The 72089-nt window shown below is 35.6% G+C and overlaps 1 protein-coding gene across 1 annotated transcript; it reads left to right on the top strand.

Annotated features, from left to right (window-relative positions):
- Positions 1 to 17165: 17165 nt before the first annotated feature.
- LOC145680551 (uncharacterized) lies at positions 17166 to 67689 on the top strand. Its single transcript, XM_081751183.1, has 12 exons — positions 17166 to 17338; positions 24432 to 24629; positions 27438 to 27563; positions 29283 to 29394; positions 30952 to 31140; positions 32718 to 32897; positions 42563 to 42735; positions 45517 to 45627; positions 46979 to 47040; positions 51376 to 51435; positions 58014 to 58253; positions 65248 to 67689. The coding sequence occupies exons 1-12, from the start codon at positions 17304 to 17306 to the stop codon at positions 66072 to 66074; spliced, it is 2313 nt and encodes a 770-aa protein (XP_081607309.1). The 5' UTR covers positions 17166 to 17303; the 3' UTR covers positions 66075 to 67689.
- Positions 67690 to 72089: the final 4400 nt, after the last annotated feature.

Raw genomic sequence — 72089 nt, 5'->3', positions numbered from 1 at the left:
GAAAAGAATTTCATTTATTTGCCTGTTTCATTAGCTTACAAAGCATGAGAAATTCTCATGTAAGCATTACAGTTGTCAGAAAAAAAAAAAAAAAAGAAAACATACAATATTGTCAAGTACTAGAAGTATACATCATGCAATCTTTCTAAAAATACAAAACCACATAATTAGGTAACTGTTTGTACCACACCAGGCATGTACTCACGGGTAAGTATCTGTTTCCAACTCTTCAGTTAATGAGTCATTTAAATATTCTTTAATTGTGTAATAGCACTTTTCAGTGAGTAGATCATATAAAGTCTTACCAAGAATGGAAACATTGGTCATATTTTTCAAGTACAGAGGAAGTTTATTATACAATCTGACACAATTCATGTACACGGTTTTGCTTATATTAGCATATTTCTGATGCATCACAAATATGTCACTACTTTGTCTTGTATTATGGCTATGAACCTTTTTATTAAAGATAAAAAGATGCTTGTTTTTCACAGTAAAAAGAATAGATTTATAGATGTATAAGCTGGGGAGTGTTAAAATTTTTGCTTCTATGAAAACCTTTTTACATGACGATTATGTGGGTAACCCAAAAATTATTCTAATCGCTTTCTTTTGCAATCGGAGAGTGCTTAAACTATTTTCAGCAGATCCCCAGTGTATTATGCCGAAGTTAATTAATGAATTAAACTTGGCGTAGTAAAAGCTAAGAAGTGCTTCTCTCGATACAGTACCTTGAAGTTTGTATAAGGCAAAACACACGCTACTTAGTTTCTTGTTTAAAGTGGAGATATGAGCAGACCATGAAAGATCATCACTTATGATTACACCTAAAAGCTTTGTTATGCAAGAATATTGGAGTAAGTTAGAAGATATTTTTATTCTAGGTGATATACGCGGTTTTCCTGGAAAATGAAAATGTAAGAGAATCGATTTATCATGATTTATAATTAACCTATTCGCTGTTAGCCATTTTACTAATTTGTCCGTAAAAATGTCAGATTTCCTCTCAACTTCTTCTATTGATTTTCCTGATATTATCATACTGATGTCATCAGCATATAGAATACATTTCGCTGGATGCATAAATTCTAACAAGTCATTTATATATATCAGAAAGAGAATAGGACCCAAAATGGAACCTTGAGGAACACCTCTGACTACAGTTGATAAAGACGAACAAGTTGTTTGAAACCCATCTGCAGCTAATTTTGATATTTGTACCGCTTGTTGCCTACTGGATAAATAAGAGAGAAACCAGTTGTGAGCTACTCCTCTAATACCATAAGCATACAACTTGCTTAAAAGAATAGCATGATCAATTGTATCAAAAGCTTTGGATAAGTCGATGAATAGGCCAACAACATATTTACTGTTTTTTAATTCAAGAGCTATATTGGACATGTAATCAAACAAGGCTGTTTCAATACTTTTCTTATTTTGGAAGCCATGTTGTGATGGTGATAGTAAGTTACATGACTTCAAAAAATTGCAGAGTCGTGACTTCATCACATATTCAAAAATTTTTGAAAACGTGGAAAGAATGGAGACTGGGCGATAATTTCTTACATCATGCATACTCCCCTTTTTATGGAGAGGAATTACTTTTGCCACTTTTAACACTGATGGAAAACATCCTTTCTCAAGAGATAGGTTAACTAAATAACAGAAATGATTTACAATGAAAGGAAAACAAAATTTAATAACAGTCACTGGAACTTCATCAAAACCTGAAGATCCCGAATTAGACATCTTACTCAATATTTTCCATAACTCCTCTACTGTTGCTGGAATTAAAAAGATCGTATGTGAATGCATTGGAAATTTCATCGAGTCTTCATAACTCGCTTGTATGGGGTCAGGTAATGGTACACTATCTAGAAAATAATCATTGAAGACATCTGCAATCCGCTTAGGTTCTTTAATAATTTCGTCCTTAACTTTAACATACTCAAAGTCGCTCTTTTTGTTGTTTGTTCTCGTCATAATGCTTTTATGGATAATAGATTTAGCTGAGGACATTATTATTAATTAATATTCTTATGTATAAGTTCATATGTAGAAAGGTGAGAAAACTTGCGATTGTTTGAGAACATCAAAATGCCACTAGACTAGACTTCACATTGTTTCCTTTTGTTGGCATCTTGCACGTATACTTTTATCTCAAGTCCAAATACCTGCTTACATTCTATGACATAAAATGAAGAAAGTGCAATTAGTATTCTTAGTTTTTCTATTTTGTAGGATACTTTTTATGGATGAATTGTCAATAAGTGACAAGATAATCCTTTATCTTGAAGCACGAATGTTTACACACTTTAAAAAGCTCACTGGGAGGACTTAAAACAAGTTTTAAATTATCGTGAAATGAGAGTATTCTTCACAAATGTGAACCAGTAGCCATGTGATAAATGTGAAACAGATTGTGTCAAGTGACATGTTGAGAATGGACAATGCACACACTTAACACTACATCCTTTGCTTCGTTTTCTCCAAGACCCTTTCATTTCAAGAAATAGAGTTAGTCGTGTGTCCGTATATATAAGACTGGCCACCCTGAAAAAAGTCTTCACAGCCTGAAGTGGGTGGAGAAACTCAGTTGGAAGGGTCGCGAAGACCGAATTCCGTAGACTTGCAACCTCCTGAGATGCGGGTTATAGGTGCGTTCCAAGAATTCTACTCAAAATTAAAGGTTATAACTTCATCAGTCAAATAAGAGATGATGGACATGGAGGAATTGCAATTTGTATTCAGAATAATATAAAATTCAAAACTTTCATCTTAAAATTTAAAAAAACATCATGCTCATATACAATCTATTGGAGTACAAATCTCAAATATAAAACTGGTCAATATTTACGACTCGTATATTCCCTTAAAAATGCACTTAGATCAAAATTTCTGGCATTATCTGTTTTCTATTAATCAAGATATTGATTACATAGGAGGCGATTTTAACCTCAACGCTAAAATCTGGGGCTCAAATAGAACGGACTGGGCTGGAAAATGTTTTCTCAAAGCTCTTTCCGATCACCTTACGTTTATCTTAATGATGCCTCCCTCAGCAGTGATCACTATCCTATTCTCTTTAAATTGCATTTTTTTGAATACTGAGTATAGTTCAACCAAAAATGATGGTCTTTATTTTAACTCTAATTTACAACACGTACCATCAACATTAAATTGGACAGCGTACCAAAACATCATACAAGAGAACATTTCACAGCTAAGTAATGCTACTAAAATTTTCAAATTAATTAAAAAGACATCATTTTATCTTTTATCTGCAAAGGACAACCAAAATCAAGAATAATATCACTTCTCAAGCTGTCAACCGTGCACATAATAAACCCATATGGTGGAACCAACAATGCCAGAAAAGTGTTAATAACAAGCTTTTCGCAGTATTTTAATATTAAGAACTCTTGCTTCTTTTCTTAACTATCAACGCCAAAAAGCGCATTCTAAATTACTAAATAACAGAGCCAAACGTCAGAGCTGGCAAGATTTTTGTAACTCAATTTCGGATCGTACTTCTTCTTTCAAAATTTGGATTTAAAAAAAAATAAAAACTATTATGCAACAAAGGATAATGCATAATTCTACTTCTATGAGTTAAATTGGATTCATACTTTCCATCAACAATTAACGCCATCCATGTTCGGTCAATAATGACCGTTTATTAATGGTCACCTATCTATTTAGCAATCCAAATCAAGAATTAGACAGGGACTTTGCAATTACCGAATTGGAAATTGTTCTTAAAAATATACATCGCAACACAACTCCTGGAATCGATGGGCTTACATATAATCACCATAAAAATTTACCTTCTTCAGGATTAGAAGTATTACTTAACTACTTTGACCATATTTGGAATACCGGGAACATCCCGTTACATGGAAAAAAATTTTAATACTACCTATTCCAAAGGCTAGAAACTCACAAACCATAACAAATAATTTCAGATCAATTGCTCTACTACCTTGTAGCTACAAAATATTTGAGAATCTACTTCTTAATAGATTGAATTGGTTCCTGGAATATAATCAAGTATTTTCTTCCAACATAACAGGATTTAGGAAAAACTTCTCAGTGTTGCTAATTTTGGATATCTACAAAGCCTTTTTAAAAAGAAGTGCTCTCTTGGTAACGTCGTTACACATCAAAGGTCCCTATGACAATGTCGTATTGGACATTCTATTTAAAAAAATACATGGATATAGTATACGTAAGACCGTCTGAGTTCCAGAAGAAGTTGGACGCTCATACTTTTAGGGATTATTCATTGAGTATCTACGAACTTAGAAAGGGGGTAACAAACCCACTGTAATAGTATACATGAGAACCCCCTGTCTTCCGTGCACGAGGATACTTCATATTATATATTTATACGTTACCAAATTAAATCACTGCGCTGTCTTCATTATATGTGCTTAACATTCTATTTTTACTTTCTAGAATAAATTTTGTTGATTTCGATTCGAAAAATGTTAAATATTTTTAAATTTATATCGTGATGCAGACCAAAATCCTTGTTGCATATAATGTAATGCGCTATAGCATATAAAGTACAAGGGCAAATAGGTACGTTCTTTTTTATTTTCGTATCAGTGGATAAGTAAATGAAAGTGGGTTTGTTACCCCCTTTCTAAGTTCGTAGATACTCAATGAGTAATCCCTCCCAAACCCACTTTCATTTACTTATCCACTGATACGAAAATAAAAAAGAATGTACCTATTTGCCCTTGTACTTTATATGCTATAGCGCATTACATTATATGCAACAAGGATTTTGGTCTGCATCATGATATAAATTTAAAAATATTTAACATTTTTCGAATCGAAATCAACAAAATTTATTCTAGAAAGTAAAAATAGAATGTTAAGCACATATAATGAAGACAACGCAGTGATTTAATTTGGTAACGTATAAATATATAATATGAAGTATCCTCGCGCACGGAAGACAGGGTGTTCTCATGTATACTATTACCAAATACATAATCTGAAGATCTATGGGAAGATCTATCAGAATTATTTATAACACGTTGATTAACAGAAAAGTTTACATAAAAATAAAAAAATCATACTCATCTCCTCGGGTAACTTCTTTAGGCCTTCTTCAAGGAAGCAAATTCAATCCGATATTATTTAATATATAATGTTGCCGACTTACTTATGGAGACTTGGAATAAACGTTCAATAATCGGTTTTGCTGATAATGTTTTAATTACTACTTTTGCCAATGATACAGAACAAAGTATGAACATTATGGAAAATAATCTACATAAAATTAACACTTGGATGTCTAATAATGGATTTGATTTAAATTGGTCAAAAACAAAATTCATTATTTTTACCAGAAAAAGAAACATACAAACGCGTCATTTACATTTTCAAAATCTCTAGATTACCTCTGATAATGTTCTCAAATATTTAGGAATGTTTTTAGACGGGAAACTTAATTGGAACTATCACATGCAGCAATTAATTTAAGATTCGAATAAATATTTTAACTTATTCAAATGTCTCTCTCCTAAAAAAAAGAAGAAGAAGAAGAAGGGTATCAATCGTTATACTTTAGTGAATAACCTTCAACAGAGCTACTCAGCAAAATTAATATATGGAAGTATATTTTATAATAAAAATGCACCAACTTTAATAAATTGGAACTATCACTTTATAATTTAGCCAAACTGATTTTCGCTCAACCATCATTTTGTCTAGGGATGCGCTCGAGTCGAGACATGTCTCGAATCTCGACTCGACTCGACTCGAATTCGAGTCGAGATTCGAGTCGAGACACACTTTGTAAAATTCGAGACGAGTCGAGACAAACGTGTTTCTCGACTCGAATTTTCGAGTCGAGACAGGAGTCGAGTCGAGACGGCTCTTAAAAATCTCGACTCGACTCAAATGTCTCGAAAATCTTTCTATAATTTTTAATATTATTTTGAAGAAAGTATTCACTCAGAAACAGCCTTGAAACCAATTCCAGCTTTTATTCCTTCAGAAAGGTACAGAACGCATAAAATTAATAGTTAATCTTTAAAGATCAAGATTTAATTTTCAGCTCAATTCAGTTAATTAGAACTAATAGTTAATGTCGTTGTATTTGGTTGTACTGCAAATATAATAATAATAATAATAATAATAATAATAATAATAATAATAATAATAATAATAATAATAATAATAATTGATTATCTAGTTTGTATAAAACTATTATCCGTAGTCTAAATCTAGTTTGTATAAAACTATTGCGATAAAGTGAACTTCATAAATTCTCTGAATGAGCAGTTGGTAGTCTATAGTAATTTAGCATAGTTATAATTACTGTGTTTTCGTTCCCATGAACGCAATAGGGTTACGTAACTTCTGAATTATTCGCTTGCCCAACTATTCTGAGGCTTTAATATGTTGCAGCATATCACGAGCTACGGATAATATATAATGTAACATTTGTTGTAAATCACATATTATGATACGAGACTATTTTACATAGTATATCTTATCTAATATAAATAAAATAAAGAGTTTGTTTGTGTGTTTGTCTGTCTGTCTGTGTGCGACCTGGGAACCAGACGAGTGGACCGAGAGTTCCCAAAATTTGGTCACGGGTACCTTAGTCCAGGCCCCAGATCAGGACGAAACGTTTTTTTAAATTTCGAACCAGGGGGGTCTCGGGGGGGGGACGTTTACTGGGACCGACCTGGGGACCAGACAAGTTGACCGAGAGTTACCAAATTTTGGTCACGGATACCTTGGTCCAGGTCCCAGTCTAAGGCGAAGCGTTTTTGTCAAAATTGGAACCAGGGGGTCTCAGGGGGGCGTTTACTGGGACCGACCTGGGGACCAGACAAGTTGACCGAGAGTTACCAAATTTTGGTCACGGATACCTTGGTCCAGGTCCCAGTCTAAGGCGAAGCGTTTTTGTCAAAATTGGAGCCAGGGGGTCTCAGGGGGGCGTTTAGCGAGACATGTAGTAAAAGTAATCCAAATTGATCGACATTAGTGTCAAATCCATAGTTTTCACGGTCGCTGAGATCAATGGTGACACTTCCATCAGCGATGACTTGCAAATTCAGCTACTACTGTATGCGGGCCGGGTGTCAGCGGGTGAGGAATACCGAGACATGTATAAATAGCCCATATCGATTGATACTAGTGTCAAATCCATAGTTTTCGCGGTCACTGAAATGAATGGTGATACTTCCACAGGTGTTGACTTCCAAATACAGCCCCCATGCGAAAAATGGGTATATTAAGCTAGTATTACAATAAATGGACTGCTTGGATGCCAAGAACTAGTACAGATAAGTACCATTCACTTCTATGAATAGGTATTTTTTAAAAGGATTTTTGTAAACACTAAGTTATAAAACAATGAACTACATACAGTAGTTATGGTTTTGGTTCCCAACATAAAAGAAATATGGATTGTTTGTGAGATATTGAACTTCAACTTTCACTCCTGGAAAATTTCAATTTTGGAGTTAGGCCACTTGGCATCAAAGCAGTTCACTGTAAGATAAATACATTCCGCACATTAGTAACATAGTTGTTCAGGGGCCTTCGATTTCCATCCTCTCAAATGAAAGCTGAACGATTGCTTGATACATGCTGACTATATAGGAGAAATAGTGTATTAAGTTTTCGAGCTTTGGTGCGTATCCGTATTTACACTCTGATATAACTTTAAGTTCACACTCAAATCGAGCTAATTGTTTAATGCATTTCGAAAGCTTTTGTTTTTATGCAGCTCATTAAGGAAAATCTATTTCATAATCGTAACATTTATGTACTAAGAAACTATGAACGTAAAGTGGACTCGACCTAGCCCCGTGGCCGCTGTGACTCAGTGGCACAGCTCTCACCCTTGGTGTGTGAGGACTCTGATTCTGTGTGTGTGTGAACTCCGCGGCTAGTGTACGCGTCTTTGCCGTGGAAGACTCGGGTTCAATTCCCGGCGCGAGCTCATGTAGTTCGGATTCCACGTTAATCAGTAGGTCTACATTTCATATATCCTCGCTGCTGAAAGAGACGGTAAAGTCAAAATCAACTCAACAATATATACGTGTGTGTGCTTATGTGAATTTCCTCGTGGCTGTATGGTTAACACATACGCCTTGATCGCGGGAGACTCTGGTTCGATTTACGGTGGAAGCTCATGAAGTTGTTACTGGTATCCCACTTTAAACTGTAGATCCATGCCTCATATAACCATAGATATAATATATATGCCTTTGATACACTTATTTTCCGACTTGGAAGCCATCGAAAATTTCCGGACACAGAGTCCCGTAGACCGAAAATGAGAAACATGGGTACAGAGTAAAACAGCCATAGAAATTTAAGCTTTTTAGGCTAACTTAATCCTTACATATAATGCAACTAGCTTGGCCAAGTTATAATGGAGGAAATGCTATCATTGCAACACACTGAGAATAGAAAATGTTCGTCAGGTATTACTATCCCCCCTCTCCTGCAGAATGAAAACTCTGACTAAAACTCTATATATATATATATATATATATATATATATATATATATATAACTATTTTGTGTAATGTAACAAACAGTGGCGGATAGTATTCATGTTTCCTTGCAGAGGTTCTTACGAGGGTTCGCTTCCATCTTCCTCTCCCCAAGAACTAAAATAAATTAAAAAATTGCTATTACTTGTTAATCTTGTACAAAGGACGCAATTAAAGTCCCAGTGTAATACCCCGTCACATTTAGATTTTCCCCTGGAAGAAAACCAGTTATTATTGTTTCTTGATTTCTCAGTCTCACCTACATAAACATACGAATAGAATTACAGGACAGGACATGTTTAGATTGCTTGCACGTGACATCTAACTATATTTCTCATCAAATGTGTCACAGATGAAAATTTCCGTTTGTACTGCCTCTATTTTCTGGTACATATGTTTCATTTATGTTATGTTGCTAAAATTCGTTAGGAAACAAGTACAGACTACGCCTGTGTGCCTGACAAAACGTAAATGTACTGGATAATTATTTCTTCACTTTCTTCCAGAAAAAAAAAGTAACCCATCTCATGTCGGCTAACAAAAGGAGGTAGCGGACCAAAGATAGCCGTTGTTTACCTAAGGTCGTTACACAGCAGGGGTTTCATTCAGTCAGAGGGAAAAGAAAAAATAATTTAAGGTTTCTACATTTGTTTTGAACTGCAATATACTTCTCCCTTTTATTTTAAGAACCATTTGCTTCTCATTTGTCTGCATCAGAAAAAAAATGAAAAAAAAATCACTAGAATGTGCCTATTTACCCAAAGTACGTACTAGATCACTAGTTCAATAGTAAAATCACTAAATCTAGTATGAAATCATAAATGTGGCATCCCTGGGTTGGAGCGAAAGTATGGTTGGAGTAAAAACTAGTCCGTATTTCTACTGCGTTCTGTTGTTGAATTCACAGAAATGTTCAAAAACAAATTCAAGAAGTAAAACACGATCCTACAAAAGACTGTTTACTTGCTCACTGGTTTTCGTATTGTGAACTGAAACTCAAGTGCGCAGTCATGTTGAATACTTCTGTCCCTTTCTACTTTACAACTTGAGGTGGGATGAAGGTCAGGATAGATCTAGTGATATACCGCTAAAGGAAGTGCTTCAGTACAGAGTCGGAAGCGGTATGTATTGTTTATACTACTTACAACGTTACCCTCCACATAAAATATAAATTCACCCTTTCTCCCTTCCCTTTTTCGAATACAATGAACCGACTATTTTGCTGAAGAAAGATGCTAAAAGAAAATTGAAACATCTGTGTCTAAACTTTCTTTGAAGAGCAGTCTTTTGTATTTGTAAGGTTTTGCGAGTGTTTTCGAGATAGCCAAATCTTTTACCATGGACTCCTGCTGCGAACTGACCGTGAGTAAACACCCGATCTCGCTGTGCGCAATTTCTCTCGCACACGTGAAATGGGTTTTTTGTTTCCAAAACAAATAGGAAGTTACCTTGTGCTTTTGCATTTCTGCACGCACACAGGTACCATTGTTGTTTTAATGATCAGAAGAAATATCAAAACCATCCGATATATATGATACGAAACAGCTAACAGAGGGAGGCAAAGATAAAAGTAGGCCTATACCAAGTTTTCCGCGTGGTACCATTACGGAGAATAAATATTTGATAAAGTCACGTAGATGCGCTTAAACCTATTCCATCTGTCCTTATAACTTTTCTGGTCTCATCAATTTCTCAGGAGAATACGTACAACATATGTCCAAATTCCATATATACTCTTTCTAAACTAATGAGTAAACTCATTAAGAACACCAACTGATATCAATAAACAGAAAAGAAAACATTACTTTATACTTCTATCATTTGGTACACATCTCTATGAAGCACAGCTTGTTTCTTTTCGAAATAGCTCCTTCGTGTCACAGCTGTGGTTAGTTTTGTTTTGTGTTAGGATGAAAGAGAGAAATGCAACATTTGCTTCGCGGTGAAGTTATATATATTATTAAGATGAGCGGTGATAAGCGAGGTTTAACAAAGAGTGCTTTTCGGATGCACAATTTAACGGGTAGTTGCAGTCCGTGTTGAGAATCGAACCAAAGCTATATAAGACATATTATGACAAATCCAAAAGGTGTGTTGTATCGGTGCAGTACCAGTTTTTCACGTTTTTTAAAATGTTCCAAAACCCAAAGAATAATCTTTAATTTCTGATATTTTAGTCGTCACAAATTACAATTTTATAATGTAGTCAATGTTTATAATTACTGAGCAGTTGGGCGTTTAAACTAATGACATCATAATAAAGTCAAAACCATAATTTTGAGTTGAATTGATTCTGAGTTTAACGTCCCGTTCAGCAGCGAGGCTATGTGAGACGTGGACCTACTGACTAACGTGGAATCCGAACCACATGAACTCCCACCGGGAATCGAGCCCAAGTTTCCCACGCCAAAGGCAAGTATGCTAACCGTTAGCCACGAAGGAGCTCCACCATAATTTTAGTGGGCGTTAAGAAATATCTCGCCAGTGCTTTTGCAATAAATAAAATTTTATAAGTATTAAAGAATAGTGGTAAGAGATTTTATAATAGCTCTTTTATTTATGAGATATGAGTATTTTGAAAAAAAAACAACTAAAGAATAGGTTGGCGGAACCACAAAAGACTTTCTTATAAATACATATGCACCTTACTCACCTTTTATAATTGCCATGCTTACGTTCTCCATAAAAACAGAAATTCTCTTTTAGTGATACTTTACACAAGATCATGAAGTGGGTTCAAATTTAATTAAAGGCAAAATACAATACAATAATCCACAAATATTCCCTCAAGTGAGTTTAAAGATTTCTAAACACTAGTGCGAAACCGGGCTCTGCCGTTGAGATCGATTTACAGGTCTTGAGACGAAAGTAAGAAGGGACATACGCACAGAGTAAGTAAAAACAATTAATATGCCTGTAACTTTCCCCCAAATGGGTGTATCTTAAAACTGACCTCACCATTATTTTTCTAATTAAATTCTAGCCCGAAATTATGTATCATATTACCCTATTCCCATTTTGAAAACTTGACCTTAATTCAAAATGGTGGATTTCAAGATGGCTGCCATCAAGGTCATATCTACCATACGACTTCCCTCCAGGATTTATATGTATCCACATGGTTTTTCTTCATTAACGCTCCGTTTACAAAGGGTAGTAAGGGACTTCTGTAGTAATCTCTAATAACCACATCACAACTCTTAAAAGTTATTAAAAAAATAGAAAACATGCACCATGGCAAAAATTTGTCATCACAAGTAATGATGCATACATGCCTTCTATCAGCAAAAAAGTTTCATTGAAATTGGAGCCGGACATTTGAGTGATGTCCTTTGTGGGATGTGATTGAACGTGACGTCAGAGCACATCGCTCCCCTTCCCGGAATTTACGGGAATTAGGTGACCTGAGTGAGCACATGTGGTGCCAGCTCTCTCCAGCGACCTATCAAGGATCATTGCGTGTATGCCAAGACGTGTCGCCGTTTTTATCCGTGCCAAAAGTCGACATACTGACAATTAGGTAGGTAGTCATGATGGTCTGGCTGATGTGTGCGTATATTTTAACTCGTACATTTTGTCTCGACTCGAATTTCGAGACGTCTCGACTCGAATTCCAGTCGAGTCGAGACAGAGACTGTCGAGTCGAGACACGAGTCGAGACAGAAACATATTTTCGAGTCGAGACACGAGTCGAGACAACATTTTCTCGAGACGAGTCGAGACAGGCTTAAATCTCGACTCGACTCGACTCGAATGCATCCCTAATTTTGTCCTAAGTGGGCGTTATTAAAGGAATCAGGCTGCACTCCATTAGAAATAACCTTTTCCAAATTAGCTAACAAGTTCATTACAGATACCTTCGGGAAATCCAGATCTTTTATAGTACCCAAACTTCAACAGATCAATTATTATAAGCAACAAAAGAAAACTTCATGTACTAAGAACTATCCTTGGATTATACAGGCTTATTTTAATTTTAAAGATAAAACTGCATTAATACAAAAAGTACCATCTCCATCGTGCTTCGCTTGGAATTATTACACCAATTTGGTCCATATGAAATCCGTTATTCCTAATTATATCAAAATTTCTCATGAAGAGTTGAGAAACAAGATTTATCAGAATATCTGGAAAAATCTAATCCGTCAATTTGATGTGGACTTTACATTTGTTTATACTGATGCATCTAAATACCCGAATTCCAATGTTGGTGCAGCAGTTTACAAACTCAGTATCTAACATTGACCAGATTTTAGTAAATCCATTAGTCATGAATTATGATTCAGAAGTTATAAATACAGGTATTTCAGATCATGAAGCCAAATTGTAAATTTAAAACATTTTAAAACAAACACCTGCAACTATAGAGAAACCCAATGAAACACCTATAATAACGAGATGTTTTAGTTCAAATAATATTAGTTATTTTGTTTATTTGCTTAGCTTGGAGACGTGGGATGATATTTATGAACTAACCGACGTGAATGACGTATATGAGAAAATATATGAAACTGTAAAACATAGTTTTGAAGTAGCATTTCCAATAAAAATAATTTTAGTAACATAAAGAAGAAAAAATAAAATGGATTACACCTGAAATCTTAAAAGCAAACATGGTAAACATACAACTAAATAAAACTAGGAAGCGTTACCCTACCAGGATGAATGAATTCATTTACAGAAAACACAAAACTAGTTATAAAAAATTGTTGAAGATAGTGAAACAAAATTATAACAGTAGGAAAATTCTTCAGTCACACAATAAAACAAAGGCAATGTGGAAAATAATTAAAGAAGAGTTCAACATGCAAACACGTAGTACCCATATAAAAAACATAATTTATGAGGGCGTGAACATGACAAATCCAAAGGACATAGCAACGTCTTTTAATAAATATTTCACAAATGTAGGGCAAACTCTTATTAAAAACAAAGGAACTAGTAAAACTAACTTATCGGAACTTAAAATTAAAAAATGTGATAAATCTATATTCTTGAAACCAGTAACTGAGAGTGAAATAATCATAATAAAACAAATGAAAAATTCGAATTCGGCTGGGTCCGACGAATTATCTAACAATTTAGTAAAAAGTTGTTATAAATATTTAGTTAAACCATTATGTTATCTCTCAAATATTTCAATCGTCACAGGAACCTTTCCTGATAAACTAAAGATTGCTAAAGTTAAACCTTTGCACAAAAAAGGTAAACTCAATGAAATAGAAAACTATAGACCGATATCATTGCTACCCATTATAGGTAAAATTCTGGAAAAAATAATGTTCAATCGGGTTATGGATTTCATTAATAAATATTCTATTATATTCAACGCACAACATGGTTTCTTGAAAGGTAAATCTACTGAGACAGCAATTTTTCATTTTCTAGAAAACTGCAGAAAGTTACTGGATGAGAAAAAATTATCTATAGGAATATTTTTAGATCTAACAAAAGCCTTCGATTTAGTAAATCATCATATATTGCTAGAAAAACTTAGTTGCTATGGTATTAGAGGCTTAGCAAATAAATGGTTTGAATCATACCTTAAAGATCGGAAACAAGTAACTGAAATCACAGGAATAGTTAAAAATAAAATTCAAAAATGTGTGTCAAGTGAAGAAATTATTAATCGTGGAGTACCACAAGAATCAATTCTAGGACCACTTCTCTTTCTTCTTTATATAAATGATCTTTCTGACAGTATTAATAGTTCATGTGTGACTTTATGTGCAGATGATACAAATATAATAGTTAGTGGGAAAGATGAATGCAAATTAACTTCAAACTGCCAAACGGCAATGAACCAACTTTCAAGTTGGATGAATAAAAATGACCTAATCATTAACGTAAATAAGACATGTGCCTTAAATTTTAACAATGGTAAAAGTAATCAAGCCAATGCAATAATAAAAATAAATAATAAAACAGTTAAATATGTAGAAACTGCTACCTTTCTCGGAGTAAATATATCTAATAATTTCAACTGGGAACCACATATAGAACATGTAAGAAGTAAGCTAAGCAAACTATGCTATGCAATTAGATGTGTAAGTGATAAGATTAATATAAAAACAGCTAAGTGTATATATTACTCAAATTTTCATTCTACAATAAAATATGGCTTGATGTTCTGGGGAAATGCACCTAAAAGTATTGCTATCTACAGAAGAAAGTAGTAAGAATACTTGCAGGAGTAAAATGGAACTCTTCTTGCAGAAATATTTTTAAGGAACTTGGAATAATGACTCTTCCCTCAATGTATTTGTTTGAAATATTAATGTATTTGAAAAAACATAGTAGTGAATTTATTGTTAACAAAGACATTCACAGTTATATCACAAGAAGTAAAGACAACATTCACTTGCATGCACATAGGACAAATATATACAATAACTCAGTTACGCACAAAGGTACTCTATTATACAATCTACTTCCATCATGTATAAAAAATCAGGTCTCTGTCAATAGCTTTAGATCCAAACTTAAAAGGTACTTGATAGAACATTGCTTTTACTCGGTTGAAGAATATGTAGAAAATAATTCGTATACTAACTAACTAACTAACTCTATGGCCTATGGAACCCGGAGGTTCAATGCCGCGTTCACAAAAACTCTCCACTGACTTCTATCCTTAGCTAATTGCATCCAGTTTCTACTTTGTATTCCTATCTCTGCGAGATCCATCTTAATATTGTCCTCCCATCTGCGCCTAGGTCTTCCTAATGGTCGTTTTCCGATTGGTCTTCCAGTCAAGACTTTGAAAGTGTTTCTACTTTCTTCCATTCTAGCTACATGACCCGCCCACCTAAGCCTCCTAGACTTGACGACCCTAACAATGTTGGGTAAACCGTATAAACTATGTAGTTCCTCGTTATGAAGCTTCCGCCATTCCCCATTCTCGTTCCTCTTGGGTCCGAATATTCTTCTCAGGACATAATTCGTATACGTAAAATTAAATGTATAGTAAGTAAATTTGTGTAACCATAAGAATCTATATGTAATAATAGTATGTATGTTTATGTATACTGGTATATACACGGGTATATAAATGACATGTCCAATTTCGTTGTATGACGATGAACGGATGCAATAAATTATGATTATGATTATGATTCCAGCTAGATCGATAACATTAAAATACAAGTTACCTAAACTCATGGCTGTATTTGAAGGAGAAGCGTTTGCCATTCGCCAAGCATTGTTGTACATTAAACAACAAAAAATCTTCAAAACTATAATTTGTGCAGACTCATTTGAATTCTAAAAGTTCATGGAACATACTCAATATAAAATACTTATATTCCTCCATGTCCAAAAACAACTACAAAATTACTTTTGTCTTTATGAAAGTTCATGTAAATATTGACAGACATAGCAATATTATTTATTTAGCGACTAAAACTGCATGTCATGAAGGACAATACGTTAATCTCAAGTTACAACCAAATAATATATATAATACAATTACGACAAAGTACCATCCAGATCTAGCTACCTGGTAAGACAGAAAACAACAGCTTCTTGGACAACTTTATTGGGATATTCTGAATAAGATTCAAGATACACCTCGTATTTACATAAAAACTTGACCAGACGAGAAATTTTGCTTTATTATAGACTAGTACTTGACACGTCATTAACTCCATCAAAATTATTTCAAATATAGAAAAAAGAAATCTATCACTGTCGGCAGTGGCGTATTTACGATTTTGCTTCGGGGGGGGAAGGGGCTTTGCCTGAAAATGTGAAAATTCTGCAAGATATTTCAAATACTTTACTATAGTAAGTAAGATTTCGGGGGGGGGGGGGCTTCAGGCCGGAAGCTCCCTCCCCCTAAATACGCCACTGACTGTCGGTGTGATAAAGGCATTGGCACGCTCAACCACCTAATTTTCGAATGTGATTTTCTTCAATCTACCAGGCCAAAATTGATTGCTCTTCAACAAATTCATGGTTACTCTCCTCTCTCCTATAAATACAGTATATTCTGGCTAGTAGAAACCAGGGGCGGATCCAGGACGGACTTCTTGGGGAGGCGGTGGGTTGGAATACAGCTACTTACCAGGTTAGAGCTACCTTTAAGAGGTCCAAACTCTGGGATGGGTTTTATTTATATGTATAAAATAAGAAAGTTTCCTCTTCTGGGGGTCGATCGCCCCCCTGAATCCGCCACTGGTAGTAACTGGACTTCAATCAAGATTCTGATACAATTTTTACTGAATGCAGGACTAAATCTCTATATAAAAAATATCAATTATTATAAACAGCATGGGCCTTATGCTAAAGAGTTCGACTAACATAAGTCTCCTGCAGTAGTCTGTAGTTTAGTAGAACGACTCTGCATATGTTCAATTCATTCTCTTTGAGGAAAGGAAAGATATAGTCGCGAAAAAAAAAATACTAACATCAAACGAAATATAACTCAATAAAATTAATAATGTTATTCTCCAAATCATCTTCTCTCAAAGAAGTAATATAAAATTTTTATATGCATTCTCAGCACACGTGAACTATGAAGCCTGGTGCGTCTATCACTCACTTATAACAGTGAAGAAGACAAGAAAACCGGTACGGAATGAGCTGCACATCGAGAAGGTCGTAAAAAAATAACAAAAAGCTCAGTTGGTAACACTGCTGACGCTGCTCTTGTGAAACGCCATCTTCGTGATCGGCAGTTCGATGAAGTTTTTGTTCACGTATTTATTGCTATTTATTTTTAAAAAATATTAATTTTGTTATATTTTTTACTTAATTTTGACCAGAGACATGGGAAAATTAGGGGGAAGATCTGATAGAAGGGGGTAAGTATGGAAATTAATAAACAAGATTGATTTTGGTAATGGTCGAAGTCAATGAACTCTAAAAAGATATTGAACCAATATGTTAAGTTTTGCTAGATGTTATTGTACATAAACTATATAACAACGTGTGATGGTATTGAATTTATGGAAAATATTAAAAATTGTATAGTAACTGACAATTTGTATACTTGCAATTCTGAAACTAGAAAGTTCGTCAAAACGGATTAAAAATACAAAAGTGCTCCCCTGTTTTATGTGGACATACTTGTATTTATGAAATACCAACTTCTGTTTGCAGGAAATGCCCCTTTGCTGCTTTAGAGAGGAATTGCATTAATGGGTACAGATTTACTTTGCGAGTTCAGAGTGTAGAGACTTAGATAATGGCATGAAAACAACCAACTTGTGCTAGGTTTCCGGGTGTTTATTCCACAGATCGCGGCCCCGGATTAGGGCTTAAATATAGTTGGTCGTCTGTTTCTAGCAAAATTATAAAAATTTACCGGGAGGAAATGAATAATTTGCTTGTTTGTGTGCTTGATAATATGCAAAGAGAGCGCAAGTTATGCTTATTTCTTTTATAAGCGGTTATAAATCTGGAACTATTTGCCAAGCAGAGGGAACTACCTGGTGCAAGGTTACAGCATGTTAAATACATTAATGAAAATCCAGCGCTGTTGTGCATGCTTTCGCCATAGGGTAGCAAGTAAACACAATATACAAGATGAGGGTTTAAGTTTAGAGTTGCCCCTCCAGTTTCAAACCAACAAAAAAGCAGTTAAAATATGAAAAATTGTTAGGTTAGGTTACCAGATAAGATAGATTAGAACAGAGACTGGAACCGGTTTTCATAGAAGCTTCAATTATTACTTTCATTAATCTGTGGTTCTCATAAATATTTAATAGACTATCTTCATTTTTCTGTAAAACTCAATGTGGAAATATCTCATTCAATGCACGGATTCGTCATCTTATACGACTTCCATGCTGCTGAATCATCGTAACCTTCCGCATCTTGAAAATAGTGCACACTTCTGCATATCTTCTAGTACTAATTTTATTGCCAATCTTACACATCTAGACATCACATGAGAACTCCAAATCATCATTTCGTGCCTCCTTTCTCGTGCAAATTTTCCTATTAAAAAAAAAAAAAAAAAAAAAAAACGGCCGGGCAACTCTAAACTTAACCCAAAGTGAAGCATTACTGCTGTATCGCCGAACCAAATGAAAATAGAGAATAAAAGGAATGTTATTTAGGTTCTCCCCGAAAATACTAGGTTGTGACCTTGGCTCACTTGGGAGTGACTACATATTGTTCGAAATACATTGTAAACATATGGTGGCATAAAGACAAGGGTCTAAAACACGAACCAACTTGTACTAGGTGACCACTAAAAAGCACGAATGCTGTCTAACCGAGTCGGAAGGAGCGTGGCAGGCAACCCGGGCTTTAGCGAGGGAGTGCGTCCGTAGGGAGCAAGCATGTCTGCGGCAGTGGGTATACGCATAAGCGAGGATAGTGAAAAAACACTTTATATGTCATAAAATGCGTAGCTTATATGTTGCATAGATTTGGGGGAGATACTAAATCCCATCCAAAACAGTTGCAAAATCTACTAAATTAGGCTAGATTCGATTAGTTTTGGTTAGTTGTTATCTTCTTTTCTGTAGTTTCAGTTTTCACACCGTTAATTGTTCGTCTGTTTATTAGACCATGTCTTTCACACAATTTCAGCAACTGACATTCCTTAACTAACTCGATGAAACTCAAACATGATATGACGCAATTTACGTATTTCCACATTGCCAATCATAACAAGTGTAACTTTCCGCCTCCATATATAGTGCAGATTACATCAAAAAGAACTAACAAGTATTTTCTTAACTTCAACTATTCCCCTCACCTTACTTTCACTCACTTTTCCTCACAAACCAAAATAAATTCTCCAATTAATCATGTAAATTTTTTAAAATTGGTTCGGCGATAACCCCGAAATGAATTAAAGTAGAGTATCTGAAATCAACGTGCTAGCTCATGACGCGCAACTATAGAAATATCCGAGAGTTAAGGGATCCAAATAAGTGCGAAATTTATGTTAGCTTGGAACACAAACGTACTAGCAATGAAGATATGTTGGGATCTAACTATAACATCTTTAGTTACGTACGAGTAAATAATTCAACATGTAAGGTAAGTGATTTCATGCTATGTACGGTGTTTTGTGCTACCCTCGTCTATGTATATACCCACCTTCACAGACGCACCCCTTCGCTAGCGCTCGGCGCTCCTGCCCTAACTCGCTTAGCATTTGTGCTTTTTAGTGGCCACCTAGCACAAATTCATTAGTGTCTTGCGAAAATGTAACATATTTTGGAGAAAAATACGGGCGTTTGGTCGAAAACCAGGCGGACGATCAACTTCGGGATAAATGCCCGGATTCGAGTTGCATGAAACTGTTTTCAACATTGTATTGCTGTTTATTTGCTTCTGTTTTAATATACCTTACCTAGAATTACATGTCTTTCATTTCCATCCTTCACTCTTAACTGTAATCACAAATATTTTCATGCTTTCCTTGCTCCTCAGTAGGTTCGTTTTCATCTCTATTGTGTTACTTCGCAAAATTAGTACCTTTCAACAGTTAAGTGTTGCAAATTTTAGAAATGAAACCTTCCCTTGTTGTCAACCAACACTATAAACCACACCCTAGTACAAAAGCATCCTCTATCAAGTAATGCAAGACACATACGAAAATGCTTCTTTCCTGTACTACGTTACCACACAAAGGAATACTTATATTCATGAAATACGAATTTCTCTTTGCAGGAAATGCATTCTTCCTGCCTTAGTGTTTCTTAGGGGAGGATTTGCATTAATGGGTGTAGATTGGCTTTAGGAGGGCAGAGTATAACTACAGTATGTGCACATATGAAAAAAAAAAAATCAGTTCATAAATCAGATATTAGCTTAAAAAAGGCAAACAATATTGTGCTAGGTGTCCACTGAAAAAAGCAAATGCCATCTAACCGAGTGTGCTGAGGGCAGGAGCAAGATATACGCATAAACGAAAATATTGGAGAAACACTGAATATGGAATAAAATACATGCCTTCTGTGTGACACTTCTGTGATCGGTATGTACACTGCCTTCATAGAGCGCTCACTTCATCACGTCTTTATAAGTGTAAGTGGTAAGACAGTGGTCGATGTGAGACGGTATGCCATACCGCCTCTGGTTTTTCAGTGATCAAAACATACCGTCACTGGAGAGTAGATGCTAAAATACCTTTAATAAATCCATTTTTATACATAGTAAATAACGAATAGCTTTGCACGTAAAATGATTTTATTTCTTATATGGCATTAATTTTCTAAGTTAACAACACCAACATTTTTGTTATCTTTTTCCTGCCTTTTGTTTTTAAAATTACGTGTTTCAAAGATGTTCATCTAGTTTTACATTTTGACTGAGCCGCGTTTGCTCGGCCTACTGCCTCTTCCTCCTAAAACCAAAATTCTTCTTAATTTCAAGTTTCTTTTCCTATTTCAACTATCTAAGAGGTAAGATTTTGTATCCCAAGAAGACGGCCATTTAAATAACGTTGGAATTTCTTCATACCCCCTTTAGACCCCTTAAAATCTAAAATATTCACTTTTGGCAATTTTTTTGTGGGTTAGTCTCGGAAAGCTACAATCATCCCAAATTTCATAATTCTAATCCTGCCGGAAGTGCCTAAGCATTTTGGGGTGCAGAGAATGTTCCTTATAAATAAACACAGGAAAGATTTTTCAGTTCCCCATAATACCACTGTACAGCTGGAAATTTTTATTTTTGGTGATTTACTTGAGTAAATCAACAAAAACGTACAAGCATACCGAACTTCAGGTTTTTATTCCAATTCCAGGTACCTAAAATATATTATAATATAGGTCCAAAAGCGCCCATTTAAATAACATGGGGAAATTCTTCATCTCCTCTTTAGATTCCCTACAAATTAAAAGTATTCAATTTTGGCAATTTTCCTGTGGGTTAGTCCCGGAAAGCTATAATCATACCAAATTTGAAGTTTCCACGTCAACCGGAATTACCCCTTTATTTTATGCCAATTCATGTAGTTTTATATATAGTTAGGATGTGCCATTTTAAATTGTTTCTTGTGTGTGTATGTGTGTGTCTTCCCTTAATGCACATAAATATCCTGTTTTGAGCAATGGCGAATTTACGGGTTGTCTGCTGTGGGGGCGGATCTTCTGGGGGTTTGGAATACCCCTCAGCCAAGTGGGAGGGGGTCCGGGAGTTTTCCTCACAGGAGTTAATATAAAATCTCGGTTCTTGAGCATTTCGTGTACAATTCTCTATAATATACCATAAGGAGATATTAGTTTTTCAGAAAGTTGTTGGCAGCGGATCAAAGTCTTTCCATGTCCCCCCTGTAACTACAGAGAAGCTATTCAATGGTTTTCAGTCATTATGTAAATTGAAATGCAATCTTTTAGGCAACATATCCTCACTGTATTTCGACATTTAGATAGCTGATATGTCGAGTCAAAATGGTAATAAAATATCCACCTCTGCCTTTTTCCACTTCGAGCACTGAGGTAAGATCCCGATATATTTCGATTACTTATACAATCCTAGTGTGAAATTAAGTAATATATATCTTCCGTGAATTTTCAGATTTACTCCCCCGTAAAATGGGACAGCGCCAAAATATTGTGGTACCTATTTCACCACATTTGGTTCGGATGCAACTTCCTTTTTACTAGTTTTCACTTTATATTTGTGTATTTCCCACCATTACCTCAGTATTCACGAAGACAGTGGGTTTGAAGCACTACCATATTATGCTCTATTGTCTTTATATATATATACTCTCATGCTGACATCTCTGATTCTGTTCATTTCTTCGTAAGTTTTGTATTTTGGGGCCGCCATATGTGACAATTAAACCGCGTGCGACACCTCTGTGATCACTTCATAAATCTTTCCTTATGGTACTTCTTATTAAAGAGCACATTTCATATTTTTAACCCATTATGCATATGGGAGGTAAGATCCCGATATATTTGATTATTTACACAATTCTGCTGTACGACCAAGTAATCTATTTCTTCCGTAGATTTTTACAAATTTGTGCCCTCATAAAACGGAATAGCACCGAGAAAACATCTATTCATATTCTTTTTGTAGAAGTGTCAATAAGGAACAGCTACTGAAGACTATAGCGTTCGTAGATTGTAATCTCAGATAATTCAGTATGAGACACCAAGAACGAAGTTCGGAACACAGGGACTCTGCTTGTACTAAGTGTGACCTACGATATTTACTTATGGTATAGATATAGACGAGAAAATATATTCATCAGGTCCTCTCATACCGTTCAGTTACGAAATAAGTACCCTTATGTAAGTGTACTTCGTAACAGGGAAAAGCTGCTAGCATAGTGATTAACGTCGTGTGCTTATATCACTGACTCACAAAGCAATTAAAAGCTTGCAGAATGTCTTTAGCAAACATGTCCTCATGCGAGACCAGCCACATAAACAGGTCTGTGTCATCGTTGTTTGCTAACTTTTACAGGCGGATTCGGACTAAGCTTCATTGTGTAAAGGTATTTTGGGTAATGTGAGACGTCGCGTACTAGTCACTTTCATGAAGTGATCCGAGTGCGTTTGCGTGTCAGACATACTTAATCTTACAAACTTGTATTTGTTTTTTAATTTAACGTTCTATATTTATGCTTCGAGGCTAAGGGAGACTAATGAATGAGATGTTGGAATAAATAACTTGGGAGAAAGCGAGTGAACCTAGAGAAAACTCCCACACGGTGTTTGTCCAAGCCTGCTTTGCGAGAGCTAGCTTAGGACCAAACTAGCGATTCCACACATCGGAAGTGAGTGCTCTACCATTGAAACCACGCACTCCTACTTAGTGCATATCATTAACCGCACGAATCGTGTCGCTGAGTATTCCTCTTTTCTGGATACTACATTTGGATAATTACATACAAACACACACACAAAAGTTGCATTAAAAAGGAAAGAAAATCTTATAGTAATTACAAGTACAAAATCAGACCTTTTTATTTATAATTCCATGATTTGACTCAAAGACATTACAAATGCTTCACTTAAATAAAATGTACGAATCTCACTTTATAATGAGAAACAAATTGAACAACAAAAGTGAATAAATACAATATTTCGAACGTACATATTCAGATATATTTGACAAAATTCTAAAATATATTCTTTGTTCTCTGTTTTGAATACCCTTCTCTTGTCGCATATTACTCACAGCAATTGCAAAAATTGGTTTTGCTGTCTTGTAAGATGAGGGTCGACACACTCCCAGGCTTTTACTACACTTAGGGAATTGCCAGACTGAAGATGAGATCCTTTCTTTTCATAGTGGCCCCTTACGTGTTTCTCCTAACGTTAAAGGCTATTTGTAAATAAGAGTCTAAGGTATAGTGTACAGTGAGTCGAATGATCGGTTGCAACAATTAGTGATTTTGTAGTTCAAAATGTCCTTTGATGGTACGTTCACTGCCTACATCTAGTACTTATATTGTACAGCAGAGACTCAAGGACATAACAGACAACAGACAAGTGCATTTAAATAAAAAAAGTTACAGCAAGAGGTAACTTTCTTTCTGAAAATGAATCCCATCTTAACTTTTCTTTGGAGAGCCCCACGTATGAATTTGACCTATATATTGCATTCCAAGTTTGAAAAGCAACAACACAAAGAACTGTGTGAAACGGCAAGTATGGCTCATAGACACGGACACCGGAGAAAAAAATTAGTTGCTAGTGGTTATTGTACTAAATGACTAAACACCGATTTCAAGAGTGAGTGTGTGACTCGTAAGTTAGTGGGATGGGTAATATAGTAGTTAATGACATGTTACACCGAAGACCAGGTTAGACTCTTGATTCAGTAGTATGTCTGTTACTTTGAATTTCGTAGAATTCGTACTTATATTTGGATGGCGTGAAAAAAAGGTGGTTAATTTCCTTTATTATGTATCATATAATCTTGGTGTTTTATATATTTTACGGCTTTATTTGTTGTATCTCATTTTAGTAGGGACCGTGGCAATGACAGAAGTCGTGACAGAGATCGCTTTAGAGAAGAGAGACGTGGAGTTGGCGGTGGTGGTCGAGTGGGCAAAAACCGGCAGCAACAACCAGGAGAACGTTTACGGAGACCACGATGGGACTTGAGTAGGCTTCCTCCATTCAGAAAGGATTTCTACGTACCCCATCCAGCAGTCGCTAACAGGTAAGAATTTACAAGATGATGCACGATTGAGCATATTGAACACTTGCCTTTTTTCCGCTTTCTTGTTTTAAGAAATGAGTCCGGGAAAAGAGTATTTTCTTGACCTGTAAAACTTGGTATCTTAAGAGTAAAATGTGCGTAGTAATATTTTTACATAGCTCCATAATAAATATTCGTATGCTGATAACGCACTTAATTAGAAATTTGCTTAGCACTAATTTGTTGTTCTTTGTTTGCAATCACTAGGGTTGGTAGTTAAACAGTCGGGGTTAATTTTTCTTGGGAAGAGTGCATAAAATAAGATTTGGAAGCTAATGCAATGAGTGAAATTGCAGTTTCTCTTTCATTTATGCTTTATGAATATCTACAGTCAATTTGAAGAACATTCAGTATATTTTAAAGTGATATTGAACCTTCTGAATTAATTTAAATACTTGTAATTTGATACCTAAATACAAGCTGAAGAATATAAAAATTTACTTGGATTTTGGAAGAGAGATATCTATTGTACTTGCTCACCAAACTTCACTAACATATTCAAGGTTAGGACCTGTAGTTGTTACCATAGGTTCCATGCTATTATTATCCCAATTCCCGTGGAACAGCGTACTTTCAATTTCTAAGAAACGCTAATACCCTAGTTGGGAACATACCAATTTATACATAGAAAAATTAAATACTAATAATAAAATTTAAAAAATTAGTAACGTGCGTATATCTCTTTAATTATTTATCTGAGGGACTAATTTAACAAAACGCTTTCCTGCTTTTAAGGTGGAATATAATTTGACGGGTCTAACAGGGAAAGAATTCGAGAGAGGGCTTTATGGAGAAGACTCTCATCAGAAACGTCGACCCCACATAAATGGGAAAAGACGGAGAGAGAAAGACAAAAAGAGGACACATACGAACGAGGTCATTAAATACGCAGAAAAATTACTTCAAAAGAAACCCTATCGTGGTTTAATGGTTAATGCAATCGCCTTTAGCATTAATTTCACGGGTTTGATTCTGCGTAAGATTACATCCGGTTCAGACTATACATCAAACAACTTGAAAAATGAAGACTGAAAAGCACATTCCGGAAAGAAGACATCGAAAGTTTAGCTGAAGATTTCAGAATACCTTGTTGCTAGATTCCAACTTAATATCTCGTTACGGAAGGCAAGAATTAAGTGAGAATTCATCTCCACCTGATCTTCCAAGTATGGTCTAAAATAATAATCTGTGAAGTTAAACTTGTAGGAAAGTTTGTGTATTGTACAGTTACAACTTGTTGGGCAGTAAATGTTTCATTAATTATGAACATTCCGAAAAGAAGGAAAAGGAAATAATTTTCGTTGCCACAATTTGTCAAATGACAGAAATACGTATCAGTTAATGTTGAACGATTATATGATTTTGTTAGTTGATCCAGATAGATTCATTGAAGTGACAGTTTGCTGTTGATAAGCGTGGTGTGGTCTTAATAATACTGCTAATAATTATAATAGTAATAAGTTAAAAATTCGTATTGTGCGCACCTTTTAAGAACGAAAAACTAAAGAAATTGCGTAACTATTTGCGAAGTAGTTAAATTTTTGGAAGACGATGCTTTAGTTTCCTTATCTACAACCATCTGCAGCTATCATTCAGAAGCCGATTGGAATCCAAAAGGTTTAATCCGTTTCTTACAGAGTTATTCTTAGTATATGATGTATGATATGAATTTACACAGTGATTTTGTATATTACTAAAATTCAGGATTTTTTTTTTTTAACGTAAGTGAAAATCCCCATACTTCCCGCGACAGTAAAATATCGACAAGTTTCATACCCTGTTGAAAAGAAAGAAAGAAAACAAGAATTTTAGGAATGATAAAAAAAAATGCATCAAAAGATTGCGATCTTGGCAATGAATAGTTTTTGGATCAGGGGCTACAAAATATTTGAACGGCACGGAATAAGCACATCGTACTGAGTTGAGTGATAGTTTGGGTTTGGCTACACTGTATGTAGTTCTCCACATATAAGGCCTACAAGAAAATTTTTGCCTGAAATATGCTGTATTGGATCTTTTGATCCCAAAAGAAAAATTGGGTAAGAGCTTTGCAAGAAATGGAGTGAACCTTTTGCATTCCAATCAGGTTCTGAACAGGACCTACCTATAGATAGTTGCAGATAGGCAATTGAAATCATCGTCTCCAAAAATTTAAATTATTATTGCGGAAATAAGTATACAGTTTCTTAATTCTTTAATTTAATAATAAAAAGTAAATCTTTTGCAATATTAGTTGCCTGGTACGTAATAACCAGAATTAACTGTACGCTTTTGTTTATAATGCAAAGTGAAAAAAATATATGAACATTTGTATGTAACAATTGAAAATGGTCAATTAAAATATATCATTTGATCTCAAGCCTTACAATTTAATTATATGTAATTGCACTTTCTGCTTATGAATATCATATAATACATTTTCAAAGAAACAAACAAACGTATCAGGAAAAAAGTAATTTGAACTTGGCTATTGCTAAAGTACAATTTTCAGTATTGTTTGTTTCATGTGTTTTGAATTAATAAGCTCAAATTCCACTGTTTAGGTACTCTTCATGATTTACGTTGTGTCTCTTTCAGCAGTTGGTAACTAAATAGAGCTCTGAATTATAGGACCTGAGATACTCGAACACAACGGTTATTTTGTGACGTATATATACATACATATTTAGGAATGTGAGATGTTATATATAGAGCTGAAAGAAATTGTAAATACAATAATATTGATAAATAGTCAAGAAATTGAGAACATGGTACTTTTTTCTTTTCCAGAGCATATCATGAAGTGGAGTCGTTCCGACATAGACAACAAATTACGGTAAATGGGCGCAATGTTCCAAACCCAATACATTATTTTGAGGAGACAGGTTTTCCAGATTATGTAGCGAAAGAAATCAGGTGAGTGCACGAGATCAGTTCAGTTTAATTAACAGCAGCTAGTTACACAGAACTATTTATATAAATATTCATTTAATTTTTATTATCCTGTACTGCTGTAACGCAATGTTATAGTTGACTTCTAACTTCCGGGCGATTGTTTGAAACTGCAACTATTATCAAACCGTTCTGTATAACAAAATACGAGATGGACGGAAAGGCGCTTTACCCAATATACAGGTTATCCATAAAGTCTGACCCCGGGATATCTCAGAAACGCTTCGAAGTTGGAGATTTCTGGTATCACATATACTTTTACTGTGGAGGGTTACTGTTTAAAACACTCATGATAAGTGGGTGACCCCTGGATACCAGGGCCAACTCATAAATTCCAAATGGAAAGGTGTGTCAAAGTGGATGCATCCGAAAGATCTTAAGAAAAAACGACTAGCAACATTCATCCCAGATCGATACTTCAAAAAGGACACGAATGGTGACAAGTCAAGGTACAAGTTAAATATCTGTTGTTACGACTGTGTAAAGTCTTTATCTGTCGGAAGAATATAGCTGTGAGACGTAAAACTAGAAGTTTACGGAAGCTGAAAAAGGATAATCGGTTAATTTATCCGAAGTATAGGAACTACATTAGTTTTATGGGAATACAAATAATGTTAGTACAACAATTTTAATTTGTAATATGCATTCCAAACGATCTATTAGTAATTATAACTTCGTAAAGCTTCATCAGCAAAATCCTTAGAGGATGACTGTCGAAATCATTCTTGTGAAGGTTGGCTGGGAATACTATTTACATTAGTGTCGTTAGTATAGAATGAATTCATGTATTTTAGGTTGAACCATTATTACGGGACTGCTATATTTGTAGTGGCCGAAAGACATACTGAAAATATGTGTAGAACATACTTCCATATAACTGAAAGGTATGTGTATGAAGCGGTATGTGGTCGTTTGTGTATGAAGTCACAGGTGTGACTTTGGAGGGGATATACATTTTTTTTTCTTTGTAGTGCACTTTGTTGTAGGAAATCTTAATTAGCTTAGTGGCGAGTAGCCGATGTGTTGACCACGAATCACAACTCAAATTGTTTGCCAAGTATTTCCTTCGTATGCTGTAAAATTATACATGTAGTTAAGGCTGCATACAGATACTTATCAAAATAATACAAATACCCTAACAATAGGTTGTATTTGTCGCGGAATTGAGACATATAGCTCATGTTCATTCCACAGATTCTTCCATCATCATTCAGAACGTTGAGATTGAATTAAAAACATCAATTTAGAGAATTTTGTTCATGCCGCTAAATAGAGTTGAATAAATTAGATAAGTGTAGTACAAAAATAAAATTAAAAGAAAAAACCCTTACGGGAAACTGTGGGGGGAATATGTTAAAACGCCAAGCTATATATAGGCAAGATTCTAGAACACAGGTCCCCCTTCCCATTTAGCTGTAATAAAGACAGAAAACACTTGCCCTGCGGGACTCTAACCCGCCTTCACTCGCTAACGGTCGCTCGGCAACACTATATGAATATTAAACTTGGGTAGAGAAAGGAACCAATCTAGCTATTAATCTATATAAGGGGACCTGTGTTCTAGAACCTTCCCCTATATATACACATTAACAGTTGTTTGTGAACTAATTGATTAAATATGGATTTGTAAATTAATTATTTTTAATAGTTTTCTATGAGACATATCTGTTTTTCTGAATGTAGGCGTCAAGGATTTCAAGAGCCAACAGCTATTCAGGCTCAAGGATGGCCAATTGCATTAAGTGGAAGAGATATGGTTGGAATTGCACAAACAGGCTCTGGAAAGACATTAGCTGTAAGTTAACTACTTTGTTTTTGTGTATTTACACTATATTGCAAATGTTAGTGGCTATGATGTATTGATCATCCTAATGATAAAACAAATTGGATATTTTCGTTAACAAATTAATAATTTTCGATTCCGTTCTGATACCTCATTCAAACCTCCAAATAATCGATTTGAATAAATCGTAAATTGTATATAAAATAATACAATTTATTCTAACTCTGTTGCTTGACAGATTTAATATTTCTGTTTTCTAACATTAGTTTGAAAAATTTTACTTCGTCAGGAGTCAGGACCATTACACAAAACTTTTTAATGTGATTCTCGAACGGTAGCAGCACTCAAGTAACAGGTAAAGTAACTCTCTCTCACTCTTGGATATTAGTACAGCCACCTGGAACTGTCAGAAAGCAGAGAAAACAGTTATTAGCTTCTGCTTCGTTTTTCTGAGTTTATCAGATTTACCACCTAATAAACCATAAACACTACTCCGAGAAGGCACAACTAGTTGTTTAAAGACTGATAAGCGAGCATATTTTCGTTCCTTACATACCTAACATTGATGGCTATGTAACACTTCACTAAAATGCAATGCATTACAGTTCGTTTATAGTTACATTTTAATATGTTTACTGTTTCTTTTAATTAAATACTTATATTACATTTTGCGTGACGGTCAACTCGTGCAAAACGTATGATAACGTTTATATGGAACGAAACTTTCGTCATGTGACTAACGTTATAGACTAAAGAAGAAGGAAAGATGTTTAATTTCTTGCTTTGTGCAGGAATTTCTATTAGTTAAATGCTATGTAATTTCGTAATGAAGTAACGTTGTATTTGTTTTTATATTATTCATCGTTCTAGTTAATCAGAGAGAAAATGTGTTACTTATGTATCATCGTTGTCATGTTTTCTTGGTCTTGTTTTTTCCATTGGGAAGTCTAGTGGTGAATTACATACGAGTATCAGGAAAATTTTTAAAAATTTTCTGGAAGACCAGGAATAGTCAGGGAACTTTTTTCCGTAAATTTTGTCATCACCCTATGTACGGAGCTGAACTGAAGTTAGACACGGGTCTGTGTTATGATACCTCGTTCGTCGAACCGACATTTTTTCGGTCATTACGGGTGCGGAATGGCGACAATTGGGCCTCAGGTCCCAGAGTTTCTCCAAAAGTCGTCTTGCAAAAAGATGGAAACTGCTAGACAAACTTTAAAACTTCCGTTGCGTTATCCGTCTAGTACTCCGTTCAAGATGTCGTTCACGACTTAATCGAGATGACTATGGCAACTGACATTGAAATTACATAGCTATGAGACAATAGTTGGGGGATTCATCGAACGGCAAAAGAAGGGACAGATCAAAGAAACGGCTGTAGTGAACGGTTACCTAACTCAGTAATTGCACAAATACGAAACCTAAGAATTACGTTCGTGTTTTTACGCGTTTTCTCTCTTCTTTTCAAGACCAGTAAGAGAGAAGCTTTTTATTTTTAAGTTTGAGTAAGAGAATTAAATATTTGTTTTCATTAACTATTAAATCCATCTTTCTTTTCTTTTTCAGTATATATTGCCAGCAATCGTTCATATTAATAATCAACCACGTTTAGCGCGAGGAGACGGACCTATTGCATTAGTTCTGGCACCAACAAGAGAGTTGGCACAACAGATACAACAGGTTGCCACCGATTTTGGTTCTTCGTCACAGATTCGAAATACTTGTATATTTGGAGGCGCCCCTAAAGCTCCACAGGTAAGATCATTTGTTAAGACGTGCAAGTGTTAACAAGCAATTTCCTGCGTTCAACCACCAGCGATAGTGAAAAAGTCTTGCAATTGTATATTAAAGAAAACAGAATTAAACGTTTCTTGGCCCGTATATTAAAATAATAATAATTCTTTTGGTTGTCCGTTTTTCTATTCGTATGGTGAGAGGCCTGACACCATTTTTTTCCCCTTTCCTCAAAAGAAACTGGTAAGCAGTTCTCGTAGCACATAAACAATTCATAACTGTATAAGTAATTTCTGCTTTAAAAATCTAAAAGTAGTAGTTTACTGAAGAGTTGAGTTTTTCGGACGGTTTTTCTCAAAAATGGCGTGAGTGATTTTGTTTCTATTTAATAAATTTTTCATTAATAACCCAGCAATATGGTATTATTCATTTTTCTGACTAAATTTAAGAAAGATAGTTACTGACAGGAATGAGTTTGCTGTTCACAAAAAGGACGTTTTTTTTCTGTTTGAAGAGTACATTTTTCTGTTTTTCTTCATCGAGGCTATATGTGACGTAGACCTATAGGTTAAAGTGAAATCCTAACCACTATAATGTGTTCAAATTTCAGTGGACTCCCACCGGAAATCGTATCCGGGAACACGTGTACGAAAGCTAAGCGCGTTAGCCATTAGACTAGTGGGTAGACCTGACAAGTAGATTATTCATTTTTCTCGCAAATTTTCAGAAATTACAAAATGACATTGATTCACCATCTAATTTGAAATATGAGAGTGAAACAGCTTGGTGCAGTGGCCATACCTTTTACTTTTTATTACGTAGATGACTGCAAAATTGTTGATATGGCAACGGTAAGCAACAGGATGATGTCACTTAGCTATGTTGTAGCTAGTAGATTGTGGAAGTACAGCTTAATGACAATTTAGTATTTAATATGTCCAAACAAATTCAATTGTTTTAATGTAACAACAAAAACTCAGGAGTATTTTCGAATAATGATGTTATGATTTTCAGTTAGGCTTGTCGCTTCGAATGAGTCGAAAATTGTAATAACACATCATCATAATTTGGGTCTGTTGTGTTTCATTTTGTCTGAAAATATACCGAGTTAAGAGCGGGTTGAACCTGTAAAACTTAATTAATGAAATCATTTCTGGAACGAAATTGAGGTTTCGCGATCCATTACAAGAGTAAAGTTAATTCTAAAATTGACATATTAGTGTGGATATTTTTGAAATACATCTGTGCTAAAGTCTGATGTAAAATACTATAGAATTAATAATTTTAAAAATGCATACGCAAGTTGTGTTATATTCTGAAAACGAAATTTTCTTTACAAAAGGTTCCATATTCTGATACGAAATTGCACTGTATTTACATTGTTTTCTAATAATAATTTTAGGCTATAGTTAAAACTACTAAGAACAGAAAATTTAAATTATTATTATTATTATTATTATTATTATTATTATTATTATTATTATTTGTTTAAAGAAGATTGCGTAGTGGAACACATTGATAATTGCATGTTGAATACTTTTGGGAAGTACTAGATTAATGCTGTCAGTATGGTTGTTAATTAAGATTGTATTTTTCAGATGAGAGATCTGGAACGAGGTGTTGAAATAGTAATAGCTACACCTGGTAGATTGATAGACTTTTTAGAGAAAGGCACAACAAATCTTAGACGATGTACATATTTGGTATTGGATGAGGCTGATCGTATGCTTGACATGGGTTTCGAACCACAAATTAGGAAGATAGTTGAACAGATAAGGGTAAGTATTCTTGTATTATTATATTTTTATGTTTGCTTTTTTTTATGATGAGAAAATTTGCCTGAAGTATATATATTTAGCTGGACAATGAAATGTAGCTCTATTTCAGAACAGGCTTAAGTTCTTGGCGCCTTTCTCTCGGTACATGATGGCTCTCGGTTTGCCGCAATCGGAAAGGTAAATTCATGCTTCATCGAGCGTTACGACGTACATCCACCTTTGTCTTGCCAGAGGCCGTTCGTACAGCTTCCGGGCGTTACACTTTTGTTCCTTTTGGTGGGCATCCGTGAGAAGATGGCCGCGAACTTTCATGACTTTTCCAGCTTGAGTTGATGGTGTAACGTCCGGCTCCCCAAAGACACGTCAAGACGATTAGCCATACACCTTTATGTTGGCGGATTTTCTTGCATTGCCATTTTGCGAAGTTTCCTCTGCATGGTGGAGGTGGCCTTGGTGCATTCCCACTTCCTAGGCAACCGTTGGTCATCCAAATGGTGGAGCTTCGTTGCCCTTGTACTTTTTAATAACATTTTTTATTCCACTTAAACTGATGTTGCAACCATTCTTCTTCCATTGTTTTCTAATGACAGAAACACTAAGGTGGGCGTCGTAAAGAGTTAGTCTAGCAGCTAGGAGAGTCCTGTTGGGAGTTTGAGAGCCAGAAGGTTTGTTTGTTTTACCGAGTTCTACTATCCTTAGTGTTTTAAAAAAAATTGGTCACATGTTCTGAATCATGGTCATTATTGCGCAATGGCCGCCATCTTGAATATTCCTTTCGTATTAACTACATTTTTCTTAAATACATCTAGCTCAAGCTGTAATTGTCGCAAAGTTATCAGTTATACTTCGTTCGATTTGCAATAGTATAGGCTTTTAGGTGACGTTATTCACTTGTCAGTAATACACACAAGAGGGAAGTAAAGGAGGGACATTTCGAAAATTTCCCTCAAAATTTTCCCTTTTACCGATTTTTTGCTATTGTTATATGGCAATGCTGGGTTCTAGGCGAGAAAGAAAAATTACATACATTTCCTATAATGTGATAAATACATGCTGAAAGTTTTGTCTTGATTGGTTCAGTAGCAGAGGAGTAATAAAAGATTTTGTATTTTATGATTTTTGTCGCTCTAACAATCTTTGGATTTAATGAAAGTACTTTTGTCACATAGAAAGACCTCCAGCTCAGACTGTAATTGCCGCAGAGGTCCAAATATTATTTCGTTTTATAATTTGTTTGATTAGAGTAATAAATGGTGTGGATTAATCTAACATATGAGCCATTATAACTTATGACAAGGAAGTATAAGGGAAATAAATATAAAATTCACACGAAATATTTTCCTTTCATGATGTGGAAACACTAAAACATAGAAGTGGAACTACTAGAAATTCACTAAACATTAATACGCAATATTTAATTCACAAGTGAAGACATAGATTTTTTAAAAGTCATAACATTTCATGTTTCGTAATTAAGAAATGTGTTCCTGATTTGATATCAAGTTATATTTTCAAACAGCAATTTATTCTTCTTCTTACATAACAGTCCACAAATGCCTGATGAACTGACACTTTTATCCCACATTCACACACATATTCTTCACTTTACATTTGCAGAATGGACAACACGGTATTTGTTTCACTCTGCAAGGACAAACATTAACTTTTGCACATGTCTTGCACATACAAGGAGAGACAAATTCAGGAGGTCTGAAATATCCAGTCGTTATTATTGGCTTAAGATATCCTGCTTCTTCTATGTAACCATACTCTAGTGGATTCAGTGGTTGGGCTTCATCGAACACAGTCATCCATATGTAGTACTGAAGATATGCACGCTGTATATGAAAGACTATCGTTGATGATGATGGACATAGTTGAGAAAAGTTGATAGCTTTTGCTTTGTGGTATTGTTCAAATCAAACCATATCATAGTTTGTTTTTGATGAACCAAGTACTTTTGCGATAAAAAGCTCGGCATTTTGTATCATTCCTTCATCCAAGGGACCAATCCAAAAATTGTTCAACAGGGTTCCTGATGTCATTGCTGTTTTAAGTGCCATAAGTTTTGTCCCAACCTTACTTGTGGTATCGCAACCAGTTAAACTGTGAACAGCAGGAAGTACATATAAAAGTGTGTCGTCCATGTTCTCCATCATTTTGTGAAGTGGTATGTACCTCATAGATGGTCGTGTGTCTTTGACAACCCACTGTTCTTTCAGGACACATTTTTTATAACTCTTTTTGAAATGATACAGTGCGGAAATCATAACATCTGTATTTACTGAGGCAATCATAACTCTTTCAATGGAATCAGTTTCGACCATGTGTTGGATGTGTTTCATGATTCTATTATCAGCTTCCTCACATTCACAGTAAAGATCTGGTACCAAACTAACAGATCCTTCGGTTAATTTCAGGCATAGCTTTGAGTTATCTTTGTGACCTCCTCCCAAATACAAAGATTTTATAGAATTTCCTTGATCGACAATCCACTAAATGAAGAGTTCTTGCAAACGTGCTTTGTTCTGGCTTGAAGCCCAAAAAGTATCCATGTTGACAGGAAGGGGTGCATTTGGGTTACTAGGAATCACATCAATAGGATCAACATTTTTTTGTCGCTTCAGTCGCTCCTAGTTTTTGATACTTTTATCTTGATACAAGTCAAACACTATGTCAGTGCGCAAACAACCTTCGGAGAGTTTTAAAAATATTTTCCACAAATAGTCAAAGTAGTCTCCAAACGTCTTACACATAAGTCGTTTGACATAGACTTTTCGCGTGTACACCATAAAGTCAATCACCATTGCTGCTCTCGTTTCCTGCGTTGGTAGATGACTAACTACATCATTCTTATTTAAAAAGTGTTTTTCAAGTTCTTTGCTGAGTTGTGCTTTATCTGCTTTCTTTAAAAATCCATCATCTGTTAGATAGTACGATGTAGATGTAAGCTCGTATCTTAGTGCTGTCTCAATATCGAAATTTCTTGAACATGCTATTTCTATGAACCGAATAGCATTATTTGTTTCTTGGAGTGCCGTCTCGGTTGTAGATATGTGTTTCTTTGTCTTTGGAAATTGTTTATGTATGGAATCTAGAATACCTTTGGATTTGTCAATAAGCCTTTCTTGAACGAAGTTTTTGTAGCGAGTATCTCTTTTTCATTGTATAGAGAGTAAGTACTCAGCTATTACTTGATCAATTTTTGTTCCACTTATAACGTTAGAATTTCCACAACTATCAACTCTCGAAAAGGGATTTCCTCTCTCAAGCACAAGAGTTATCTCTGAAATATTTTGCTGCTCTTGAATTGTTAAAGACTTCGAAAACTCATGATGAAGAGCATATTCATCGTCTTTATTAAGGCCACAAAACCGTCTCAAAAAGTATGTTATATTTTCTTTCTCGTGTTTGATAAGGTCGTGTTTTGTTACTTCTTCTTTTCGTCTGGTTACTTCGATTATGCCTCCAGATCCCTTGGCTGGCTTATTGTAGTATTGCTCTAGTGCTTGATCCAATGCAACGCTGCTTAATCTATTGTTACTATGTTGAACTGTGAAATGATCGTTCTTAAACTCATTATAGATCAGAGGATGTTCTTGTTCTAGTTTTAAGCAATCGTGGTAATATAGAGTACACCACCGTGCATAATTTGTTCTTTCAAATGAGAAGAAAAGAGGCAAACACTCTCTTAGGCTGCACACATGCAAGTCCCAGTTATTTTCTCTGTCCGCTCGAATTAAATCTCGGAGAAGAGGGGCAAGTGTGGAGACAAACTGATCCCAATAAGCAAACATTTCACTTTTTTGTGCTCCACTTTCTCTAAATTTTTCAAAGTCCATTCTGATGGCACTCAGGTTTTTGATAGCACATTTAGTTTCTTTAGATAAACTTTGTTCTTCATACACTGATAACTGTATGCGTTTTACTATTGAGAACAATTCGGAGTATTTAATTATGTTAATCTGTTCCATGAACGCCTTCCACTCCAGTGTTTCCATTACTTCACAAAGCATTCCTATTGCTCTAAATCCTCTGCTATAGTGGTTTCCTTTTAAAGTGCTTTCAGCAGTGTGTGGACCCATGGTTTCAGTCTGAACAAGAATTTCTAAAGCTCCACTGCTCTTGAGGTATAGACCAATACATGCAAGCACGACTTTCTGAAGATGAAATCCTCCAAGGCCAAGAAATATGTTGGAAAACTTTTCGGGTTGAAGAAGCTGAATTTCTTTAGCTATATGATATACGCCTTCGTCACACCACAGTGAACTCTCTTCGACATTTAACTGGTGCAAGATATCTTGGAAATTACACATTGTTGTATAAGTAGAGTCATACTGAGTTGCAGGATAGGGTAGTATTGGAGTATATCCCGTAATGGTCCTGTGAAATGGATGTTCAGACAGTGCACTCATAAAAGCGTTTCTAGAGGGAATCTCAACTTCCTGAGGGAAATCTAATTGAGGTAATTTGGATTTTTTAAGAAATCTTGAAAGAAACCATATGAGATATAAATTTCTGCCTGGCTGTTTTATTTCATTTGCTGTAATTGCTAGGAACGAAATACTGGGGATACTGCACCTTTTGTTTGGCTTTGTGTAGTACAATAGTTTTTGGGCATCTATATCTTTAGTGAGAGTTCGTGAAGTGACATCAATGCCAAACGTTTCCAGGTATCTCTCTGGACTATCAGGTTCTTCTAACGAGACTTGAAGTTTATCACTCAGATGATGGTCTTGAAACAAGACAAGTACTGTGTCGTGTGTTCCATGCATTCCTGAAAATGTAGCATCTTCTCTGTCGAAACTGTCTATAGCACCTCGAACAGGAATGTTGGGTTTTATTGATGAAGGTATGGGAACACGGTGTTCTTTGGCCCTAATAATAGTCCTGTTTGCTAGCATTTGATCTTGACGTAGTACATCATCATAACTGCAGCATAACCCTTGACGGTTCAACATGGTGAGGAGAGTTTTGGATCTAAATCTTTATCTTTTGTAAATTTTGGACTTCGGTCAATGTGTTATATTCCATAGATTAAGAGTAACAACCAGTACTTTATAAGGAGAAAATCTTGAATCACTTACCTTTAAATCATTAATCTTCGCTTTATTGACGGCTTCGACGTTAACCTCGACTTTTGGTCATAGTCAAGACTCCAACAGTGCTGCCAACCTACGCACCAAGAAATTTCCTCTTGTATTTACTGTGCTACAGAGAAAAATAGAAACTTTTAAGCGTATTTTCCACATTTTTTGATCCTTCCCATTCGCACTTCTGGCAAGCCACCTAAAGGCCTATATCATTAAAAGTAGATCTTGATATTATTTGTATCTCTGCGGCAATTACAGTCTGAGCTGGAGGCCTTTCTATGTGACAAAAGTACTTTCATTAAATCCAAAGATTGTTAGAGCGACAAAAATCATAAAATACAAAATCTTTTATTACTCCTCTGCTACTGAACCAATCAAGACAAAACTTTCAGCATATATTTATCACCTTACAGGAAATGAATGTGATTTTTCTTTCTCGCCTAGGATCCAGCGTTGCCATATAAAAATAGCAAAAAATCGGTAAAAGGGAAAATTTTGAGGGAAATTTTCGAAATGTCCCTCCTTTACTTCCCTCTTGTGTGTATTACTGACAAGTGAATAACGTCACCTAAAAGCCTATACTATTGCAAATCGAACGAAGTATAACTGATAACTTTGCGACAATTACAGCTTGAGCTAGATGTATTTAAGAAAAATGTAGTTAATACGAAAGGAATATTCAAGATGGCGGCCATTGCGCAATAATGACCATGATTCAGAACATGTGACCATTTTTTTAAAAAACACTAATGATAGTAGAACTCGGTAAAACAAACAAACCTTCTGGCTCTCAAACTCCCAACAGGACTTTCCTAGCTGCTGGATTAAGTTGCAACATAGCCTTCCCAAAACCGGCTTAGTTTGGGCGGCATTTTGGTCACAGAGCGGAAACCCACACACTTGGAAACAAATTTAACACAACACTCACAACAATGGTCCTGTTTTGTGCGTTATTGTCGTCCGCGCGGGAAAACAACTCCGTTCCCAGGAAGCACTGCACAACACTGCAGGACGCCACGAGCCAGGTCGGGTGAGTCTATTCTGCTCGGGAGGGGGAAGGAACGAAATCGGCCAAACGTAGGCTGAACAACCTCTGTAGCATTGCACCAGAAGATCATCTTGCTGTGTGTTTGGTGGGCTGCCCACGGCATCGTGCATCAGGAACTGCTACCAGCTGGTCAGAGCATCAATGCAGTTATGTACTGTCAGCAGTTGAGCTGTGTTTAAGAAAAACTCAAAACTCTGGAGCCAGCTCTTCTGAATCGCAAAGGGCTCCTCCTTTATAAGACACCGCGAACCTCACGTGGCTCGGATAACCCGGGACACCATTCTACGCCTTGGATGGGAAACACTATTGCATCCGCCATATTCTCAGGTTATTTCACCGTCCGATTATCATCTGTTCTATTCCTTGGACAATCATCTTGGACAGATCATATCTATCACCTCGTATCCATGTGTGCTCATTTTGTGTTGTTACAATAACCAGTTTTAAAGAAAAACGTGCATTTTCTCACCAGGTCCTTATTGTACTGACGTTCCACATTTGATCTTTCTCGAGCCATAGTGTCCTAACGTCTTGGACTCTGCAGCTACTAATTTTGGTTGTGCGTGTTCCCGAGGTATCTATATACAAAGTTTCATAAAAATCGGGCTCTGATAGATACCTAGGGTTCCTTGTTAGAGGACGCCAGTTCAAATCCCTAGTAGAGGTGCAAAAGTGGACTTGATACCTTCTTTGGTTCACGATCCACGAAGTTTTACCGCGATGGAATCCATGGCCTTTCAGGACGTTGGTAGAAGGTCGTTGATGCTGATGGGGACTATTTTTGATCTTTCCAGGTACGTCTTAGGTAACATATCGATGTTCGAAGGTGGTGGGTGAAAAAGCGACAGAACTTTCTTGGTTACCTTTATATATATATATATATATATATATATATATATATATATATATAATACTCTTAGCTTCTCACTTCATTATTTTACAGGTTATTTTATCTTCCATTTGTTTATGTCCATGTAAAATGGGTTGCCCTGCTAGATTCAACGGAGATTGATAACTGTGTGAGAATTTAGGCACTTGTCCCTTTGCGACACTAATCGGTCATTTGCTATACTGCAGGAGGTAGTAGAGCTCTGGTTAAACCATGCCACTATGTCCTTTATAGGGCCATTCCATAGAATTTTCTCCCACGCAATATTTGTTCCAGTTTACTGACTGTTATTTCATCATGCTCAGAATAATTAGAATTGACCTTAGTAATTAACACTGACCATTCGTGTACTGTGACTAGCGTGTGTTAGTACAGTGGCGGATTCTTTAATATGTGCAATGGTAACAGTTGGAAATCAGGTGTCCACTGCCTTTTTAGTAGACCGTAACACATATATTTTGTCTCATTTAAGAAACTATGACTCGCTGTAACTCTTACTGTTCTTGTAGTATTAAATTCATCGATTAAAGTCTCGAGTTCAATTCCCGGTGGGACACTCGGTCAAAAAAGTGTGAAACGCTTTTTCAGGCCAGCCACCCTGAATGAGGTTTTGCTGGGTTTATCTCATTCATACCAGCCAAATGCCGGGATAGTACCTAACTTATAGGTCCCAGACCGCTTGCTTATTTCCCTTTCCCCGGATAGTGTGCTCGCCGAGGGACATCATCCCTCAAAACGTGACGGGCAAAAAGGCCTTAGATGCCGAAAGCCCAGAAATTTAAATTCTGAATCCTAAATTCATCGGTTAATATTTTTTGTCACTGATTAAAAGAAAGAAAAGGAAAAAAAAGTGCTATGATTAAGGTTTGGATTTCTATATGCCATATTTTTTATCTTGGCATCTTTTTACATTGTAATTACTAATGTGTAATACCAAAAATAAGTTTCTTGTTATTAGTCATGTAAATACCTATTTGAACCTATTTTAGCTTAAGGGTCATATTTGGACCCGATGTTCAGAAATATATTTCCCAGTATCGGCAACAAGGTTATTTGTAACTTTCATTCTTAGAGCTATTTATCCTGATATAACGAGATTTGAAGGAATATTCTTCTTGGTCTTGGTAACGGTTCTTGATCTGGCGTGGCATCAACCACTTTGAGAAAATGAATTGCCATCTCAGCTTCTTCGTCTGTTCTCCCCTGCAGTGATACCTGAAGTCCAATTTCTTTGTTCCATGTTGATGGAAAATTTTTCCATCCACATTCGAGGTAGTCTTAAAATACGCGAGGGTGAAAGTAGTACTGCCAAAATACTAGTAGTTAACATTGAGTACGATCGGAAATATGATCCCGGGCCACCCTTGAAATCATCTGTGGTACTTAAAAGACTTTACACTGAGGGTAGGTATAGTTTTTGAATATGAACGATATTTGGTACTCTTTGGATCTTCTTTTCATCAAAAGAACGTGGCATTACTGGGAATAATCTTGAGGTGCCTGAAGTGAAGTGCCCTAGTAGTGTGAAATTGCGTGTTTTTAAGGCCATATGTTGTCATTTTGGGGGTATTTTCGAAGTTGTAAGGTCATAGAAATGCGAGCCTTAGCTATGATTGAACTGAAAGAGGTTGCATATGATTAGTGGTTCACAAGAAAAAAAAAAAAAAAAAAAAACATTTCATATTAAGTGAGTTTATAATTTTAGTCTCCTAGAAAACTATCAGCACTGTTCTTTATATTTATTCCTTATGCTATTTACCATTAGGATACACAAGAATAGTGCTAGAACGAAACAAGATGGAAATTAGCCTTTGCTTACTTATTAAGTAAAGGTCAGTCAACCATCTAACATATTTTTTTAAAGTATGAGTGAGTCAATTAAAAGATAGTAGTATGATTTCTATTCGTAGAAGCTAAACTCTCTGTGGTGCTTCAGAAACTGTTCATGTTCTTGCGTCAGTGTGTGTTAACACTTTAAGCGCGACACTATTCAAATGTCCGCGAATATACTGGTGTATACTTAATTTATTTTCTTTCACAATCATGTTTATATATTTGGAACAGCAATTTTTACAAATAAGAGTTGCGAATTCTGTTGAGTGCGCAATTCTTTCCGTTACACTGAAAGAGGTTAACATGTTAATTTTCCATGCGTTAAAATTCACACGTTAGTCATTCATGCACATTGAGATACTAAAAGTTTTAAAATTTGAACAGAAAATTCTTAAAACTATGAACATTTTTAGCGCAACTTGTAAAGAGTAATAAGAAAGTGATAGCATATAAAAGCTAATAGAGATGTATCACAAGTGATTAGTGATGTATAAGATGTATTAGAATGAAAATATAAAGCCAGCATATTTGGAATGAAAAAGCCAATTTGAGAGCATTTATCTGTAATACATCAATTGAGTTTTAAGGTTATAAGACAAATTGTCAGAGTGAACATTTAAAATTTTCTGAAACCAAATCTCTTTCATTTGGAAATTTTAATGCCTGATTCAGCAAAAGGTAAAATAAATTTCAATAGGTTCTGTATCTTTGGAGTTAGATAAATCGTAGAACTCAGTATATTTGTTTCTTTCCTCTAACGATGTAATGTTAATAGTATTTCTCTTATCTTTTGCTATTGAAGCCTGACCGCCAGACTCTCATGTGGTCTGCTACTTGGCCCAAAGAAGTTCGTGCCTTAGCAGAGGAGTTCTTGAAGGATTACGTACAAATTAACATAGGATCATTGCAGCTGTCTGCGAATCACAACATTCTCCAGATAATTGATGTTTGCCAGGAACACGAAAAAGAAACAAAGTAAGATTAGTTTTTCGTAGTTCTTATTATTACATTTTTAACCATCATTATTATTTCCTTTTCTAGTCATGTTGTATTGTCACTACTTTTACAGTGTATTTTTCTCAGTCAATCCTTTAGTTATTTTATTTGACTTTAAAAACTTAAATTTATGACTTGATTTGTAATCATAATTACGCGATATTATAGTATTCTAAATTCAGCTGAACAATGGTGACTAATTGTCACTCGAATTATTGTTTCAAATATTACTGTGGACCTTTTTGTGTACTCTTCAGTTATTTTATCCATGAACTGTATGCTACACTTACATATAAGATATCTATGCTTGAACGCTAACACAAAAATAATATACTGAATTATTTCAAATTAATCGGTATAGGGCAAAACATGCAGTACTGAAATTCTCTTATGGGTGGCACACAGTTGCAATGTGTTATGAGTAGGGACCGGATGTTTAGGCATTAAAATCCTGAAAAATAGGCCGACAAATAGGCACTTACAATTTAAAAGATAGGCAGTATAATATGCACTAAAAAGTAACTCGAAATAATGAGATAACTACTCAATACAATTAAAAAAGTAAATTCAAGTCATAGATAATGTTCAAAGAATATAGAAACATACCTGTTTGTTAATATCTTATTTTACTGTCTATATAAAAACGAAGTTTGACATGTATTCCATGTATATTTGGTAAATACATTCTCTACAACACTTTATCACTACACATAACGGTCCGAATTTTGTACACTTATCAGTACACACAGCAATTCAAAGTTTTACAGCACTTTACCAGTACAGATAGCAGTCCAAAGGTTTACGACATCTTATCACTACAAACAACAGTTATATTTCTCGGAAGAGGCTGAATTCTTTGTTGAAATACTAAATTATATATTTTTCTCCAATAAAGTCTTATTTTGAAGAAAACGCATAGAATAGGCAACATTAGGCACTAAAGTAACTATTTAGGCAGGAATGGGCGAAATAGGCAAAATAAAATTGGATTAAATTGAAACTATAACCCCATATAAACTTTAAAATGTTATTTTTGATCGTATCTTTAATATTTAAGAATAGGCATTTTGCCTAACATCCAGTATATGCCATGAATGCCACCTGTGTGCTCAATTGTGTGTGTGGATTAGCGTAGTGTGCAGTTGGCTCGGAGATAATGGTACTACAAAGCAGAAGGTGTTTATTATTGAGCACTATTTCCATTTATACGGTTTGGGGCGTCAGAATGGGTCGAACGTTAAATTCGTGGGAACTCATTACGTAAAGCTGTTTAACAAGGCGGCTCGAAGTAACACGATCATCTTGTCTGATTGAGAAGTTCCGTCATACTCGATCAATGTTGTGTCAAAGTAGAGAGACGATTAGACGGCAAAAGGCAGTCACCACAAATCATGGACGAATTCTCGAGCAGGTGTTACGATCCTCAAAGGTAGCCTTTGGCGCACGACAGTGAAAATTTGGAGTAAGTGATTTCTGTTAGTCGAATGTTTAAGGCTATTGGTGTTAGCTATAGGATTGCTTGAATTCACGGTTGACATTAGAAAGAGTGTAAACTCACCTACTTAAATTTAAGTATCAAGACGACACAACGCTGCTCATTATAAACCCATTCCAGGTATATAGTATATTTATTTCATGCCGACATATTTACCAGTTATTTATTTAACGATTTACATAATTGAAATGAAATTTAGGGAATTAGAAAGTCCTGAAACCGAAATATCAGAAAATGAATGAATATGCCCAACTTATTCTCAGTTTTAAAGTACATGCTGTTCCAGGCTCAGTGGTAGAGCTTTCACCTCTTGTGCGAAGGATCTCTGTTTCGAACCCGGGCCATAAGAGTTTCATCGTGTCCATAAGTTTTCTCGGAATTGTTTCCTCCCACATTCTTATTCCAGTAATTATTTCACAATTATGTACTTTAATTAATCATCGTTCTTTAGTATATAGGGCGTAATCAGTAGCCCTCCTCTTTGATGCACAATGTCCCAAGTTCAATTTCCGGAAGGAAAAGTATAGAACGGTGATTTGGATTTCACCTTAAACTGTAGTAAGCTGTCGGTGCTGAAAAGGGACACTAAACTCCAATAAGCAAACAAATACAGAGCATAATCATGGGACGTAAAACTGGAAGTTTCCTTTTTACTAGTTATTTTAGGGATGCAGAAGCAGAATATCGCTCCAAATCTAACGTAGTATGTAAAAGTACGTAATATAGGTTTAGAAATTGTATTTGAAACCAAAAATGAAATTCGTGTATCCTAAAGCAACCAAGATGTAAACCAACACAGATTGATTCATTAACAAGTGGAAGAGAGTGGTTAAATAAGTAAAGAATACACAGTTTGACCACTCCATTTTTCATGAACGGGGAACTTCAGCAAACTTACAAGAAAGGTTGTTAGTGTATTACATTTTCGTAGTGGTCTTTTTTTTCTTGATGTTTTTGTTGTTTTCTCTCCCATTTTGTTCTACGTGACAGAACGCCAGAGAAAAGCGGGAAGATTAGAAATGAAGGATTATAAGAATTAGAATGGAATAAGAATGAAGATGATTGCGTAATATTGGATTCGAAATTTTCTGTAGTGAATTTTTTGTTGCTAATCTTCTCACTGCTCCTTACGTTAGTAAATCAACCATCAACATATTCCACTTCAAACTTACAATTGTAGGTGTTTGTGAATTAACATTTTTCCAGTATTTTAACTGAGCGTGTTAATGATCATTTGCTTGACATACCTTGTTCTTATATTGTAGGCTAAACAGATTACTGGAAGAAATAATGGCTGAAAGAGAGAACAAAAGTATTATTTTTGTGGAGACAAAACGCCGCGTGGACGAATTGACACGAAAGATGAGACGGGATGGGTAAGTCTTTGCTGTTGAATAAATATTTAATTATTTATTTTCTAGATTTTTTTGTAAGTCACGTCCGATATCATTTAACTGTCTTCATGGACGTGGTGACTGGTCAGCACATTTTTTGTATTCTGTATTTTGAAGTGTAGTTTGCATTTGGGCTACTCAAGTAGCATACACGATTGATCATATGGCGTGCTGATTGCGGCGTATTAAACATTAAGCGATCTTACGTAGTAGTTTTTATACCCGCAACCGGCCATTTTTTTTCTTCTTCAGAGTTTGTACCAGTCTAATCAGGCGAATACCAAGTTCACCTTTGTATAAGATGATTGTAAAAGAACCGTCGAGTTTTGAAGGTCTGTATTAAAAATGAATAACACACACAATAACGAATGATACATGAAATTACACAAACTGTCCAACTTTCAGACATACAAGTTTACAAATGTTCAACGTTGGCTTCTTTTCGTAACACAAAACACGTCTATGTGGTACCTCAACGAAGAACCCCTACGCCGTGGATTGGGCCATATGCTGAAAATGACTTAGCCCTTTGCCCATGAACTCTTAGATCTCCCAGTCTGACGTTTATTATTATCCTTTGAGATCATGCGAAAAACACAGTGTATGTGCCTTTACTACCATCTACTTTGGGTGAACTGCAAGATCACATTACAGCTGCTTTTACGACCATTAGTAGGGATATGCTAGAGCGCATGTGAGGGCGAACTAGACTGCCATAGATGTCTATCGTGTGATGAAAGGAAATTTGGAAAGTTTCTGTATATTTTTATGTATCATTCATCATTGTATGTATTATATGTTTTTAATAAAATCTTTTCAAACCCGATTTTTTTTTTCGTTTTTTCTTCCGTTAATATTTCGTGTGTAAAATTATTTTTGGCTATATATGATGTAAATAAATGAAGAAAACAAGTGACTATAAATACACGTTAAGCCGATTTGAGCGAATCTATTTTATGACTTCTACGAAACTCGGAGCTGTTACTTATGACGGGAACGCGTTCTTACTTTAGGAATGAATGATAAACTAATTAGTAATGATGCGGACTTCACTTATAATTTTCACTTGAGTTAAATTTACGTTACTTACATTACAACGTCATCTGGAATATTGCGTATATTTCATTTGAACAACCCAACTAACTATAATCACTTGAATTTTATAAGGAAATAATGTGTATATATGCGTTTTCTTTATAAGTTAACATGGATGTTAATCTTCTTATCTTGGAGTTTTTTTCAATCGCCATACATCTTTTGAAATCAATATTATGTGAAAAACAAAAAAAATTTTCATGTTGTAGAATCAACTAATAAGAACTTACATTTACAGATGGCCTGCAATGTGTATTCACGGAGATAAATCTCAACCTGAAAGAGACTGGGTTCTGGCAGGTAAAATTCTTTACTTTACTTTCTGGTACTTAGAAGTATGAGAGGATGCTGATAAGTTCTGAGTTACTAAGAACAAATTATGTTACCCGAGTGAATGTAGATTGTTGTTCAATGTATTTCCCTCGAAATTGAATGCATATACCACTTCTGTAACTTGTTTAGGTCCTTCAGGAAAAATTTTTTGGTTGGGCTTGAAATTTCTGATTTGCATGGGTAGGAAGTTGTTTCCTTACTTCTTAATTTTTTTTTATTTACTTCGATGAAGGTGAGAGTCACTAGGTGCTAAATCTGGTGAATAAGGTGGATTTTCACTAAGCATTGTTCAGGTGCATTGTCTTAAACAAATAACACACCCTACCAGTGTTCCCTGGCATTTTTCTCTACCAACTCATGCCTTACTTTGCTCAACGGTGAAATGTAATTTATTGCTGTAATAGTGACACTCACTCACAGATAATCGATGAACACACTTCCATCTTTGTTCCAAAAAACATGATCAAACTCTTGGTTGATGACTTTTACCTTCGGAATTTCTTTTGTCTCAAAGTCGTAAAAAATAACAAGGTCTTATCCATTGTGAGTAGTTTTTCCAGAAGAAAGTCTATTTTCTTCACCCTTAAATTGCCACTAATTTGCCGTGGAAGTTGTGATACGTTTACGCTTCTGGTCAGCATTCAGGCATTTGGAAATCTGTTCGATCGAAACCTTCTTCATCTCCAGTGTGTTGTAGTGTGTGTAGCCAACACACTTTCGTGATATTTTCAATCTTTACGAAAGTTTTAACTGATAGCTTATGGTTTCCAAGCATCATGCCAATCAGTTTCCACAATCTGGGGGAAAAAAATCCACAGGTCTTCTTGGACTTTCTAATTCTCGGTGCTGAAAAGTCCTGTCCTAAGTCGAAACACCCCTCTCTCTCTATCGCCACATTTAACGGAGCTTTGTCCCCTCTTGTTGCTACCACTTTATCAAAAATTTCCGTTACTAACTTTTCTGACTGAAACTTCATCAGCTCGCGCCAAGTGAACTTTGTGGTAAACAAACGCGGTGTGTGTAGGTTTCCACGGGGTTCCCCCGTTTCCTTCCACTTTCTTCATTCCATCATTCCATTCATTTCTCATCATTACCATCTCCCTTAGCCTAGTCGGCATATCCGTAGGACGTAAAACTCATTTCATTTTGAAATTTCATCAGCACGACACTCCTTTCGAGTGAAATTTGTACTAGTTTACACTTTCTTTCCTTCAGACTTGGGGAAAAGGAGATCAAAAGCATTAGGGCTTTGAATTTTGGCACGTTAATCTACTTAAATGCCCTAAGTCAAATTTCAGTAAAGAAATTATTGTCAAACATCGCGAGAGGGATTAAGCTCAAGACTTGTCAGCGCCTCTTTGTACTTAATTGAAATATATTGAGGTGATGGTTCACTTTGAAATTGAGAGATATAAATAATGTTTGTACTTGTGGAAAATCTGTCCTATTTTCGAAAATTACTTCGTGTTAGACGTAAACTATTACGTCGATAATAAGAGAAAGGGAAGAAGTAGAAAGAGGAAAACCATAAATGAGCAGAAAAGAGGCAGTAAAGCTTCCAATTGGAAGCCATATTGGAATGCAAAGTCAGTTATAATTTCCATAAGTTTCCATGAAAGTGTTTCCAGGTTGAAAGTTGAAGAGAGCTTAGCGGATCAGAGTATAAAACTAGTGGAATGGTTTGATAGCAAAAGTATAGAAAGGAGAAGGAATAATAAATAAGATAAATTTATATACAGAGTCCGCCCAGAAAAATGTATACACTCTTTGTCATCCTGTATCAGGATACTGGCATTGACAATTGTTCTGAAATTTAAGTATGTTGTAGTATGGTTGTTCGCCCAACAGATGTCGGTACTGTCAGCATGATTAGTGAGATAAGAAAATGGCGTCGTTCCAGCAACGTAAGTACGTTTTGAAGTGTTTTATTAGGTTTGGTAACGCCATCGAAGTGCAGCGTCAGTGGAGGGGGGAGTTTGGTACTAAACCACCAACCCGCCTAACAATCAAACGCATTGTTGACAAGTTTGAGGCGCATGGAAGATTACAGAGACATGTGCTGCTTCAGTGTCCATTGATACATTGCAGCGACTGCTCGTCTTTCTGTTAGGTGTTTGGCCGTCAACGGCCAACATTTTCAACATCTAATGTAAACATATGCTTACTTGAAAGTTTGTAACACATGTTTGAACAATAATTAAATGTAATTAAGAAATATGATATATATGTATTTTTTTAAACAGTGCATACATTTTTCTGGCGGATTTTGTATGTATAATTATGTTTATAGAAAAAGTAAGTGCAAGACCTTCTTCAAGAATATACATAATTCTTTAATTTCATTTGATTTTTATTAAGAGATGTTGAATATCTGAAAGGTTAGTACGTTGATTTTGATTCGCGAAATCTTGTGTTCGATTTTCATAAAGGATCACTTTTAGGAAAATGTAAGACATAAAAACGAAATAAACATAGAGTAACTACGAGATCTGTTATTGAATATTCTATTATAATTACTGGATCCGCTCGTGAAGGATAAGTAAATAATGAACTGAGCAAGCCCAAAAAGTAGAAATTTGTATAAAACGCCTGATCGAGAAGTAAGGTAAAAAATAAAAGTTATTAAGTTACTATCACGATTAAATATATATTCTGGAGCTTATTTCTTATGGAGGTCAACTTCGGTTTACTGTATTCCAATTGAGGCTCATTTTGTTTTGCTGTCATGTTAAATTTTCTTCAAGTGCATCACGTTGTTGAATATCTACACAGTGTACAGTGTGTAAATTTTTCAGTTCAATCTCTAAAATTCGAAAATCTCATCACATTCATGGGAATTTTTTATTACTCTTCTGTAGAATTGATTCCTTTGATGCATACAAATTCTTTCTTTCTTGATTGCAACATATTTGGTATATAAAAACATGAACATAACTATACCGAAAGGAAATACGTGGCCAAATGACTTGTCCCATATCTTATGTAGTACTTCAACTCCTAGCGCACCATACGCCTTCAATATGGCGAATGATGTTATGAGATTGTGACATCTGTCGAGGATCTTGCTCCACACCTACTGAAGTGCTGTGTCAAACTCTGCTGAGTTTCCAACTGCCCCCAGAGATTTTTCAATCTTTTGTGGGTCAATTCAGATAATGCAAACAGTCCAGCGTTGTCAGTAAACCACCACTGAACAAGCGTCGGTCCGATATTGCGTCGCGTTATTATCCTGGTAAAGCACATCACCATCCGGAAACCAGTCTTTCATTAAGGGTTTGCCATCTTTTTCCATATATTTCAGATACACTTCACCAGTTCTGTGACATAGGGCAACTAATGACCTCACACCAATCCATCCAAAAGCTTCCCAGACAAGTACACTGCCGCTTTCAGCTTGCTCAAGATGATTAATGAATTTTGGATAAAGAGTTCTTTCTGTTCCCGTCGCACTCGTCGTCTCCCATCGGATTTAAAAATAGTAAATCTTCGGTCATCGCTTCACAACACCTGTTTCCATATTTCCACATCCTATGGACTAGTCTTTCGCCCAGAAGTAGTGTTTGTTTGTTTATCATGGTCGAATATAGTTTGCATGTGGAGTGCACTTGCAAGCCCGTATCTTTCAGTTCCTGTCGCACTGTATGTTCGGTAGTTGTTGTTCCCAGGTTCTCACTGAATGCCTGTGTGATCTGCAATGTTGTCATTTGTCTATTTTTACGAATTGCGTTCACCAATAACTTCAGATGACTATCATGATCCGACCGAGTCGATGGGTACGTAGAACTTCCGATAAGAAGGGGAAGAAGAAAACCTGGGAAGCTTAGTAGAGATGATACCTAAGGTTATGTGGCGGAGTTTTTCTGCGTTTCGCAATTAATTTGCCTATATAAATTGGGTGAAATAATATTGGATTTGTTGAAAGAAGACTTTAAGTTAGATTGGGTCGTAGGTGTTGCAGTAAACTAGTGGGTGCTCACAAGCGAAGAGCAATTATCAGTATGTATATATGATATTCTCTAATATTCTGTAATGTCCTGGAGAGTCGTAGTAGAAGGAAGTCAGATGTTTTGTAGGGGAACTGTGTGTCTGTATCGAAGTAATTTAATTTTAGGTCTTAAGTATAAGGTGAATCTAACTTGCAGTCTTGGCAACAATCATGCGATTTGGTTTGTAGTTGGTTAATAATAATAATAGGGGCAGGAATGTAAAGCGACGTGTTGAAATTACCATGTAATTTGGTAAGAGGGCCTATTATGTAAAAGAAATTCATATCTCCAATAGAATTAACCTCTCATTTTGCAGAATTTCGATCTGGGAAGTCACCAATTTTGGTAGCCACAGATGTAGCAGCGAGAGGACTGGGTATGTAATTAATTAAATTTCGTGTGTTGTCACTTTAGTGAGTTATAGACAGATGCTTGTAGAACATAATGATGTATCATGTTGAAAGCAAATCACATTTTATAATGGTAAAAGTCCAGTTTTTTAAGATTATTAAATTATGTACTTTTTTATATCACAGTAAAATATTGAAAAGTTGAAGAAAGTATGGCATGGGCAGATAATGGCATTCTGAGAATAGAGTCCAGACTGGTTTACTACTACACAATCGGTTCTATATATTTTTTTTCCTTCTCAGTATCTCATTACAGGGATGCCCAGATCCAGTGCATTCGACAATCTTTTCTTTGTTTATATGTAAATATCTGTTTCATTTCAGACTGAATGGAAACTGATTAATTTATTTGAAAGATGTGTGTTTGTGTGTGTGTGTGTGCTCATAAATTTTGCGTGAGAATGAGGTTACGTATGAATGGAGACGGTTCATATTAATAATTTCTTTAGGATCTTTAAACGGAATATGTGTATCTATGTTCTTAACAATGAAAATCGTAATTGCATGTATTTAATTAGAAAAGCAAACTCCAGTATTGAGGGAAGTAACACGTAAAAATTTATATTTAAAAAAATCTAAGTAACTAGTGATAATTTGAGTTCGTAGTGCATTATTAATTTCATGCTAAATTTCTTTATAAAACATCTGTATATATAAAAAGAAGAGTCATTGATTTAGTGTTAGTTTTGTGACTGTCTGCGGTGGATTTGCCGTTGTAGGAGTGAAAGACCAATATACGAGCTCATCACTGTGCTTGAGTATTTTGTGCAAAAGAAGGTAATGGGGGTTTGAGAATATTTTGTTTATTGTTTGTGTGCGTACATTCATATTTCACGTTACTACAGATATCTTATAAATATATTGGAGTGAAATTTATTTGCTAGTGACAGTTAGTACAGTTATTAACGACTTTCCTTAGGGATTTTAAATTATTTACCTTTAAAGTAGAAGATACAGCTTGCGATCAAACACATTTGAGCCATACGTACAAGTATTTTTGTGATGTTTATTTGGAGTAATTTTTTTTTCTTATTTAATAAAACGTTCTTTTTTCTCTCAACGGATTAATACAAATACTAGATTTACTTGGTAATAGCATACACGTATGTTAGATATCTGTCAATTAGAACATTAGAAGGTATATCACTGTTTATTATATTACATCTAGTACACATTTTTTCCTAACTAAAAGTTTGTTTACTAAAGATTAAAATGTACACGATGTGTATACTTGATTGAATTTTATTAACATACTGTTGCTAATTTAATTAAAATTTAATTTTATAATTAGTTTAGTGGCAAAACATTCTCACGTGAAACAGTATACAAGTTATTTTTTGTTGTACAAAGTATCAAAAAACATATTTTCATAGGAGTTTAGTTAGTTTTATTCTTTATATTGTATTGCGATAGTGATTAAAGTTTTCAAGTGATGAGTTGTACTTATTGTTCTTTCAGTTTATATTTTCCTTTAAGGAGTTTGCCATAATTACGGTAATAAATTTACTACGATGAAAAATTTCAATTTCTTGTATTGTAAAATGTTAAGGTAAATAATTTTTGGGCATCATTCGTGGTATCCGATTCATTAATCAGTCTGGTTCTTTTCTTTTTCTTGCAGAGGCACAGGCGAGATAAAGAAATTGTTAACGTCTGGCTGTGCCTCTGATTGGCTACTCACTGGGCCACGTTGCCAGTCAGAGCCCAGGAGTAAGTCTTGACAATTTGCCATGAGTTTGTGTGAGTGCGGTCGGTGAGGACTATTGACTCCTCCTGTCCGCGCTGTTGAGTTCACCTGTCTGCCCTGCCGTGCCTCAGGGCTCGCCCAGCCAATGGTTTTGAACATGTAAATTAGCCAGATTATATGTGTGTGGTTTTGAAGGCCTTTCGTCGCCTGAGCCCGCTGCTTTGTAAACGAGTGGTTGGCATGTTTTGGGCCCACACCTAGATGGAACCACAAGCAGGCAGGTTGGGTTGCTGGTATGGTAGCAGCGATTTTGGGCCTGGTGTCTCGTTTTCTGTAGGATGGGATATTGGTGAGAGAGAATAGGTCGCAGGAACCGATTCGCTTTCTTTTTTTTTAATAGAAAAAAACAAAACAAAACATAAAAGAGCTGTCAAGGTGCATGTTCTAAGTGCCTATTTGCTCACTCATATACTGCAACTATTTGAATATTTTTTTTGAACTGAAAAATAAAACGGAAGAACTTTTACGTGTATAGTATGGACGAGTGAAGAGCGAAATTAGCCTTAGTAGGGCACACGGCATGAAAGTTCAGTTTGGTGGATGCATATGTTACCGTCCACTTGGATACAACATGACAGTAGTGAGCACAAGTCTTGGAGTTTGCACCTTATTCTCAGTTCTTCAAAGTTTCATGCATGGTGCAGGTAAATACCAATTTAGTTTTTTCCTGATAAGCTATTTAATCACAGTAGTGTTGTTTTTTAAATTGCAAGTTGTTTCAAAGTTGGGATTTTTTTCACTTAAATAAGTTGCATGTATTTTAATGTGTTTTCTTTCCCCAGATATATTGAACGTTATTGAAACAGGATAATGATGTCTTTAATAATTAGAGAAGTTTGCACAAATGTATGCAGTGAAATCTAGATTATACGTTTTCCAAACGCATTAGATATACTGAATTTAGAACGGCATTATAAGTATATTAGGAAACTAATTGATCAGAAGTAGTGAGGTTCAATCAAGAAAATAATCAACCGAGCTAGGACTTGGACCACACGTTCTTCAATTAAGAATCGCCGGCTAGTCGGCTTAAGCTCTTCGGGGCTTCGAAGTAGAGAGCTTATTCTGGAGAAGTAATAAGCTACAATTTGGCAAAGGTCAGAAATACCTATATTTTTGAACCCAAGACGATCTCCACTCTTTAAACAAAGAATTAAAAAAAAATATTGAATATATTTTCAAAACATATTATTAAACTACACTATATATCAATTCAAATATAGTTCCCTAAAGTCTCCCTCGTTGGCAGGGTCCACTTAAATCTGCGAACATTCAAGGCTTCGTGATTCTGTTCAGTAAAGAAAAACTCCACATCATGTATCGCGAAAGCAAGACGAACAAAAAAGCTCGTCTTGAATTTTGGAATATGCAGTACTTGATTTCTGAAGTTCTACTTTTTTGCATATAAAATGAAATGAAATAAAATAAAATACAGTGAAACCTGTCTATGTTGGCCATCATCGGTTCCATCGAAAAGTGGCCAACTTACAGAAAACAAGTGTGATTGGTGTATTTTTAGAATAGGATTTCTAGTATTACTTGATTGTAAAATTTTAATAAGCAGTGGCACGAGAGCTACTTATAAATAATGTATATAGAGTAATCATAAAAATATACAGTACTAGAAAATATTACTATAGCATGTTTAATATATGTGCATACCTTTCTCTTCCTGAAAACTAGTCTAGTACATTGGATTATTCGGATTGAAAACACAATAACACAAACAACCATGAAATAGAAGCGTATGTACGCAGTTTATTGAAATTGATATTATATCACACTGAGTTATTCAGATTGAAAACAAGAAAAGCTAAGTTAAAAATTCAGAAATTCATATGCAATTTATATGACTTCTTTTCACCTGTTACTGAATGGTGGTTCATTCTAGACGTATTTGTTTTCTTTTTGGCAGATATGCACATTCTAATATTGTAGTTAACTACTTCTTGTTAATGAGCTAGAAGTGTTTCCTTCGGAGCAAAAGATGTTTTGGGAAAATCTTGAGGGAATTCATATCTCAAAAAATCCGCTATCTTTTGACAAGCCGCCAGGTGCCAATAGTTGACAATTGAGATGGTTAGTTTTACCCTTGAGAATTTTCCGTCATTAGTAAAGCTCCCCGCTGATGAGAGGAGCTGATATAGCTAATGGTTTTACCAAAACAGACAGGGTAAACAAATACGTACAGCCATTTCCTGAATTCCAGTACGTGCTTTTTCTTATTCACATCTTCCTTCACCACCCCTTTATCAGGGTAGTCTTCTGGCCATTGACCTCCAAGAGCAAATCGCGCGAATCCTTGCTTCTTTTCTCCCAGTACATCTGCCTCTCATATGGGAATACGAAAGAGTTAAGAAAAATAACAAAACGGTATTTTGCGTGGCCAAGATACGCAGGTAAATTTATCATTATCATCATAGGATAAACATTGCTTCAGTGTGGCCAACTTCCAAGATAGACAGGTGGCCAACTTATAGAGTAGTAAGTAACGAATGTCTTATGGGAAAATGCGAAGACGAACTAGGTCAAGATAAGCAGGTGGCCAAGTTGACAGGTTTCACTGTATTAGATCTGCGCAAAGAAGGCATAAGCAGATATGTTGACTTTTTGCGAAATACGGATTTTTGTACTTTTAAGCCTGTTGGGGTGAGATCTATGCGTGACCAAAGTAATATAAGCTAAATGTGCTTAGTGTATCCAAAGATGATGATAAATAAAATCTGTTTCCTAGATTTTAGTCTTATTTTTCAGAACACTTTAAACTTTAATACCTTCTCCTGTAAAATTAGAAAATTAAACATATCTGCTTATGCCTTTTTTGCGCAGAGATGTCCTTTTGTCATATTGTATAAGTTAAAGGAGATTAGTGATAGTTACAAATGAATTATACTTTAATATAAAGACGTTTTCAAATACTTTTAAAGTTTCAAATATTCAACTTTCGGCGTTGCAGCTTATAAAAGACATTTACCGGCCAGACTTTAGTTGGGTAGTGTCTGTTTGCTTATCAGTTCATATCGCTATTATTTCTGGAGACTGGGAATCATCCGTACCTTAATCTATGAACAGCGAAAGTAGAGAATTTTTTCCTTTAGTTTAATCGAAGAATTTTGAAACTTAGCAATATTCCTTCTGAAAATATGTTCCGAGCATATATTGGAAATCGTTTCCTCATTTAAGCCTTCCATTACCAGTTACGCAGTGAAACCCTGGCATTACTTACAGCTGAAAACTGTTGGTATTTTAGATGGCGTATGCTCGACTATATTTGTTTCTTTATTCGATAGATAACATTTACATGGTCTTGTTATACTAAGAACTTCACGTACAGATTTTAAGATTTCACTGTAATTTTTGTGTGCATGTTCATTCTAAATAAGGTAGTATTTCGTTTAGCCAAATTATTCTGAATAGTAAATCTGGCATTAAAGTGAATTTAATTGGCACTTTACTTCTGAGTTTTGACAAAGTATTTCGTAGATATTACTATCTGTTAAGATACAGTTGATATATCATGTCTGTTAAACTAGGAAATTTAGTTTTGAATGTTTAGAATAATATATTTTGTAACTTGATAGTATAAATTATTAAAGCCTAAATAGATGTGATTGATTACTTATAATTCATTCGTTGGCAGTTTGAAATTCTCTGATACGATCTTAACATTGTTAAGTGATACAGTAAAGAATTAAAGCTCATGTTAATCTTAACAGTTAAGTTTTTTAAAGTAATTAAAATAGGAAATAGTACGGCATCGAACCAAAGCAGACTGAAAATGAACTTTTTCATGGTGTAGCTCAGTTCAAGGGGTATCTTATTTTCTTTTCAGAAATGCAGATGGATGCCTACATCACATATATTTGGAAAGTTAACGTTATATAAATGATAAAGTCCCAATAATATTGCCATCACAAGTGTTTTTTTTAATAAAATGAGGAATACTTAATTTTAACTAGCCTTAATTACTTATAATACAGGTAATACAGAAAACTGTGGGCGTTGGACTGACAGACACTCGAACCGCGATACCATGTTTGCCGAGTGGTTGCTGTTAACTGAGTTCCGAGCGATGCGGCGAGCTTCTTTATATCGTTTTTGACGCTTTAATAATTAACGGATTAAACGAATCATCTGACAATTCGTAAGCTGATATTTAAGTTTCCGGTCCAGCGGCCAGATTTTTATGTTATTACATCGTTCAGGTACTAAAAAAACATTTATAAGCTAATGATTATTGCTATTAATATAGATTGACTTTGTTTTTATCATTTGTACAATAAACTATCTTAGACTGTAATCGAAACATGGTAATGTTAAACAAATTCTTCATAATAATTTGGCTAAACCTATTATGGTTTCGTATACGTTTATCGATGTTAAATTAATCTGTTAAATTGTAATGATATTATTAGGTAATTGGATTACCTTATATGTGAGTACAGAATGTGTGTCATTTAACATTTTTTAAAATCTTACTTCATTGCATTTCAGTTTCACTGAAGGTACCTTCTTTAATTCAAGATATTACATGTTAAAATTTTGCTTAGAGTAATTCTATCATTATCTTGTTTCTGTACGTTTAAAAATTACGGCATATCTCAATGTGTATATCATTAATAATACATATCATATTCACATTTTAATATTTCTGTGTGATTCATTTTTCTATCATTCATAAAGATGTATGCACTTCACTTATTTCTGTGTGTAGAAATTGTCTTTTCATATTAAAGACTGAGTATTGATGTAAAAGCTGTTCATAGATCCATATTGTAATATGTCAAAAAATTTCAGATGTGGAAGACGTAAAGTTTGTTATAAACTTTGATTATCCTGCGTGTTCGGAAGACTACGTGCATCGAATTGGTCGAACTGGACGCTCACAGAGAACAGGAACTGCATATACTTTCTTTACACCGGCCAACATGAAACAGGCTGCAGATTTAATCTCTGTCTTAAAAGAAGCGAATCAAGTCATTAACCCCAAGTTATATGAAATGTCAGACATGTCTAAGTCAATATCTGGTGGCAAAGGTGAGTATATTTAAAGTGTAAGGGAAAAAAAGAAGGAATGTCACAAAATTGCATTTTCGAGAAAACGGCGTTTTAATATTGAAAACAGCGTAAAAAGAATAGGGTTAGTCAAATTTTTCCCCCTTTTTACATGGATATTTCTACATCTACGCATGCATGGCATATACAGTCAAATAGTACCAAGAGTCACCAACAGATAGGACAAAGCACCCGAAAAAGCACGCACATGGACATTCCTTGTTTTTTCCCCTACCCTTCATTCAAACTTCAAATAATTAAATTAATCTTTGTACTAATCGCACATAAAGAACACGTATTATTCGTACAGGGTTTCCACATTCTGGAAAATCAGAGAAAGTCAGGAAACGTAAATGTATAAGTGTAATATTCTTCTTCTTCTTCTTTTTTTTTTTCAATCTAACATTGCTTCTCTAACATTCTTTCCTTTGTATCAGTTGTACAGATTGACATGTAAAGAGGACCACAATATTACATTCCCATAATGACAGTGATGGAATGATGTTATGATGTGTGTGTGTGTGTGTGTGAGACAGAGAAAGGGATAATTGATCATATAAAAGCAAAAATCGAAGTATGACTTGTCATCTTCGTGGGCATCGGTTTTAAGATATTTGGTCTAGGAATTAATTCGTGCGGTTGGTACGCACACATTGAAGCTGTAGTACAAACACAAAATACATAAATACCTTAAGAAAAATATTGTCCATCGCTAGCCACCACTTTCGCCCATCTGTCAGGCAATGTACGGATTCCGTGGCGAAAGAAGTCCTCATCCTTGGAAGCGATCCAGTCAGAGACCCATGTTTCGATATCTTCTGAAGAAGTAAACCGCTGTCCAATCAAATCGTTGTTCATGCAATCGAACAAGTAGTAGTCCGAAGGAGCAACGTCTGGTGAATACGGCGGGTGGGGTAAAACTTCCCATCCGACATTTTCTAAATAGGTTTTGACCGGTTTTGCGACATGTGGGCGAGCGTTATCATGTTGAAAAATAAGTTTATCATGTCTGTTCTCCCATTCTGGTCGTGTTCTGGCCAGAGCTTGCTTCAAACGCATTAATTATCGTCGATAACGTTCTCCATTCATAGTTTCACCCGGTTGCAGCAGCTCATAGTACACCACACCTTTCATATCCCACCATATGCACAGCATAACCTTTGCACAGTGAATATCTCGTTTTGGTTGTGATGGACCTGGTTCACCTGGTTTCACCCAGGCCTTTTTTCGTTTAGGGTTCTCGTAATGGATCCACTTCTCATCACCCGTAATAATTCGATGCAGAAACCCCTTTCTGCTTTGTCGTTGAAGCAGCAATTCGCAAATGGTTTTTCGTCTTTCAACGTCTCTGTCTTTCAATTCATGTGGAACCCAATGTGACATCTTTTGAATCATTCCCATGGCTTTCAAGCGTTTGGAGACTGTTGTTTGATCAACGCCTAATGCTGCTGCAAGTTGTTCCTGCGTTTGACACGAATCCTGCTCGAGCAATGCTGTCAATTCTTCGTCTTGAAATTTTTTTGGCTGTCCAGCTCGCTCTTGGTCTGCCAAGCCGAAATCACCACTTCTAAACCGTGCAAACCACTTTTGACACGTTCGCTCAGCTAGAGCATGGTCACCATACACTTCCACCAAAATACGATGACTTTCAGTCGCACTTTTCTGCATGTTAAAGTAATGCAGCAGGACACCCCGCAAAAACACTTTATCAGGCACAAATTGCGCCATGTTCACTTAACTACAAACTGGTGTTTTTGACGCTTTAATCCACTGCCCTATACTACGAACGATACGCGATGACAGGGGTTTGCAACACATGTGTGGATACACGGAACTGTGGGACGCTCCGTTCGTTGCGCCATCTCTTGTCCACCCGCACGAATTAATTCCTAGACCAAATAGAAAAATTACTGAAAGAACTGAAAGCATCAGACAACTAATTTTCAGGCTTGACTGTCGAAACTCTTTGCTGGACACAATCAAAAAGATTGTGAAGAGGAGCCCTCTGAAGTACAAACTGGTACGTTCTCTGTCAGCTTTAGACCCCAGGCTACAAAAGAACAATTCAGAACTTGCTCAGGCTAGGATGAAGCGCATCCTACAAACTCTGCATGAGCATAACGGAACATCTGCTTCTGTAGCTGAGAAAGCAGTGTCAATTTATCTTTCTGTATTGGACTTCAGAGAATACGAAGAGAAGATGGGCAGCATCGGGTTAGATGACCTCTTTGCAAAGGTAATGTCCAAGAAACAAGAATATTCTAATTTGTGGAATATTGTGAAAATGTTTAATTTCATCCTACGGCAATGTTTCAGTAAAGGGCAGGCTCTTAGTCAATAAGATCCTTATTGTAGAAAACCAAATCGAAGATTCTCTGGTAGCACAGAGGCAAGTACATGATACAGTTATATACTATGGAGGTGTAGAATCTGTTCCTCTTAATCGAAGAATGCTTCTTTGAGTTCATTAAGCTCGGAGACGCTATGGTGAATAGCTTAAACATAAATGAATTAAAAGTGCAGAGGAAAGTAAAATCAAAGGTGAAGAAAGAAAACTAAGTGCTGAAGTTAAGAAATTGGAAGCAAAGAAGAAACAACTGAAATTATGTTACAAACAAGAACACGACGCTCTCGTAGAACAAATTCAAAAATTGAAAGCAAAACAAGATTCTGTTCAAAAAATGTAAATGTGAAGATTAACATGTCTCAGAGTTGGCAATATTAGGACTGATAGTGGGTCACAGTGGCTCAGTAGTGGAGCATTCACCTCTGGTTCATGGGGTCCTTAGTTTGATCCCAGCTCATGCTAGGTAAACTTTGTGGTGGACAAACACCGTGTGCCCCGTTTCGTCCCACTATCTTCATTCCACCATTTCATTCATTTCTCATCATCACCGTCTCCTTTAGCGTAGACGGCATAGCCGTGGAATGTAAAAGTTAAAGATTCAATTTCATTTTAGGATTGATAGTAATAGGTCTCAGGGATAGTTCGCAATGTATTCTTGACTGCATGTTAATATTGCATTTTATTGTTTTTTCAAACAAAAGAAAAAGTTTAATTTGCAATGTCAAGGTATGTGATACTGTATCATACATAGGTACTTGCATGATAAATTTTGTGTAAATAACAATTACTCTTATTGATCATAACAAAATATGTAAATGGTAATTAAAGAGGTGTGTTGGACGACTATGGGGATGGAGGAGGTCGTTAAAAAAATGTATGATAGAACTTGCCTCATATCTTCCCATTTATATTCAAAATTTATGTCAGGGAAAACAAGAATTTGTGTCAGGGAAAGTCAGCGAAATTATGAAGTCAGTTTTTTTTTTTGGGGGGGGGGGACCTTGTCATAATAAATATCTATAAACCTAGTTGCGTTCATCGTTGCAAGTTCTTGAAAGGTAGTTACGTTCACATAAAATGAGATAGTATTGAAGAAAAAAAAGAACTTAATATGCGTATTTCTCTAATTATCCATGCCTTAACTGTCTAATAGATTTTGAATTTTATGAATAATCTATGTAATGGAAACGATTTCTACAATATAAATGTATTCTATTTAGTAAATACGAATTTGTTTAAATTTGCCGCTCGCACAATTTCTTTATACTTTTGTAAATTCAGCATTCTAATTGTAAGGTACAAACACTGTGTGCCTGAGTTTTCTCGGGTTCTCCCGTTTCCTCCAACTTTCTTTCATTCCACCATTTTCCTTTATTTCTTATTACCGTCTCCTTTAGCCTAGCAGGCATAACCATGGGACTAAAACTTAAAAGATTCCATTTCATTTTCCAATATTCTAATTACATAGGTGTAGCAGCTTATATTTTTGATCTTTTCATTTCCCATCAAGTTTAATGTATACAGTGGTTGCAACAGGCGTTCTTTCGTCATTTGTTAGTAATCAGCTGCATTCATTTTTATAACTACTTTTTGCTCACAAATGGAAATTTGCCTGCTATTACACACACACAAACGCACATTATATATATATATATAAAATATTGAGTGGAAGACGCTTCGTTTTGAATATAAAATGTCTATATAAAGTGTTCGTATAGATCGCGACTGCAGCCATTAACTTCCCTACCTCAACCATTGCAGCAGTCATGAACATTAATAGCCTGAATAATAACCATAACTATTTTTTTCTGATTAGGAAAACCTAGGCGCAGATGGGAGGATAATATTAAGATGGATCTCGGAGAGATAGGAATACAAAGTAGAAACTGGATGCAGTTAGCTAAGGATAGAAGTCAGTGGAGAGCTTCTGTGAACGCGGCATTGAACCTCCGAGTTCCATAGGCCATAGAGTTAGTTAGTTAAACTTTAATAAAATTGACGCCGTATTCTTAATGTGTATTAGCACTAAAAAACTATATATATTCTGTTAGTGTAGGCCTCTGCAAATAACACAATCTGCTTTACTTTTTTCTTTTATGAAATGTTGAGTCCTCTCTCTTCACCGACCAACAATAGTGCCCCATCAATGCAGGGTCCCAACGTTCTTGATATCGAGTTTCCATCGTTCTTATATCCTGGTGAAACTGTTCTCCTATTTCGTCGCTTACATCTACAAGATTTTCTGGAAAGTAGTTAAGGTGGGAGTGCAGAAAGTGGATTTTCAAAGACATGCGACATCCCAGAGCTTCATATGCGACCAGAAGTTGCTGCACCAGAGCCTCGTAATTTTGAGCTTTAGTTTTACCCCAAAAAACTTTTACAACTTGAACAAACGCACGCCGGGCATTTAAGTCTTTGTCGTTTAAACTCTGTTCAAACAATTCGTCATGGATAAGTTTGCGAATGTCAGGTCCTGTGAAAACTCCTCCTTTTAATTTACCATCACATAGTTGTGGAAAACACTGTCTAAGATACTTAAATCCTTCAGCTTGTTTGTCCATAGCTTTTACGAAATTCTTCATGAGGCCCAACTTAATATGAAGAGGTGGAAGCAGCACCTTGGCTGGATCGATCAGAGGCTCATACTTGACTCTGTTGGTACCGGGCTTAAATGTCTCTCTGGGGAGCCACTCTTTTTGTGAAAAATGTTTTCCTGTGACTCTTGAGTCCCTAAGACACAAAAAACAACAGTACTTTGTAAATCAACCTTGCAGACCAAGTAATATTGCAATAACTTTAAAATCTCCACAAATTTGCCAACCATATTCTTTGTAGTTAATATGATTTAGAATGAGTGCGAGATTCTCGTAAGTCTCTTTCATCGAAACAGAGTGCGCCACAGGAATAGACGGTAGCTTATTTCCATTATGAAGTAAAACTGCTTTCAGACTGTACTTAGACGAATCTATGAAAATATGCCAATCGGATGGATCATGTTGAATTTCTAATTCATTCATCAGACCATTGATGTCCGTGCATACGCAAAGGGAACCTTCCATTCTGTAGTATTCTGAAAAGGGCTCGTTCCTTTTCCTGTAGTGAGTGTAAGTAGTTCCAGGAGCCAGTAAATTCCACTATTTGAATCTAGCACCCAAACGTTGAGCTTTCTCTTTCGAAAGTTGTAACTCTCTCACTAAATCGTTCAACTCATGTTGTAGGATGAAGTGAGGCTCCTCTTTTACGTGGAAGGAACTGTCTTTCGGATCTTCATCTGCAGTTTGTGTCCTCATCGCTTCCTGTAGGTGCTGTAATATCGATAGTTTCCCAATCTTTCGGAGAAGTAAGTACAGGTAAATTTACTCCATGGGCACTGGTCTGATCGCGGATTGTAAGTTTGGGTATTTGATGGCACGTTGTTTCTTGTTACTTCCTGCTGTATTCGTCATACAGAAATAGCAATCATCATAATGATTCCGGAGTTCTCTCCGTATCATCGGAACAGCAAAAGGCATCCTTCGTTTTTTTCTTTTAAGCCAGGCAGTCGCAAACAACACACATGAGGGGCCCAGCTTTTATCTTGATCACCGATCTTGCAGCCAAAATAAAAATATGCTTTCTAACGTCATCATTTATCGATCTAATCTGCAACTTAACCATAAATACGCCACAGATATAACAAAATCTGTCCAGTGAGTTTTTACATCCTCTGCGGGAAGAACTTGACATTTTGCACAGGAAAGCGAAACTTAGAGCAACAGCACAACTACTTATTCCATAAAATCACTAAAAGATACTGAAAACACAGGCAAACAGTTCTAAAAATACGGTAAAATAAAACTGAAGTTACTGACGTAAAAATTCCAAGTCGATTCTCCCGACAAAATACTTATACACTTGAGAGATTACTTACTGCAATGCATAAGAGCAAGACTGAGCCACGCAATAACGGCGCAGTCGGCGCTTTTTTCGCCCGCGTCATAGTGCCGCTCATTGTTGCTACATAGACCCTATTTTTTAAACCGGTTTCAGTGGTCTAAAAACAAACAAAGGAGGGGGAGGAATACAAGTGTCAAGCATTTCAATCTTCCCCGTCCTCCCGGTATTCATTGTTTTATATATATATGCCAACAACAAGGGGGGTTCTATCTGTCGCTAAATGAGTGAAATCTAATTTATTTTTACTCAAATAGCATTGTCAGACCGGTTACTTCGATGGCAATTGAAGCCGTCCCTACAAAATGGCAAAATTGGCAACAATGCATAACGCCAAAATACGAGCTAATGTAGTAAAACGGCTATCAATTTCGAATTCAGCATCCTGAAATTAGTCAGAATCAGAAGTTTTCCTTTCTGTAACTAAACTGACTTCGACCAGTGTAATTGGCGTTTCTATGAAAGTCTCAATACATTATTTCATCTTCATACTATACTAATTACCGACCATCCTGTCCAAAATAAATGTTTCTTAAAATACATATTTTATTGTACATGTATGTTTTGGTAATTTGTAAATACGTATAATTCAACGGCCTGCTTATTAGATTCTGCTTGAGATTTTGAAAAGTTTTTGTTAAAATACTTCACATATACGTGTACAACAACTATTTACTTTGTATTATTTGATTTCAGGTCGTAATCGTTGGAAGAATGACAGAGGAGGAGACAGAGGAGACCGTGACAGAGGAGGTCGCGGCAGCCGAGGTGATCGTGACAGAGACCGTGATAGGGAGTCACGTGGCTTCGATCGTGGAGGGGGACGCGGAGGAAGGCCTGCTACTGCTGCTTCTGGTGGTGGAGGAGGATCCGACCGAGATAGGAGCTGGGATCGATCAAATCGTGACCGGGATCGAGTAGATCGTGATCGGCCTGGTCGAGAAGAACGAGGAAGTAAAGGTGGTGCTGGGGGACGATTTTCTTATGGGAACAGCGGAAATGGGTCTCAGTTATCAAATGGTATGATGGGGAATTCTATGCCATCTATGGGAGGCCCAAGTGCAGATAACAACCAGGGGATGAACATGGGCGGGGGTTTGAACCGATACGGTAGTCAAGGAGGCGGGCGCGGAGGTCTCGTAATGAACCAGAATTCTCAAGGTCCTCCACCTCTTATGAGTACTCCGGTCCCTGCAATGCAAAATAGCGGCAAAAATTTTAATCAGAATGCTTCCAGTAATCAAGGTGGAGGGCGAGGAGGAATGTTCTCTGGACAACAAATGTATGCATCGACGAACAATCAAGTGTCAAGTGTGAGAAGTGGGCCACCTCCTTCTTTGCTACAAATGAGCAGTCCTCCACCACCACCTCCCCCGAGTCAAAACAAATTTGGCGGTGGTCAGACTGCTAATGGAATGGGACCGACTTCTTCGTATCGGGGTGCACCAATGTCATCATATGGACATCAGCAGCAGTCGTTGACAAATGGCTACGGTTATAATCAAAGTGCAGGTCATCGTTGAGTATTGGTGATACCTGAGAACTCGAAATGTATCGAACGAAACTCGTAATTATGTATAAAATATCGAAATTGTCAAATTACCTGTTGCATATATTACATTCACGAAGATATAAAGAAGTAGTTACTAATTTTTTTGTTTTAATTATGCAAGGATGAGCCTAATTTTTGTAAAGAAAAATGTATTTATTGTGTGTGTACAGTGAAAACCTATACATGTACTTCTCTTAATAAACGCGTGGTTATTCTTTGTAGAATAGGTCTGTGTTGAAGTTTTTTGTAGAATTTACAAGCTGTAGTTATATTGCAATTGGTACCATTTTTATATTATTGAATGAATATTTTAAATGTTACTGGTTTATTTTATAAAATATGAATTAAATTTCTTGCAGGCCATCAGGTTGTAGTCACGAGTCCCATCACCTGTTTTACTGTAAAATCAAAGAACTAAATCGCCATTTTAGTACGTAGCTTCCTAGGGCTTCAGGAATACTGTGTATATTTTAATATCCTAATAGTATTTCGTAAGTGCTAGGAAACGTTATAGCTAAGTGGTATTAGATTGGTTTTACAGTATATTACGGTGTAAAATACTGAAGACGAAAATTATAAAATAGATTAAAGTAAATATGTTCTACTAATAAATTTAAAATGATAAATGCGTGTGTGTGTGTGTTACATACGTATGCTTAGATCTGGAATTCGTAGGTACCAGTATATGAGAGTGCAATCAATGTGCATAAAACGAAAAGCTATGGATTTTCGATTATGTCCCTGTTAAGGCACTATAAAACAAGTTACGTTTACATGCAAATATAGTGAGAGAAGATTTTTTTCTTACAAAACATAGTGAGGAGTGAAATTTACACGAATTTGCCTGCAACTAAGAGCAAAACAAATATTTAAAAGAAAAAGAAAAAAATGAGTTCAAAAGTATCGCTGTTACGAACAGTGATGTGAAATAAAATATCACTACAGCGTATACGTGAATGTATTTTATGCCAATAGGTACATATTTTTATGTAATTACGAGTTTATTTTATCGTATAAATTCCATGAATTAAGATTAACAAAATATGAAGAACTTCAGCTATCTAACAACAAAATAACAATGTGGTTAATAGTGCCTTTATTTATTTATTTTTTGTATTTTTTTTTTTAATCTTAGGTACATTCCAGCTTCGAAAATGTACATTTCACGCTACATTGCTTTTTAGCAAGATTTTAGTTCAAGCAGTGACTGATGTTACCTGAGTTATTTAACATAGTACATGTGTAACTTTTTTTTTTTTTTTTTTTATGTTGTAGAGTTCGTTATTTGTATTGTAATATGAAAACAGTAAGACTCAAACAATTCTTCCAGTTTAATACCATGAAGTCTCTTGATATACTTGTAGGTTTCATCGTATAATAAATAATCGAGGTCTACCTATACACAATGAATATAATTTATTTTCTTTAACATTACAACTCTTGTCTGTCCTTGATGTGCAATGGTGAAGTTTACAATTGTGTATTGTATATGCGTACTTTTTTATATTGAGAAAACAGTTTCACCTAACTGTATCAACTCTGATGTACAGTGTAATCATAAAAATAAATGTGAGATTATTATGTAATTTGTCCTTTTTATCTCAAGGTTTGCATGAAATATGGGATCTATTAATCAATATGTTTCCAAAATTTTCTGTATGTCAGATTATGTAATAATAGATGCTTCGTGCTGGGGGTGCGTGCTTTTTGGTCAGAACTACAGCATTCATTTTTCTTTAACATTCTTTTTGCTTGCACACACAGATTGCTCAAAAGCACACACGCTTTTCGTGTGCGTGTGATCTGGGATCGATCCCGAACAGATTCTGTTATTTTATTAAAGGGATATTTGAACAAATTCAATGTGGAAAATTCAAATAGATTTCTGTTAGTATCATACGTATATGAGATAATGTTTGACGATGTAATTGAGTTAGAAAGAAGAAACACATACAAATTACAATTACAATTTCTACAACCCCGCATTAGGTTCTTTTATCATTATTCGTGTATAATTCTAAGGAATATACCAAGAATGAAAATCGACATACTTATTCTTACAAAAAACACCTCATTCGACCTTAATTATATGACTTCATAGTTTTGTTCTGCCTGTTAATGCGATGACTTCTAGAGCACTAGAATGTGTTATGGGAAGCATATACATATCTTTCAGTTTTAGGAATATGGACTCTCCTTTATTTCAGTTATTAAGGAGAAAAATAGGATATTAAAAGTTCAAGTCCTTGTTTATATATATATTATAATATTTGTAAATTGTTGCTTCTATATACCTGTTTTTACACATTTTGAGTGTCTTCACTACGTTCACTCCATCATAATAAATTTTGCCGAATAACTTAAGACAATGAAAAACTAAAAATTTAGAGAGTAAGTCATCTGTAAATATTAAATGAAAAAAGATCTCTCGTATGTTATAGGAGTCTGAGTACCCAATAATTATGATGCAACAAACTGCGAACTAGATTTTTGGCCGTAAAAGATGCTGAAACATTTAATACCATTTTGTAGATACCACCAGGCTCGCTTTCTAAACTTCTGATGTTCTATAGGGTCTATAGGTTATTTATTAAAATTCAAGTAATGGAAACAAGAGTACTGAACACTATTTGACATATACTGTAATTTGTGAACAACGAAAAGTGATTCCTATTCTGTACTCAGAGGAACTATTCTAGAAATTAGATATTAAGAAAGGACTGCTGCACTTATTTCTCGTGTCCGCCACTTCACTAGAAGTGGGATTCGCGTGTAGGGATCTGGACTAGTACTCAAAGATCTTGAAATAAGTTTGTAGTGTTGTGGCAATTGTGGGGTGGTCAAGGTAGCGTTGGTAATAAGAAATAGTTCTTTTTTTTTTTCTTTCTTTCTTACATAACTCTTCTGATAAGTACTCCAGCAGTAAAAACTAACCCGCTCGACCACAAAGCCCAAGAAACCACGAATCTTGTCCAACGCCAATTACTTCACCATCCTCCATATTCGCCTGACCTCGCGCCGTCAGATTTCTTGTTTACAAAACTGAATCAGTATCTGAAAGGACGGCGATTTTCTTCGCATGCAGAGGTATTGCTGCAGTAGAGCACTGGTTTTCCAGCCAATGTGACACTTTCTACAAAGAGAGGTTAAGGAAGCTGAAAGACCGTTTGCAGAAATGTGTTTACTTTGCTTTGTGATTATGTAGAGAAAAACTAATCATATGTCTACATTTGGCCCTTCTCCCTCAATCCCTTCAGAGTGAGGACAAAATTTATTGATCGTGACTCTATTGTAAGTGAAAAGTTTGTCTATTTAAATACTATACTTTATTTCCCATAAGTATGCTTTCTTTCGCATATTTCATATTGCCATTCATCCGTATTATTGCCTAGATGTTAACTCTAGATCCTTTTCAAATGTTTTGTATTTGTATATTTTTCATGTTGCTGTTCGATTATATTGTTTTCAATGCCGTATATTTTATTTTATTATTTGCTACTTCTACTTTTGCCGCCTCAGGCTCTAATTTCTCAGTTTTATTAATTTATTCTTTGTTCTTGTGACGATTACAATGTTGTCAGTATATACAGATATTTGGCTTGATTTGATGTATTTTCTTCCACGTTGATCTATTTTCTTGATAGCACTGTGCAGGGCAATTATGATTAGAATTGTGGAAAGTCCATCTCTTTGTTTGAATCCTTTTCCACACCTAAAGCTATCGCTCAACACTTTTTAAACTTTCGCTTTGCTCTGACGTCTTCCATGTTCGTTTTAATCAGTTTTATTACATTCTGCTATATTTCCATCATCTTCATTGCCTCGTAGTTTCTGTTTTATAATGCTGTCAAACGCCTGTGTAACATCTGTGAATTAACATATACAATTCAGAGTTATATTCATGGCGTTTTTCCATTGTTGTCAAATTATGAAAAGGTGGTCTATATATATATATATATATATATATATATTAATCGAAACTTGCTTGATATTCTTCTATTACCTTCTCGGTGTTTGATTTCGATCTTTGATTTATGATGCTACATAATACTTGATAAGCAACAGTGTGATTGCTCTAGAGTTTGTACAGTGCTTTCTGTTTTCTTCTTTTAAAAAAGTGGGCACATATAATCCCCCTGTTCCATTCATTTGGCTTTTTTTTTTTTTTTTTTTTTTTTTTTTTTGTTAGTTTCCTGTCATCATACTTTACTATATCTACCATTATTATTATTTTTTTCTTCCAAAAAAGGCCTTTCCATTCTTTAGCCTTACAACTGCTTTTACTTCCTGTAATGTTAGGGTTTAGTTTCATCGCTATCGGTCTTCGTAACCTTCTTCATCGTTCTGTTGGAGCTCTCCGTTATTTATGTGCTCTTGAAGTACACTTGCCAATTTTTTTTATTTTTTACTTGTTATATATTTCCTTCCTTATTCTTGTACCTTTCTATCTTGGCTTGGTATTCTTTTTGTAGTTTTCTTATTGCACTGTAGAATTTGTTCATTTCTGCTCGGATTCTTTCTCTCCCAAACTGTTCCTCATATGTTGTTTATTTCTCCACATTTTATTTGCTTCTCCTCTTAGTTTTTAATAACTTGCTACGTTATTTTTGGTTGTTGTCTGCATCATTTTCCTCAGCTTCGTTTTTCCTGCTGATAATTACTTTATATCCTGTATCAAACCATTCAGCTTTTATGTTTTTTTCTGATTCCGTCATTATTTCTTCATCTTCAATAACGCGTTCTTGATGTATTCCATTTTCCCTTAACCCGGATCCACCTAGTGTGACACACATGATACGCAAAAAAGAGAAGCAGATATGAGTTATCTACTATAAGTTGCTTCGCTGTATGAAAACAAAAGTTACTTCAAATGTTACGTGAAAGGTCTGTCATCACCTGAGCAACAAATATTGCACTGTTTGCAAATCAGCAGGAACAGAAGATTGTCGTAGTTATATACAGCTTTTCGATATGAGTGCTGAGCACGTACGTCTTAGATAATTACTTATTCTTTATTTCTTGGATGGCAATATAATAATAAATATCTACGTTCCAGTTCGCAGAAGGGTCTGGAGAGTATTATATTTTCTCAAATCGCTTTTTTATTTGCATGTTTTGATTCTGTGTCCTTGTAAATTGTGCTGTTTATGTTACATTGGGCGCTTATGTTATTATTTCAGTTTTATGGTGCTTAGCCAACTGTCGTCGTGCGTTTGTTTACGTTCTTGATTTTACAAACAAATATGTCACTTTCAGTATTATACTAAGTACGTGGAAACGTTTTCCAAAAATAACACCTGTTCTATACAGAAACGTACACGGGACTTAGGGGGGCAGGACCCCCCCCCCAAGATCTAAAGTTTATGCAAATAAATTGTTCCTTACTTTATATTTCCTTGTCATTATATTTCTTAGTTGCTAAAGTTTTTAAAAAGTAATATATATGAATTGAAACGTACTTCTAACTATCATAGGCGTAACTAGGATATTTTACTGGGGGACAGGGCCTCTTCTGAACAGTGGCGGATCCAGGGTCGCTGTCAGCCCGGCATATTTCACCAGTATTCCTTCGTGGCCCTCCTCTATCTAAATATATGCGCAGTTTCCGAATCCCCGATTCTTGGGAGAGAACCTTTACTTGTTAGGATATTTTCTTTGAATGTATATTTTATGGTGCTTAAGATTCCAGTTAAACAATGTGAGGTAAGGTGATTTTGAGTTGAACGTCCCGTTCAGCAGCGAGGCTATATGAAACGTGGACCTACTGATTAACGTGGAATCCGAACCACATGAGCTCCCGCTCGGAATCGAACTCAGGTCTTCCACGTCAATCCAGTTAAACAAGTAACTATTGTATTGTATACTCTTGATCTTGGAAGTATACGTTCAATCTCAGTTAAATTGCTAACAAAATACGTATGAAGTTAATTACCCATTTAAGCGCACTACTCCCAAATGGGAACAATTTATTTTTTATCAATTTTTG

Source organism: Thermobia domestica, chromosome 3 (assembly GCF_964235325.1).
Source record: "Thermobia domestica chromosome 3, izTheDome1.hap1.1, whole genome shotgun sequence".
Classification (NCBI taxonomy): Eukaryota; Metazoa; Arthropoda; class Insecta; order Zygentoma; family Lepismatidae; genus Thermobia; species Thermobia domestica.
This window is presented reverse-complemented; position numbering and strand designations above follow the sequence as displayed.

Coding starts and splice junctions, on each gene's coding strand:
- LOC145680551 (XM_081751183.1), top strand. CDS start 17,304: ATGGGAAAATTAGGGGGAAGATCTGATAGAAGGGG. Junction 17,339..24,431: donor GGAAGATCTGATAGAAGGGG/GTAAGTATGGAA, acceptor ATCTCATTTTAG/TAGGGACCGTGGCAATGACA. Junction 27,564..29,282: donor TATGTAGCGAAAGAAATCAG/GTGAGTGCACGA, acceptor TTCTGAATGTAG/GCGTCAAGGATTTCAAGAGC.